The sequence below is a fragment of the Acomys russatus genome, chromosome 27, assembly GCF_903995435.1.
Source record: "Acomys russatus chromosome 27, mAcoRus1.1, whole genome shotgun sequence".
Taxonomy (NCBI): Eukaryota; Metazoa; Chordata; class Mammalia; order Rodentia; family Muridae; genus Acomys; species Acomys russatus.
In genome coordinates, this window is record NC_067163.1 from 7,333,369 (window position 1) to 7,398,283 (window position 64,915).

General features: G+C 48.8%; 2 protein-coding genes across 5 annotated transcripts; one reads left to right on the forward strand and one right to left on the reverse strand.

The window, feature by feature from the left end:
* The first annotated feature begins 2,049 nt into the window (after positions 1 to 2,049).
* Lamp1 (lysosomal associated membrane protein 1) lies at positions 2,050 to 20,518 on the forward strand. Of its 2 annotated transcripts, none has more exons than XM_051169953.1 (9): positions 2,050 to 2,215; positions 9,796 to 9,914; positions 11,225 to 11,444; positions 11,892 to 12,050; positions 15,808 to 15,986; positions 18,330 to 18,449; positions 19,545 to 19,611; positions 19,694 to 19,864; positions 20,353 to 20,518. In XM_051169953.1, exons 1-9 carry the CDS (start codon positions 2,176 to 2,178, stop codon positions 20,490 to 20,492), a joined length of 1,215 nt encoding a protein of 404 aa, XP_051025910.1. In that variant the 5' UTR covers positions 2,050 to 2,175; the 3' UTR covers positions 20,493 to 20,518. The 2 variants fall into 2 exon arrangements, with proteins under 2 accessions (XP_051025910.1, XP_051025909.1); XM_051169952.1 differs by having other exon boundaries at positions 2,082 to 2,215; positions 9,793 to 9,914.
* Grtp1 (growth hormone regulated TBC protein 1) lies at positions 18,306 to 46,286 on the reverse strand. Of its 3 annotated transcripts, none has more exons than XM_051169950.1 (8): positions 46,138 to 46,286; positions 45,697 to 45,848; positions 38,767 to 38,925; positions 35,461 to 35,585; positions 32,826 to 32,922; positions 25,659 to 25,831; positions 25,399 to 25,584; positions 18,306 to 18,590 (listed from the first exon to the last, which is right to left on the reverse strand). In XM_051169950.1, the coding sequence occupies exons 1-8, from the start codon at positions 46,182 to 46,184 to the stop codon at positions 18,519 to 18,521; spliced, it is 1,011 nt and encodes a 336-aa protein (XP_051025907.1). In that variant the 5' UTR covers positions 46,185 to 46,286; the 3' UTR covers positions 18,306 to 18,518. The 3 variants fall into 3 exon arrangements, with proteins under 3 accessions (XP_051025907.1, XP_051025906.1, XP_051025908.1); XM_051169949.1 differs by lacking the exon at positions 18,306 to 18,590 and adding an exon at positions 22,516 to 22,758; XM_051169951.1 differs by lacking the exons at positions 18,306 to 18,590; positions 38,767 to 38,925 and adding an exon at positions 22,516 to 22,758.
* Positions 46,287 to 64,915: the final 18,629 nt, after the last annotated feature.

A 64,915-nucleotide genomic window follows, 5' to 3' on the forward strand; every position in this document is an offset into this window, starting at 1 on the left:
TCCCTGCGCCTGCAGTTTTTCCCTTTAAAAACCTTGTTCCCCTGGCACTAGGGGCCACCATCTTCCCTCCTCGCAAGGGGGCTGATGGTCCAAGCTCTGAGCTTGTCTAATAAACAAGACCCTGTGTAATTCACATCAGGCTGATCCCTGGTGGTGCTTGGGGGTTTCACAACTTGGGCATTACAAAATTAGTTGGTGGACTTTCAATACCAGAATGTAGAGAAAATGAACATCTTAGAAGTCCTCCAAATTGTGCCTTACGTTACTTCTCTACTTCAGAGAACCCAAAGGGAGACAACACTTTCATTTACTGGATGACATTACTACATGACTGCTGACTTCTTCATAAGAAAGGCATCCCAGGATGCTCTTTGCTTCCTGTTATGGATCAGACTGTGATCTCTCCAAGGCTGCTCTAGCACCATACCTGCCTGCCTGCCACCATGCTCCCACAATGACAATGAGGGACTCTTAACTCTCTGGCCCCAAGTAAACTCTTCTCTAAGTTGCCTTGATCATAGTGCTTGTTTTTTGTTTTGTTTGTTTGTTTTTGTTTTTGTTTTTTTTATGACAGCAACAGACAAGTAACAAAAGTCCTGGGATCACAAGCTCGTGCCTCCATACCCCATTCTAGTTTTCTTCTTATGCCCCCCCCCACCACCCCTTTTTTTCTTTTTCTTTTTTGGCATGGTATCTGTAACCCACACACACATCTTGCTCTTAAAAAGGACCTTACGATCTCTGCTCCATCACCTAGTTTCTTTTTAAATTTTTATTTTGTGGGTGAGAGTTTTGCTTGAATGTATACCTGTGTATCAGGAGCGTGTATGGGGCACTCAGAGGTCAGAAGAGAACATCAGGTCCCCTGGAACTGGAGTTATGGATAGTTGTGAACCATTTGGGTGGTGGGAATGGAACCAAGACCCTACATAAAAACAAGTGCTTTTAACCACTGAGCCATCTCTCCAGCCCCTCTGCCAGTTTCTTATTCTCTGGTCAAAGAATAAACTCTTCCACTGCATATATAGCTTTAGATTTTGTTACTAGGTCCACAGTTCTGAGATGGAGGAAGAAATCAACTTGAATTAAAAAAAATCTGTGACAGGAGGAATCTTCAAGCTTAAACTCAGGGATTTCTTTTTTTCTTTTCTTCTTTTTTTTTTTTTTTTTTTCAAGACAGGGTTTCTCTGTGTAGCGTTCACCATCCTGGACTCACTTTGTAGACCAGGCTAGCCTCGAACTCACAGCGATCCGCCTGCCTCTGCCTCCGCCTCCCGAGTGCTGGGATTAAAGGCGTGAGCCACCATGCCCGGCTGAAACTCAGGGATTTCAAGCAGGACACGGTGATGCACGCCTTTAGTCCCAGAACTCTGAAGGCAGAGGCGGGCTGATCTCTGAGTTTGAGGCCAGCTAGGGATATATAGTAAAATCTGTATTTTTAAAAAGTGTCTTTCCCACACTCTCACCACTTGGCACCATCTACATATCCTTAAAGACTGTCCGGTGCCTGGACCACAGAAATGGGACATGAACACACTTGGGGCTGGGCTTAGAGGTACCCCGTGAGCCCAAAATGGAGGCCAGCCATGGGTCAAGATGTGAACTACTACCTAAAGACGGATATGCACACTGTCCTTGGAATGTGAACACTGGTATTGACCTAGACTTGGATGTCAACCTACGACTGCGGCAGGCCTTCAGCTGGATTGGACCTGAACAATGGCACGCAGCTGGCCTTCAGGGACCCGCCCAGCCGTCACGGCTTCCGGTTTCCATGCTCACTTTCTCTGGCGACGTTTCTTCTTTCCTTTCTCAAAGCCACAACCTACTTTCCATTTCGGGACACACGGAGAAAGGTCCGACGGGAGCGCGTCACGTGGCCAGGCGGTCACGTGACGGTGCCCGGCACGTGATTCCGTCACGTGCCGAGTGGAGAGTCCTGGTGAAGTGAGGAGCCGGCCGCAGCCAGGCGCGCTCTCGCGAGACCCCCCCCCCTCCTCCTCGGTTCATGTGACCGGCGGGCGCGGCGCGGCTCACGTGACAGGCGCTGCCGGCCGCAGGGTCCTCTCGGTGCCGGCGCCGCAGCTGCCGGGCCTCTCGAGTCGGTGGACGCGTCCTCCCGCCGGCCCCGCCGCCCGCGCAACCGCCGTCCTCCGGCCTCGGCTGCGTCGCGCCATGGCGGCCCCCGGGGCGCCGCTGCTCCTCTTGTTGCTGGGTGAGTCCGGGAGGGCCGGGCGGGGTCGGCGGCGTCTCGGGACGGCCGGGACCGGAGTGGGGTGGGGGGGAGCGCCAGGCCGGGCGGGCGGGAACGGGGCGCCCGGGCCGCGGGCGTCGGGTAGGCCTCGAGGCCGGCCGGCTCCGCCGTAGCGCTTGTGGCCGCGGAGCCCGTGTGGGGCCTGAGGACGCAGGTGCGGCTTGGGAGCCCAGCCTGAGGTCCCGGGGCGCTCTGCAAGGAGCCGGGGCGGAGTGAGAGCAATGGCTGCGGCCTCTGACCCCTGCCGGGGGTGCCCTTCCTCGCCGCCGTACCCCAGCGACGCGGAGGAGGGCATAGCAGCAGTGCCAGCATCTGCGGGACGGGAGAGGTGGCCGGGCGAGCCGTCACCTGGGCCGCACACATGCTCACGAATCCCCCAGCACCTCTTCAAGACCCATCCGACCCCCCCAAACTCTGTGACTTTATAGGACTTGTTTTTCTTTTGCTGCTTGTATGAAATGAATGCTCTCACTTAGGAGAGACGAGAGGCGCGCCTACTCGGCCGTCTCAAACCAGAAGCCTCGCTAAGGGACCTGTGACCCTTCACGGGTCGGTAGTTGTAACACAGAATAGGAATTGCTGAAAACAAGTCCTGTCATGTCAGGATGGCTCTATTAGAAGAGCTCACAGGGCTTGAGGGTGTAGCTCAGCAATACGGTAACTAATAAAATACTTAAAACCTTTAGAATGTTTATACTTTAAGGCGGGGGGCTAAACCATTTAAAATATACTGTCCTGAAACACACAGGTACCCACTTGCCTCTGCTTCCCAAATGTTGGCTGGGATTCGAGCCTTGGGACTCCACGCCAGGCTTCATTTCATGTTTTTTAAAACTAAGCTCTGGCGGTCCAGGTGGTTTATACCTTTAATTCAGCACTAGGGAGGCAAGAGGATCTCTTTAACTGGCCATTCTGGTCTATGCAATGGTTTCTAGGACAGTTAGGACTAGAGACATTGTTGCTAAAATAAAATAAGTGAATAAAATTAACCCGTGGTGACTCACACTCGTTAGATTTGGGGGCCTAAAGCAGGGGAATTTCGGATTGGAGGTCAGCCTGCAGTTAGGTAGTGAACACCCCATCCGTTTTTTGTTTTGTTTTGTTTCTTTTGAACTGGGCATAGTAGCTTGTTCAGGACTTAGGCTGACGCGGTAGAATTTCTGTGAATTGGAGGCCAGCCTAGGCTACAGAGTGAGACACTGTCTCAAAACAGACTCACAGTGGAGAGGGAAAATCTGTGACACTTGAGTACTGTACGCTGTAAGTTGAGTTACATCCCAGCGTTCACAAAAGTACGAACACCTTTGATTTAGATCTTAAAATATTTTAATTGTGTAACTTCCAAATAATTTTATCTTTAAAAAAAACATAACTTCAGAGCTTTTAATTGTTCTACATTAATTGCTAGCTCCGCCAAACTGTCCTTGTGTTTAAGTACTTAGTAGAAAGCAGACTAGTGTGAACTGAAACTGGTATGTGTGGGACTGTTGAGTTGTTGGGGTAACCCCATGACCTTCCCCTTTCTGGATGAGCCCTTTCATTCTAGAATTATGAGAAGGTTTTGCTAATTAAAGTTATCCTGGATTGTGGGATCTTGAACTCTTCCCTAGATTGTTGTTGGAACTGTTCCATGTGGTCTTGTAGTTTTGGGTCTGTAGTCTGTTAGACCCAACTCAGACACTGTTATCTTGACCTGGCCTTTGAACTATGCATATTCGACTGTAGCACCTGTCTCCTTTGCTCAGTTAAGAACCCCAGCCTCCTGCCCTGACATATGTGTGTGCACAGTGCTTTTCATGAAGAAATGTCCAGCTTTATAGCAGTAGTCCTGAATTGAATCTATGCAAAAGCAGCTTTCTAGATGTACGAACACTTGTCCCTTTTCTCCCATAGCATGTTCCAGCCTCATAGAAGCTAGCCACTGGGGAGACAGTCGTGCCTCCAGAGGTGGTAGTTCCATGTGTGGGGTGGAACTTTGTCCATTACTCTAGTGTTCAAAGGGGATAATGTGTCACTAGATAAGAAACACAATTTAAAGGAAACAAGTCAAGATAGTTTAGGGTGTGGTTGGTTGGTGACAGGGTCTCACTTCTGTAAGTGAGGCTGACTTCAAAACTACTCCATCACCAAGTGCTAGAGGTGCAGCACAGTCAATAGGCCACACACTGAAGCAAACAAAAACTGGGCCATTCCCTTGTTGTGCCCTTGAAGCAAGTCAGTATCTCTGGGCCTCTCTACCTCAACATGAGGGAATTTAATTGAAAAGTGTTTTGAGAAGTGCTTGTCACAAAATAAATGTGTCACAATCACTTGGTAAAGCAGATTTTCATGGTGGCAACATACTTGAGTCCAAGAGTTGTAGTACATCCTGAACAAAGTAGCAAGAGAGCCCCCCAAAACAAAAGTGATTAAGTAGCAAGGCTTTTTGATTAAATGGTGAAGTGCTGAGATGTTCTGACAGCAGCCTTGAGGTTGTGCACTCTTCCTGTTCTCTGTTGTGTAATCTCAAGGTGGTAAGGCGGTTTCTGCTGGTCCAGAGTCACGTAGCTAGTAACTGGTGAAGAGCGTCTGACTTGAGTATATATGCTTCCCTCAGCCTTACTAGTTGCAGGGAAGGGGATTTCCACAAGTGTAGCGTTTTGAAAGAACTAGCCAGTGCTGCCCTTTGACCCCTGGAGAAATGAGCAAGTCATTAGCTGGCAGGACTCCAGGCAGCTGCTCCTGTTCCAGTCCTAGCATTACTGTAGGCATTTTAACTAATTGGAAAACAGCTCTTTTTGTTAGAATGTTTAAATTTTGCGTGCCTTTTAGACAATCTTTTAAAACGTGTGTTTTGTGTGCCATGAGTGTTTTGCCTGCATGTATATGCCTAGTGTTTGGGAGGTAAGCAGACGTAATAGGATCCCTTGGAACTGGAGTTACAAATGACTTAGAAGATTTTAAGCCGCTATGTGGATGCTGAGAATCAAACCCAAGTCGTCTTTGGCAAGTGCTCTAAACCACTAAGCCATCTCTTTTTTGGTTGGTTAGTTGGTTGGTTGATTGGTTGATTTTTTTTTTTTTCCCCACGCCCGGCTTCATCTCTTTATCCCCTGTTTCATTTAAAACTTTTTAGCCTTGTCTCTTAATTTTGTGCATTCATGAGTGTTTGCCTCCTTTGTCTGTGCACCATGTGCATGCAGTACCCACAGAGGTCAGAAGAGGGCATCAGATCTTTAGGGACTAGATTATAGATTCTTGTGAGCTGCCAACTGAAACTGAACCTGGGTCCCCTGAAAGAGCAGCCAGTACTCTTAACTGCTATTTTATTTTTTTTAAGGTAGTGAATTAAAGATGGTTTATTGCGAGAAAGATACCCTAGAGAATGGAGCCGCTAGTGAGCTGGGGAAAGGCATGTTCTTAAAAGCCATAGCTTTTACTTTCAATTTTAGTAATGCTTTGTTTTCCTTTCAATATGCATGTTTACTAGATTGGGGGAGGGTATGATTAACACATTACTAGAGAAACATGAAAAGACAGCTTAGTCAGAGCTGGACTGTGTGCTCCCATGGGAGCATCTGCTGTATTGTAGATTGTGACCTCAGATCCTTCTGCTAAGGACCTCCCAGGCCAAGGAAGCCTTAGACTTGCAATTGTGACTTGCCCTGTCTTCTGTCAGTGTGGTGGTGCATGCTTTTAATCCTAGCACTTGGGCGGCAAGAGGCAGGTGATGGCTGTGCGTTCGAGGCCAGCCTGGTCTACAAAGTGAGTTCAGGACAGCCAAGTCTACACAGAGAAACCCTGTCTCCAAAAGATGAAAAAACAGCAACAAAAAAAGATGCTTTATTTTGTATGTGTATGAGGGGTGCCCATGGAGGCCAAAAGAGGATGTTAGACCCCCTGGAAATGGACTTACAGGTGGGTGTGAGCTACCTGAGGTTGGTGTTGGGCCCCAAACGTCGGTCTTTTTGTTTGTTGTTTGTGTTTTTGTTGTTGTTTTTGTTTTTCAAGACAGGGTTTCTCTGTGTAGCCTTGGCTGTCCTGGACTCACTTTGTAGACCAGGCTGGCCTTGAACTCACAGAGATCCACCTGCCTCTGCCTCCCAAGTGCTGGTATTAAAGGCGCCGCCAGGCCAAACTTGGGTCTTATGGAAGAACAGCAAGTACTCTTGACCACTGAGTCATCTCTCTGACCCCTACTTTCAGTTGTTTCTCTGGAACAGGGACTTGACTTGGTATGTAGCCATGAGCTGTTCTAGAACTTGGTAGGTAAACCAGGTAAGCCAAATACTTGTGTGTTCCTTCTCTTACCTACCTAGTTTTGGGATTACGAGTATATGCCACCACACTTCACTGTTATGCTGGTTAGTTTTGTGTTCAGTGGATACTTAGAGCCTCAACTGAGAAAATGCTTCCTTGAGATGGGACTGCAGGCAAGCCTGTAGGACATTTTCTTAATTAGTGATTGATGGGGCTGGGCAAACCATGAGCAGCAAGCCAGAAAGCAGCACCCCTCCATTACCTCTGATTCAGTTCCTGTCTCGACTTCTTTCAATAATGAACAGTGCTGTGAGAGTAAAGCTGCTTTTGGTCATGGTGTTTCATCACAGCAGTAGTAACCCTAACAAGGAATAGCCATGTTCTGTTTTTATTTTTTATTTATTTATTTACTTTTGATTTTTCAAGATGGGGTTTCTCTGTGTAGCCTTGGCTGTCCTGGACTCGCTTTATAGACCAGGCTGGCCTCGAACTCACAGAGATCAGCCTGCGTCTGCCTCCCAAGCGCTGGGATTACAGGCGTGCGCCACCATGCTTGGCCTTTTATGTTCTGTTTTATTTTTTATTTTTATTTTTTTTTTTAATGTGTATGTGCTTGGGAGAGTTTATATGTATTAGTTGCCCTTGAAGGTCAGAGGAGGAGAGCATTGGATCCCCTGGAAGTGGAGTTAAAGGTTGTGGGCTGCAGTGTCTGTGCTGGGAACTGAACCTATGTCCTTTTTAAGAGCTGAGCTATTGCTTCAGCCCCTGCTCTGTTTCTAAAAATCTCCCATCTACTGTTGAGAATAAGCTATGGAGAATCTTCTAGGTTCTATAGGTTACATTTTATTTTGTGTGTGTGTGCCACGGTTTGTGTGTAGAGGCCAGAGCAGTGTCAGTTCTCTCCAACATCTGAGTCCCAGGGATAGAACTCAGGTCATCCAGCCTGGTGGCATGTGCCTCTGTTGAGCCATCCTGCCAGCCTTTCTCTGTTTTCAGGGTGTAATATTTATCCATTGAAAATGCTTTTAATAGAATGTTTCCCAGTTATGAAGTACACAGGCCTCTCTAGAAGTGTGCTGCGGTTTACTTCCTCCTTCTGTGGCAGCTTTTTGAACATGGGTTTCAATGTTTGCTTTGAACACACATCCCAAGGGAAGAGATGTGTGATTTCTTGAGTTTGAATAGTGGTTGCTCTAAAATCTTCCCCCCTCACCCCCATAGTTGCCAGAGTGAAATAAGTTGGGTTTATTGAAGTCCATTTGTTTTCTTGGGAAGTACTTTTTTGTTTGTTTGTTTGTTTTGTTTTTCGAGATAGGGTTTCTCTGTGTAGCCTTGGCTGTTCTGGACTCGCATTGTAGACCAGGCTGGCCTCAAACTCACTGGGATCCACCTGCTTCTGCCCTCCGAGTGCTGGAATTAAAGGCATGTGCCACCACTGCCCAGTGGGAAGTAATTAAGATAGTCTTGCTGTGTTTCCCTCATGGGCTTTGAACTAACTATGTAGAACATCCTGGCCTGGAACTTGCGGTGCCCCTCCTGCCTCATACTCTTAAGTGGACACCTCAGACTCATGTGCCAGTCAGCATCCTTGGAAGAGTATATACAAGCTTGTAGCAGCAGAGACAGATGACAGCATGCTACCTGTTGTTTTAAATGAAATCCCAACCACTCAATTTTACCAATACTCAGGAGCCAGAGGCTGGCGTGAAAACCTGCTAGCTTAGAGAGGCAGAGAAAGTACCCAGCTGACCTTCCTACTCAGCTCATGTCTCAGAAGAAAAAGCCCAAAAAGCTCACTAGTTCAACTGACAGGCCAGGAGAAGGTTTAAAAAAAAAAAAAAGGCCAAAGGCTTGCTAGCTCAAAGCTCAAAAAGCCTCTTCTTAACCACACTGTCTTAAATACCCTTCAACTCAAAGTCCCTCCTACTCTTTAATCCCTGTCAGCTGGTTACTTGGCTCTACCTCTTGACCTAGGGTTAACTTTATTAAATCCTGTGTACAGAAAGCTCTTGGATTAAAGGTGTGTGCTAGAGCTGGCTGAATCACACCACAATCACCTGTTTACAATAAACAGTCAATTCTTGGATTAAATGGGATCGAATATCCTGCAACAACCTGTCACTGAACAGTGAAGGCTGATTAGCCTGTGTAGTTGTATGGCTTTGTTCATCTGCAAACTATAATGAAACTTAATAGTTGTCAGAGTACTGTGCCTTCCTGCTGCTCCCCGCCCCTGCTAACCTTCATACTGCAGACAGGGTCTCACTATGTGGTCCTAGCTGGCCCAGAACTCTCTATATGTAGACCAGGTTGGCCTCACATTCAGAGATCTGCCTGCCTACTGAGTGCTGTGAATAAAGGTGTGCATCGTCCTGCCCAGCTAAAAGTACTGCTTTTCTAACTTGGTGCTGGGCATCTTGGCTGCAATAGTGGGATTGTTTGTTAAATTTGTAGATAGGTCTCCTCTGTGCTGCAGGTTGTCAGACTGATGATCCTCTTGCCTAAGCTTCCGTGTTAGGGTTACAGGTGAGATTTATTAGCTTTATTTAACAAACCAGAAAAGAAATGTCCTGGAAGGATCATCATTATTCACTAGAAAAGCTTTAGAGCTTCCATATGTCCTTGAACTTCCACAAATAGGGCAACCCTCATTTGTATGCGTTGAAGATGTGCCCAGTGTCTCTCAACCATGTGCTAGTGGAATCCAGGCACTGTGTCTGAGCGCGTGATTCAAGGCCACACTCCTGCTCTGAGAAGTAAAGATGAGCCAGACTGCTAACTACTAGTTTAGGACCGCAGTGAGAACACCACAGACTGCCCTTAGTTTTCTGAGTAGGCTGGTGCTTGGCTTGAGGTGTACCTACCAGGCCCATCACAGCTAACAGAGAGTCTCTGAGGAACATGTGCCTAGGGTAAGTACTCTGGTGGTGGCACTCAGAGCTGTAGGTGAGCTTGAAGGTGGCAATTTTCTATGGAACCCAGGGTCAGAGCGCCTTTAGGGTTGGGGTATGAGGAGTAGGACACCAGCCTGTAATCACTTGTCTAATTCCGTGTTCACCAAACATAGTGAATCTTTTAAGTTTCTCTATGTAGCCTTGACTACCCTGGAACTCACTCTGTAAACCAGGCTGGCCTTGAGTTCACAAAGATCCACCCGTCTCTGCCTCCTAAGTGCTGGGATTAAAGGTGTGCGCCACCCCTGCCTGGCTCACCATGGTGAATCTTAATAAAAGTTGCAAAAACAAGAAATACCGGTTGTACTTTGAAGTAAATGTGTGATTATTTCTTTTTACTGGAAGCAGCAGGCCTTGCACATGGTGCCTCGGCATTTGAGGTGAAGGACAGCAATGGCACAGCTTGTATAATGGCCAACTTCTCTGCCTCGTTCTTAACCATCTACGAGACTGCACATGGTTCTCAGGTAGGACACCAACATTTGTGGGACTCTAAAAAAGTACCCTGCCTTTGCCTGGTCTTCTCACCTGTGCATAGCTTCTAGGCCCATGGGAATCTCTGCTGTTGTCTGTTGGTAGCTGCAGCCACAGGAAACCACTGTTAAATGGTAACATTTTCTAGAGTTCTTCAGTTTTACAGCCACCTTGCATGACCTCATGATGGTTAGCAAGGCTGCTAAAGCTTCCCTGGTGCATTCTCTTATAGTTTTCATGTTCAATAGATAGCTCTAGATTTTTTTTTTTCTAAATCTGCTTCATTTGCTTCAGAATGTCACTGTATTCCAAGAAATGGATTTTAAGTGGTGGCTTGATGAGCGGTGCTATAGACTGTGTTCCTTTAGGGAAGATAGTCTTAGTTGGCTGAACTGGTTGCACACACTTTTAGTCTCAGCACTAAGAAGGAGGCAGACGCAGGCATATCTTTGAATTCAAGGCCGGCCTGGTCTACAAAGCCAAGAATTATGGGTCAGTCGGGACCACACAATGAGACCCTATCTCAACAAATCAGCAAACAAACAAAAATATGTTCTCAGTGGTTACATTAAAGCAAGCTTGTGTTTCTGTAGTTCTTAGATTGCCAACAGATGAGTAGCCTGTATTTTAATTTTCTTTTTAATTACATGTTAGTAGACATTTCACACACTCATTATGTGTAATTACCCTTTTAAATCTGTATCATGAGATACACCTCACCTGTAATCCTACTACTTAAAGAGACCAGGAGTTCAGGCCCAGCATGGCTTATATAAAACTTTGTCTTAGTTCAACCCTGAATTACATTTTGTTTTCAGTTCTTGGTTGGAACTGTCATGTGTGTCCCACAACCCTAGAGCAACTCTCAGTTCTGTAGGCAGCGGTCCTGCAGTGTTGTTGTTCCTTAGAACTGCTTGGTCCCTAATGCATACTTGATTCACTTACCAGTCTATTTCTCCTAGTAGTAACACTGTAGTGAGCTTCTTTTGTTTTGTTTTTTGTTTTTTATTTTGTTTTATTTTGGAGACAGGGTTTCTGTGTGTAGCCTTGGCTGTCCTGGACTTGCTTTGTAGACCAGGCTGGCCTCGAACTCACAGTGATCCACCTGCCTCTGCCTCCCGAGTGCTGGGATTAAAGACACAGCCGCCCGGCTGTGTAGTGAGCTTCTTATTGCTTATGTTAAACTGAAGACTTTATGGAACACTGACTGGAAGTTCAGTTTTTATCAGCAAATAGAGACCTCTTTGGCAGTTTTCTCATTAGCATACATTCTCACAGTGTCTTGGAATTGTGTCTGTTCTAGAACTCAAGCTTTACCCTGCCAGCCTCTGCAAAAGTACTGGAAAATAGAAGTTCTTGTGGTGGAAAAAATGTTTCTGAAGCCAGCCTCACAATTGCTCTTGGAAAAGGATGTTTACTGATGCTCAAGTTCACAAGAAATGCAACATGGTACCGTGTCCAGCACATGTATTTTACTTACAACTTGGCAGATACACAACGATTTCCCAATGCCAGCTCCAACGGTAAGACCTCTGTGAGAACGTGCAAAAACAAAAGAGAAGGCGTAGAGAGAGAGCTGCCCTTTCCATGAGCCACATGAGGGGCTATTAGGGCTGCCTACCTTTCTCAGTTATGACTTCCTTCTTCCTGCCTGTCCTTTTAGATGCTTGCTAGAGCCTAAGTATGCGTTCCCTAGTACTTGAAGCTTTTTCACTAGCCCCTATGGTTGACTGCGTGCTGGCTTAACGCTGATGGCATGGATTTCCCTCTTCCTCTTCTCCACCTCCTTCGCTCAGTTAGTCTCTGAGATTTACAGCTTGCCTGCCCTGATGGTTTTCTTTTAAACTCCCAGTAAAACTGATCTTAAGCATCAAAAGAAAAAAAATAACACAAGTAAATGAGTCGGTTTTAACTAAGCACTACAAACAGTTGAAACTTGTATTGTGTTGTGTTGGTTGACTGGGATGCAGGGACCCACACCGTGGACATCACAACTGACATCAAGGCAGACATCAATAAGACATACCGGTGTCTCAGTGCCATCCAGGTCTACATGGGCAATGTGACCATCACGCTCCGTGATGCCACTATCCAGGCCTACCTATCGAATGGTAACTTCAGCAAGGAAGGTAAGGTGCTGGGTAAGGTGGCTGCAGAGGACACACTCTGCTCACAGTGGAGTGAGTCTTCATCTTGGTCTGGCAGCCCTTCTACTTTTAATAGGTAATAGCCCTTGAAGAAGGCAAGAGTAGGCACATTCTGAATTAGGAGGAGAAAAAAGTTGTTTAACACGGCTGGTCTCAGTCATGTGTGGAGTATAGTAGAGTGGTCCTGTGGATGTTGAACAAAACACTACCCACAAACCAGTTTCCTCAGACCAGCTCAGGTAATCTCAGGGGCTGAACTGTACCTTTCTGAGGAGGTGTGACCCCCTGGCCTGCACCTATTGACTACGCTGGTGGCCCTGATGCCCAAATCCTATCAGTCAGCCCTGAAATTGTCCATTGGAAAGGTGAGGGCATGTGATTTGTCTATGACTTACCTGGCTACCTACCCTGATTGGCTTTCCTTCTCGGGCCTCTTGAGTAATTCCCCACCACCACCACCTTTTTCAAGACAGTGTTTCTCTGTGTAGCCTTGGCTGTCCTGGGCTTACTTTGTAGACCAGGCTGGCCTTGAACTCAGAGCAATCTGCCTGCCCCTGCCTCTCTTGAGTAATCTTACTGAAGACTGTGATGTGACTGCTGGAGAGAGGTGACTCAAGGACTGTCTCTTAGTGCTAAGTCAGTTGCAGGCTGGGAATGTAGTGTGTATTTTCTGTTCTGCCACCCAAAGTTAAAAAAGAAAATATTTTATTACATATGAAGCTAATTCTGAAGGTCAGTGTCTAGACGCGTAGCTTTGCTGTGACATAAGTCACCTGTGTTTTTTTATTCTGTTGAGACAGGGTCTCTATTCTGTAGCTCTCATTGTCTTGGAACTCACTTTGTAGACAATGCTGGCCTCGAAACTTAGAGAAATCCTGCCTGTATCCCCCAAGTGCTGGGATTAAAGGCATTCACCTCCATACCTGGCAACATAGCCACCTGCATTAGTTACAGGCGCTCTTGCACTGGCTTAAGCAAAGCCCAGTTGTTACAATAGAGTCACAGTCTGAAATATGTACTGATACACTGTCATGATACAAATAAAGTTGGGTAATTTTGGTTGTGTGGTTTTTGAGGGAAAGTTCTCTTTTAAAAATTTTTGTTATTTTGTTTTGTGTGTATGTTTTGCTATATGCATATCTGTACACCGTGTACATGCATGGTGCTCAGAGTGGCCAAAAAGAGAGCATTAGATCATCTGGAGCTGGAATTAAAGACACTTGTGAGCCACCAAGTAGGTGCTGGGAATTAGACCAGGCTGACCTCGAACTCACAGAGATCCACCTGCCTCTGCTTCCCAAGTGCTAGGATTAAAGGCGTGTGCCACCACCGCCCCGGCTCAGCAGCAGCAAGTGCTCTTTACCTACTGAGCCGTCTCTTCAGCCCATAGATGTGCTTTTCTACCCCTGAAATCCGATTCTGTACAAAGGTGTTGTTGACAGAACAAAGGGTAAAAGACAACCCCCGCACACGAGCCAGACATGGTTAGGAGAAATAGGTTGTTCTGCAACATGCTGACTTGAATCATGTCCTACCAACCTCGCGGCATCTGATCTTCCGAATAAACATTGGGTGTTACAGCAGTAGTGGCCCCACTTCCATAGATCCGTATATGCATCTACTGCCATCACCTGGTCAGTGGTTACAGGCCAGAGTCAAACACAGCCTTGGACTGCGACCATGCAGTCTATTTTCAAACCAGCTGGGGCTTTAGTCTACTTGGGGAGGTAGAGAGAGAAAGGCAGGTGGCCTTTCTAAGAGGTGCCATCCTCTGAAGTGCCTCCACAGGCAGCTTGTTGCAATGAAATAGGTAGAGTGACAAAAATTGGGAGCAGCCAGTACTGGAAGTGCCAAAGCTCCAGGTTATGCAGGTGCAGTTGTGTGCAGTACAAATGTGGGGTTAGTTCTTCTCTTTATAAAAGAACTACTTTGTGTATGTGTGTGCGTGTGCATACATTGCTTACACGTAGCAGGGAGGTCAGAACTCAATCAACCCTTGGGAGTCAGTTCTGTCTCTATGGGATCCACATCCACAGCTCTCAAGTTGCTAAGCCTGCAGTGCCTCTCAGTCTGCTGAGCCTGAGTAATGTATTTTTATGCTTCTGGCCTGCTCTCATAGTTTACTAATTTATTTTATTAAATCTGAGAGCGTGTATGCATCTGTTGTTTGTAGGTAGCATGGGGTGGCCTTGGCCAGGAAGGAAGCTTCATGCATCATTCTTTGTGTTAACTGTAAAGAGTCAGACCAAAGAAAACGTGGGCACTTCACAAATCTTACTTAACAGGCTGGAGAAATGGCTCAGCAGTTAAAGAACTTTGGTTGCCCTTCCAGAGAACTGAAACACCAGCACCCTGGTAGTGGTTGCCAGCTGTCTGTAACTCCAGTTCTAGGGTGCCCTCCTTCCTAAGTACCAGGCACACATTAGATACATAAATATACATGTAGGCAACTTTTATATTTATTTATTTTGGTTTTTCAAGTCAGGGTTTCTTTATGTAGTGCTGTGATTACTGCAATTAAACCCATGTGCTACCACTGCCCAGCTGCAGCAAAACACTTAAACGCATAAAATAAGATTTTTTTAAGGAAAAAGTAAAGTACAAGCCAGGGCAGGTGGAGCTAGCTTTTTTGTGAAGGAACAGGTATTTTGTCTGTCAAAAATGTGAAGAGTCTGGCAGGTGGTTGTCAGCCTGGGGTGGGCTGTAGCTCATGCTGCTACAGCCTCACAGATAGCCAGACCAGGGTGTGGCCAGCTCCATGGGTGCAGGGACATCTGCCAGGTACTGGGCTTCCGGTTCCCCGGCAGACTTATATTCTTCTGGCGGGGTGGGGGTTAACTGAGTATGTGTGTGAGAGTACACAAGAACAGGGTCCATTGAGGCCAGAGGTTGTGGGTCCTCCAGAGGTGTGGTCCTAGGCAGTTGTGAGCTGCTCACATGGGTACTGGAAAAATAATATGTGTGTTCTTAATCACTAAGCCAGCTCTCTCTACCCGTTTATTCATGCCTCTTTTGTTGTCATCTTTGTTTTGTTTTTGTTTTTAATTATGTATGGGTATGTGCACATACCTGAGGAGGCCAGAAGTATTGGATCTATGGGAGATGGGTGAGCTGTCCAATGTGGGTGCTGGGAATTTGACTCAGGTCTGCAGTATACACTCTTAACCATCAAGTCTGTCTCTCCAATCCAATTATTCATGTTTTAATCTTGAAGGTTTGTTATGTGAAACTTAAACATGAGTTTCTCTCCCCTCTGCAAGCTCTTGCACGTCCTTGTGATATTGCTAGGCTGTAGTTAGTTTGTGTGCTCTTACAAATGGCAGGCTTGGCCAGGGCCTGACTGTCAGGAGCCCATATCTTGTTTCTAGCAGTGCCTCCCATTGGCAGCTCAGTGGAAGCACTTGGATTCGTGTATATGCTATGACCTAGGTATCACTCCCTCATGGCATGCATGGTGAGGCTTTCTCTTGGCCTCTTAGTATAGGTTTTGTGCATCTGCTTATCCACTGAGAAGGAACACAAAGATGGGAAGAGTTGAGGTCGACAAGTGGGCTAGGGTGCTCTGGGTCCTCTCTCAGAACCCACTGTCCATGTGCCTAGCAGTCACTGCTGGGGGCAGTGTCCTGCAGAGTTCAGAAGTGGGTGATTCCAGTTCTGACACACACACCAGCATCTGGGGGTAGTAATAAGCAAGCTGGACTTTGAACTGTCCTTTCAACTGCCTTTACTGTCCCTGCAGAGACACACTGTACACAGGATGGACCTTCCCCAACCACGGTGCCACCTAGCCCCTCGCCACCACTTGTGCCCACAAACCCCAATGTGTCCAGGTACAATGTAACTGGTGACAACGGAACCTGCCTTCTGGCCTCTATGGCACTGCAGCTGAACATCACCTACCTGAAGAAGGACAACATGGTAGGGAGGAGTGTGGGTTGCTTTATTCATCACAGGACTGTGGTACTGTAGGCTGTTGCTTAGAATGCCATCTGTTTGTGCAGGCCAGCTGGTGCTGATAAGCGCCCCACATGCACTTCTGTCCACTGCTCTCTTGGTCTGTATTTGTCTGATGGGGCTGTGGCACACCATCTGTGCACGAAAGCCCATGATGCTAACTAGGCACCTCACAAAAGTGCCTCTATCCTAGTTGGAGCATTATATTTTCCTTCAGCTTTTATTTTTCAAACTTTGTGTCATTTTTACACTTCTGAAGTTGTTTGTCCCTTGATAGGAACAGTATCTGTGGGGATGTGAGAGATTGTTTGAATTTTTCAGTGTTTAGCTGAGCAAGGCCAAGCTTGTATGCACCTGTGGTCTTAGCTGCTGAGAAAGGATGCTTGAGGCAGAAGGACCAGTTGAGGCTGGAGAAAGCTAGGAAAAGTATCAGGGGCTGTGGTGGGCAGGGTTCTCTAGAGGAGCAGGACTTAAGAGATAGATAAGTCTTTATATATGTATAAACGATTCTAAGGAATTCCATATGTATACATACATGGGTTTCTGTTGCTGTGAAGAAACACCATGACCCCAGGTACTCAAAGGAGAACCTTTCATTGGGGCTGGCTTATAGTTCAGAGGTTTAGTCTGTAATCACCATGGTGGGAACCATGACAGCACACAGGCAGACATGGTGCTAGAGAGGCAGCTGAGAGTTCTACATCTGGATTGGCAGACAGTAAGAAGAGACGGCGAGCCACTAGGCCTGGCTTGAGCTTCTAAAACCGCAAAGCCTGCCCACTCTACCCCCCATGTCACACACTTCCTCCAACAATGCCACAACTAAAAGTGCCACTCCCTATGGGCCTATAGGAGCCATCTTCATTCAAACCACCACTATCTATTTACATATAAATTAATTTTGGAATGGCTTATAAGCTATGGTCCAGCTAGTCAAAAAATGTCTACCAATAGAAGGACCAAGAAAGAGTATAGCAGTTGTTGACCTCATAGGCTGTGTAGCTTGGCTTGGCTCCTGGATGCTACAGAATCCCAAATAAGTGGGCTCTCACGCCAGTGGAGAAATGGATTGCTAGCAAGAGCAAGCAGGCAAACCGCAAGCTTTCTTCCTCATCCTTTACATAGGTTGCCATAAAGTGTGCCCAGACTGAACATGGGTCTTTTTTTTTTTTTTTTTTTTTACATACATAAGGCACTCACATATAAGGTACTTAATGTTTCTTACTCTCTTCTATTAATCATTCTAACACTGTTAAGATGTGTTGACAAAACAGGACACATTGGGGGTACATCTCTACCCTTGCACTTGTACTCAGGAGGTTGACATGTGAGAATCAAGACTTCAAATGTAGAGCCAGGTGTGGTGGCGCATGCTTTTAATCTTAGCACCCAGGAGGCAGAAGCAGGTGGATCGCTGTGAGTTCCAGGCCAGCCTGGTCTACAGTGTAAGTCCAGGACAGCCAAGGCTACACAGAGAAACCTTGTCTCAAGAAAAAGAAAAGAAAAAAAGAGTTCAAATGTAGCCTTGATTAATTACTGACATCCAAGGCAGGCTGGATAACACAACATCTCAAGGGAATTTGTGAAAATCTATAGCAGAAAAGTTCCTGTAGGTTTCTAGAATCACATCTTTGTTTAGGCTTTTCTGAGAAGGATCTAGCAAATCCCACTCTTCCCGAGTGAATTTCTTTTTTCTTTTCCGAGACAGGATCTCTCTGTGTTAGCCTTGGCTGTCCTGGGAATACTGTGTAGACCAGGCTGGCCTTGAACTCACAGTGATCCACCTGCCTCTGCCTCCCAAGTGCTGGGATTAAAGGCGTGCGCCACCACGCCCAGCTCCTGAGTGAATTTCACATGCACATCTTCATAGGTCACTGCATCCATGTTACAGCTTCTGGGCTTGCCTGAGCTCCACTCACAGCACTCAGTAGGCACTTTCCCTTCGTCTTCCTGAAATCAAGGTGGATGCCTTGTATATGCAGTCCACCTAAAAATGGATCTTCCTACCATAAAGGATCCCTAAGTTAAAGTGGGTCTTCCCACTTCAAATGATTTAAGAAAAAAAGAAATCCTTACAAGTGTGCCCAGCCATTGGGTTTAGTTCATTCCAGATTCTGGTCAGGTTGACACCAAGAACAGTCGTCTTGAAGTCCAGTCCAAGCTGTCCGTGCAAGGCACAGCATTCTGAATAGTAGATAACATTATTTGGGGACCAAGAAACCTGCACAGGTTTAGGTAGTGGTGTCATCTGTGTTTTGAGAAGGTCACCGGAGCCTGGAGTGATGACTCCTTTTCTTTTCTTGTCAGACTGTAACCAGAGCGGTCAACATCAACCCAGGTGACACATTTAGTGGAAGATGCAGTGCTAACATGGTGACCCTGAATGTGGAGAGCAAGAACAGTGTCCTGGAGCTGCAGTTTGGGATGGTGAGGCTCTGTTCCTTTTCCTCATTTAGACCGTATTCAGTAGGCTCCTCTTGTGTCTCCTTTTTTACACTATTGGTGTGATGGGCAGGAATTTGGACTGTTTGAGAGTTGGAGTGACCATGGAGAATTCCATTGCTTCCTCTGGAAGGAAAAGATGGCTCATTTTTTCTGCGTACCCTATAGAAGAGGGCTCCTAAGTTTCCTGCCTCACTTCTCACCAACAAATACACACTGACTTTTTTATTCTCCTCATGTTTGGAGAAGACCTTTGTGGGCTAAGTATTTGAGGATGGCTGCAAAAAGCAGAGTGTGAAGCCAGGCTGTGCCACCTGCTTCTCGGTGCCATTCTTTCTACTGCTTGTACTGGGGAAAGTCACATGTATAGTTAGCAAAGTAGAATAATGCAAATGGCACTTGGAAGAATCTTTGTTTTTGTAGTGCTGGGCAGTATATGTGCCCAGGGCCTCCTACGCATCTCCCAACTGTGCCCCTGCCAGTATAAATACTTTAATGCGCATGCAAATGAACTCAATAATAGTTTCTTGTAGTGGATTTAAAACTTTCTTATACCATTCTAAAGATTTTTTTTTTTTTAATAGTATGGTTCCTGTTGTCTCAACTGTAGTGGATAAACTTACCAACAAAGGTGTCAGGAGTTGGACATACTGGTGCATGTTAATTTAGTCTTAAGTACTGAGAGGTGCAAACAGGAGCACGAGTTTAAGACCTCACTGAGCTACATAGTAACAACCTGTATTTAAAAAAAAAAAAAAAAAAGTCTCAGGCCTGAGCCATAGCTCAACGATTAGGAGCACTGGTTGCTCTTCAGAGAACCTGGGTCAACACCACATGGCAGCTCGGGGCTGTCCATAGCTCCATTCCCAGGGGGTTAGCAACCTTACACAGACATGCATGCAGTCAACACACTGACGAACATGAAATAAAGCTTTAAAATAAAAACCCTCTGAAAAAAGCTGACCAAAAAGTGTATGCTGTTTTTGTGCTACACATGTAGGCATCCTGTTGACCAGATGACACACCCACCCACTATAGATGGGGCCTCCCATGTGGCTGACAGTTGTCTTTTTCTTTCAGAATGTCAGTTATAGCCTGTTTTTCCTGCAAGGAGTCCAATTGAATATGACTGTTCCTGATGGCAAAGGTGAGACAGCCTCTGCCTCCCTTCAGCTGTGCTGCTTGCCCACTGTGGCCTGTGCTTGAGCAGACTCTGTCTCACTTTGCAGACCCCACGTTCACAGCTTCCAACCATTCGCTGAGAGCTCTTCAGGCCACTCTTGGGAACTCCTACAAGTGCAACTCTGAGGAGCACATCTTTGTCACCAAGGCCTTCTCCCTTAACGTCTTCAGTGTTCAGGTCCAGGCTTTCAAGGTTGAAAGTAACAGATTTGGGTCTGGTAAGTAGCATCCATAGAACAGCAACAGCAGGAGCATCTTAGAGTTTCTTGTGGGACCAGAATGTCAGGGCAAGAAACATCCTCTGCCAAGACCTTTCCCTCTCCGGGCTTGAGACTTCCCCTTGTGAGGAAGGCATAGGTATGTGAGGCAGGGATGCCCTGGCTGAGGAAAAAGACTGTGGGGAAGGACAGTAGTGGCTGTCTCTGAAAGTGGTCTCCAAGGTGTTGCATGTCTTGAGGGATTTGTGCCCAGGTACAGCACAGCTGACCATTGGGTCCAGAGTAGCCGGCACCATTGATTCTAACCTGAGTGGAGTGTGCCTGTGATAGCCCAGCTGCATAGAAAACACCCAGGTCTGTAGATTTCCCAAAGGCGGTGAGCTTGACAACTCTGCCCTGGCCTCATCCTTTCCCCTCATGCTGGTGAGGAACAAGTGGGTGGGGAGGGCAGGCCCTGTAGTGAGTACATTGGGCTGTCTTTCTTGCAGTGGAGGAGTGTATGCAGGATGGTAACAACATGCTGATCCCCATTGCTGTGGGTGGTGCCCTGGCAGGGCTGGTCCTCATCGTCCTCATCGCCTACCTCATCGGCAGGAAGAGGAGTCACGCAGGCTACCAGACCATCTAGCCTGGTGGGCAGGTGTGCCACAGGCACACAGGGGCCTGTTCTCATGTCCCCCAGCTTAGATAGGTGTGGAAGGGAGGCACACTTTCTGGCAAACTGTTTTCAAATCTGCTTTATCAAATGTGAAGTTCATCTTGCAACATTTACTATGCACAAAGGATTAACTATTGAAATGATGGTGTTAATTTTGCTAACTGGGTTAAATGTTTTGCTAACTGGTTAAATGTTAATGTTACCAAAGTAGAGCTCTAAGGAGGACAAGAAGGCTTTTCAGAATTGGCACGGGCTCCCTCACTTGACTTTTTAAGATTGGTATTTGGTTTCTTCATTCTTTTACTCAGATTTAAGCCTTACAAAGGGAATCTCCGGTCCAAACATTGGGCCTGCTAAGGGTGGCTGATCCCTAGGCTGCACACTTCAGAGGCTAGAGCAGGGGAGCAGGGGTCCTGCCACATAGGCTTGCACAGGGTCAGCCTCTGCACATGTGGCTTGGGCTGCTGGCCTAGGGGGCCAGAATCTGGCTGGGGCACAACCACCCGTGTTTCTGTGCTCTGCCACCAACGAGCTGGCACTTTTCTAAATAGAAAATGGCATTATTTTTATTTACTTTTTGTAAAGTGATTTCCAGTCTTTTGTTGGCATTCAGGGTGGCCCTGTTTCTGCACTGTGTACAATAATAGATTCACACTGCTGACCTGTCCTGCGGCATAGGTGGGTTGTACACTGAGGATCAGCTCACGTAATGCATTGCCTGTAACGATGCTAATAAAAAGTCTCCTTCTTTGTCTGTCTGGACCTTTTGCTTCTGTGATCCACTAAGGAGGGCCCTGGAACACTTTAGGGAATCTGCATTGGGTTAAATTGTGGGTGATGCTCATGTGCTTAGGTTCAGGACAGTGTTGGGATAGCAAGCCTTCTGGTCAGCCTGAGCAAAAACTAAATGGTGGTTTTGTTAAGGAAATGTGCCTCTCTAGCACAGGCTGGTTGTAGCTACCTCCTCTGAGTCCAGGAGACAGAACAAGAAGTATCATGTGCCCTTTGCCTTTGACTTCAGGAAGTCAAAAGCAGTGCAGAGTCCAGTCTGGTAGGCAAGGCCGAGGTCTGCTGGTGGCCCTGACACTGAGCTGCCCTGCCTTTAGGGAGAGGGAAGCTGTCTCTCCAGGCCCGCTCTATTGGGGTTTAAGGTTCTACCTTCCCAGTCTGAACCAGCCCTTTGGAAGGGACTGAGCTGAAGGGAGCTTTGTTCTTGGCTCTGTGCACCCAACTGAGCACTGAAATCTCACCCGGTGACTCCACCTGCTCCCCAGGGCCCAGCACTCTCCTTGGCCTCTGACAGCAAGCAGTGCTGAGGAAAGCCGCCTCCAGCCGTACCTTGAAGGATATGAACAGTAGTTATCAGGTGCAGCCCTGAGCCACTCCTGCATGGGTAGTACATTGTGCTTCAGGATTTGGGGCCACCCAGTTAAGGCCACAGCTTTGATGAACCACAGCAGGCACATCTGCTGCAAGATGAGGGGCTCAGTGCTTATTTGTAACTGATGGCAGCTACCACTGACCAAGATATGATCCAGCTTCATGAACAGCCTGTCCCCAAGGGATAGGTAGTGATGGCCTGGTACGCTGTGCTGGCTGTGGAGGACACAGGTGGGTGTTTTGGAAGGCCAGTCTGCTAAAGAGCTTCTGCCCTGAGTGATGGACAGCCAGAGGACAGGGCCCTGAGCAGCCTCACTTGTAAAGTCCACTTGGAGAAAAAGTAATGTTCCTGCGAGGGCAGGGTGGACCTTACTCTCCAGACAAACCAACATCACCATTAACTTTCAACACTAGGAAACTCTGTGTTGACATACTCCACTCAACAAAATGCACATGTCATCTCGTGTTCTGACTTCAGGTAAAAATAAATTTCAAAACAACAATTTTAAAGAGTCTGCTCTCTGCTTCCACATTCGAGTCCCAGGACCAAACCAAGTGTGTCAAGCTTGGTGGGTACATGCCAAACCATCTCCCTGGACCAGGTTATTCAATTTATGACTCCAACGACGGGCATAATGTAGAATGCTATATTGTAAATCATTTGTTTTAAAGTTCACATCAAGAGTGTCATGATTTCAAGTATTTACAAGAAGAACAAAGTAGGAATTGGTGAAGTGTGCTGTGGAAGCAGAGTTGCAGCAGCAGTGGGGCTGGGCTACCTGAGTGCAGCTCTGCAACTCTCACGGAGCCTAGTGATGGTCGTCATGGACAGGCTTCCTGGCTCAGAAAATATTTTCTGGAAGAAAAACAATGTGTTTTTCCAAACAACCCCTCGTAACACATTTTCACTTTTGCTGGGCATGGCATTACAAGCCTTTAACCCTAGTGCTCAGTGGGAAGGGGCAGGCAAATCTTTGAGTGGCTCCCTGTCCTTCCTGCTGTTCCTGGATATCTGTGTTTAGGCCTCTCGCAGGACCAGCACCCAGGTCTCGAGGTGTGTCTGCTCCAAGAACCACTGCCCTGCCTTTCCCCTCCATCCACCATTGTGCTCCCGGCCTCATTTGGTCCAGTCACTCTGCCCACAGTGTGTGCACAAGCATGCACGTGCTAGTGCGCGAGTGTGTGGGTCTGAAACATTACCAGGACTCAGAAGCAGCTTGGGGTCAGAGGTCATGGGAGGAATCAGAGTTCCCAGCCAAAGAGACAAAGGCCACAGCACGGCTTTTTTTTCTTGTAGAACTGGCAGATTGTTGACGCTTTAGATGCTGCTTATGTGCACTCAGTTGTCCTCACTTGACTGATTTTTACAACTGCCTGAGACTGCAGGAAGCAGGTGACCCTGAAATGATTCTGAAAAGTAGGCTGTTGGGGTAGGGGTGTGGCTCAGCTGGCAGAGTGCATGCTTAGTATGAACAGGATCCTGAGTTTGGTCCCCAGCACCCCAACATACATACACACACACACACACACACACACACACACACACACACACACACACACACACGGTGTTGCATACCTGTAATTTAAGCACTTGGGAGATGTGGAGGCTTGAAGGTCATGAGTTCAAGGTCACACTTGGCTACCTAATGAGTTTGAGGGTAGCCTGGATCACATGAGGCTCTTCAAAGACAGGTGTGTGGAGATGGATGACAGAGCATGGCTCAGCAGGTAAAAGCAATGTAACCAAGCCTGATTTATTATGCAGAGTGCTCTGCCTGCATGTACACCTGCAGCCCAGAAAAGGGCATCAGATCACATTACAGATGGTTGTGAGCCACCATGTGTTTGCTGAGAATTGAACTCAGGACCTCTGGAAGAGCAGTCGGTGCCCTTAACCTCTGAGCCATCTCCAGCCTGTAACCAAGCCTGATAACCTGAGTTTATTCCGGGACGTGGTAGAAGGAAAGAACCAACTTCACACAGGCACTATGGCACATGTGCACACTCGAGTACACACAATAAGTAAATGTACTAGAACCTTGTAGGCTGGGGGTCTGGTGAAGCTCAGTTGGAGTATTTGCCTAACATGCACTAAGAACCTCATAAACTGCCTGTGAGGAGGCTCATGCCCATATTCCCAGCACTAGGGGGGGTAGAGTTCAAGAACCACCCTGGGCTGCAAAAGACCCTGACTCAAAAACAAACTGCGGGTGGAGAGAGAGGCCATCGGTTAAGTGTACTTGCTGCTCCTGGAGCCGACTTGAGTTCAGTTTCCAGCGTCATATAGTAACTCACAACCATCACTAATCCTAATTCCAGGGGCTTTTTTTTTTTTAACCTCTTCTGGTCTGCAACACACACACACACACACACACACACACACACACACACACGGTGCCCATACATTCATGCAGCCAAAGCACTCAAACATAAAATAAAAAATAAGTTTTAAAAGAAGAGCAACCAAACAAAGGCTGTGGTTGGCTTTAGTGCGAACCAGAGATGGAAAGGTAGTGAGTGCAGGACCGTCAGAAATGGAGAGCAGCCAGAGCCGGGTGCAGTGGCGCATGCCCGTAAACGCAGCACTCACGGAGGCAGAAGTGGGCAGGTCACTGTGAGTTTGAGGCCAGCCCGGACTACAAAGCCAGTCCAAGGACAGCCAAAGCTACACAGAGAAACGTGTCTCGAAACAAAAAAGTACAAGCCGCCATGCCCAGCCTCCTGTGGTGCTTCTTGCCAGCACAGGGCTTCAAGGTACAATTGGAATGAAGCACAATCTCGGACTTCAATATTGAGACAAACAAAATCATTCCAAGTGCTGGACATGATAGTGCACACCTTTAACCCCAATACTCAGGAGGCAGAGGCAGCCCAAGCTCTTAAGTTTGAGTCCAGTGTGGTCTACGTAGGAAGATCTCTGACTTAAGACAAAAACTGTTGAAAGGTACCCTCGGGTTTTGCTTTGCAGCAGATCCTGCCGTGATTACACAGCTCTGGGCTCTGAGGGCCTCTCAGTCCTCTAGGCCGCAGCCAGCCTCATCCCCACCTCATGTTCAAAGGTTTCTGAGGCAATCTACACTGCCTGCACCAGGTCAGAACCCAGTGGCCATCTCTACACGCATGACTGACTCAGGTGCAGAGGGTAACTATGCTGTACCAGGACAGGAGGAGTCCATGGCCACCTGTGGCCAACAGAACCTGCGAGGACAAGGAGACCTCATGCCTCCCTGGCTCCCAGACTCCTGGGAAGCGGGAATACTCCCAACCAACGTAAAGGAATAGGCTCTCCAGGTGAATAGCAGTGGCCTCGGACAGGAGGTCAAGAGAGACTTTTCAGCCACCTCAGTCAGCAGGTTGCAAATGAGGAAGGCAGGCAGAGGAGCAGCCATAGCTCAAAGAGGAGGGGGCCTCCTCATGGGAAGAGGGACTCAGCAGAGGAGGCACCAGGACAGAGGACTATAGAGCACCTGCCCAGGCCAAGCAGCCCAGAGCTTACCTGCATGAACGTGTGACACTCCATCACAAAGTCCCCTTTGGTGATCTGCTTGAACTTGTCACAGATGTCTGGAACACTGCTGGCTTCCAATATAAATTCCTGGTGTTGCTTAATTAAGGTCAGAGCAACCCGGAAGATGATTTTGGAGCCTTCGTTGAATAGACAGTCCCAGATTCGTAGCACAGTCTGTAGAGACACAGACATGCCCCCGTCACTCCACAGCAGCACACACAGCTCCTGGGCTTGGTCAAGGTGCTCACCTCCACAGGCAGGATGTCCACAAACAGGCAGATGAACCAGCGGGACACCAGCAGCGTCCACAGCACACCATGGCCATCCATCAGGGCTGCCACCGCTGGTAGCTTCATCCTTACCAGCTCTGCCAAGACCTCCTGATCCGTCTTCAGCCCCAGCATTGCTGGGCTATAGTAATCTGTCCCATGGAAGGGAGAAGGGGAGCTGGGAGTCAGATCGGCAGGGCCTGGAGGGGTGGGGGGAGGGGCAGAGGCCTATATCCTCAGCTCCTTGGTAGGCTTAGAAAGAATGATGTCAAGTTCAGGGCCCACTTGAGCTACAGAGTGAGTTCAAGGACAGCCCAGGTAACTTCATGAGCCCCCGTTTCAAAACGGAAGAGGAGGTCTAAGGGTTTTAGCTCAGTGGCAGGGCATATGCATAGCATGCGCAAGGTCCCTGGGTTTTATCTCCTGGAGACACAGACACACAGACACAGAGAAAGAGACAGACTGACACACACACACACACACACACACACACACACACACACACACACACACAGGAGCTTTGAGGACACCCAGCTTAGCCACCAGAAGATACAGGTTCTGTGTGATATTCTCCTTCCATGCTAAATCCTCGGCATCAGATTCTGGCCACCGCTGAATGGTGAGGAGGGAGTCACGGGTTAGTGGGTCAGTGTTTCTCGGGTTGGACTTCAGGGCTGGATGCAGCTCAGCTGAACAGCGCGGGGCTGTCTAGCATGCCAGAAGCCCTGAATGTGATCCAGTGCTGCATAGAACTAGGTATGGTGGCACACACCCTAAGTCTCAACACTTGGGAGATGCAGCACTTGGCTACACAGTGTTTGAGATTAGCTTGGGCCACATGATGGGGTTGGGGGAGAGCAGAAAGAATGGGGACGGAAGTGTATTTTCTTACGAAAATAAAAACCAAATTCATACTAACAAGTGCTTCCAACAGCATTTCATTTGTGTCTTACCAACATACTTTCTTATTCAGTGGGTATGGGGGGGGGGTGTGTTTGGGCCGTGACAGCCATGCGTGTGAAGAGCAGAGGGCAACTTTATGGACTTGGTTCTCTCCATTCAACAACGTAGGCCCTTCCTGGGGACCAAGTGGGTTAGGTTAGCTTAGGGGACCAGTGACTTCACCCACCTAGCCATCTCACTGGCCTTCTTACTGAGTTCTTTTAACTTGTGATAAATTTTAATGCTTGGTTTACACTACAAAAGAAATCAATAGGTCTGCGATAAAAACAGAAAACCATGGCACACCAATTACATACACCGTGTCTTGCCCATGAAGTGAATACACAACAGAGGCACAGGATGAGCGGTCCACAGCCTTTTAACATCGAGGTTGAAATGCCTGACGTGGTGGCACACGCCTTTAGTCCCAGCACTTGGGATGCAGGGGCAGGTGGATCGTTAGGAGTTCTAGGCCAGCATGGTCTACAAAGCAAGTCCAGGACAGCCAAGGCTACACAGAGAAACCCTGTCTCTGTCACAGAGAAAACCAAAAAAACAAAACAACAACAAAATCGAGGTTGAAACCAAATCATTATACTAACATGGAGTTCCAAGGCAGCCTATCTCAAAAAAAAAAAAGAAAGAAAGAAAAAGAAGGAAAGAAAGGAGGAAAAAAGGAAGGAAGAAAGAAAAGAGAAAGAAGAAAAGCTGCCTCCTTTACATGCTTGTTTTGAATCTCCCTCTGGGAGCCTCTCCACCATTTCCTCTCCCCCTTGCTTTCGCTGTTTGCTTATTCTAGGTTTCTGAACTAGGCCTCACTCTCCCAGGATGACCTACAAGTTGCAACTGTCTTGTCTTAATCTCCTAAATGCAGGATTACACTCTCGGATTACATGCCTGGCTCTTCTTACTAATTGTGCACATCCTGTTTAGCTGGGAGAGGCGTGTGTGCAGAGAGAGCCAGGGCCAGTCCCCAGCCTCCTCATCAGCTCAGCAGAGGGAAAGGAGCTGAGCGGGAGCAGCAGAGGAGATTTGCAGAGGAGCATTCATGACCTTGGCCCTGCTTGGAGGCTTAGACCAGCTTCCAAAAATAGAGATGTTAAACTCAGGCCTGGTGAACTCCACGACACTGAGACAGTCTCCAAGGGGAAGATTACATTAACCCAGTACACCTCACCTCTTTCCTACCACTGTCCTGTGGAAGCACAGACCAGTGCAGCAATACCACCCTCGGACATTAGGTATGACCAGTGTGCACAGTCACGTTGTGCAGTCAGAGCACAGCCCTCGTTCCAGGAGTGCCTCTCCTATCCCAGGGACGTCTATGCCTTTGTTCACAGGCCCGCATTCAAGTGCAGCCACAGCACCCTGCCTGCCCCAGGACAAGGTAGATGCTTCCAAGTCAAATCCAGGGAGAGCCACAAAGTGGTGTGGTCTGCAGGTGACTGCGAGTCTCTCACCTATACTTTTCATTCTCCATGGTCTCCATAATGAAGATGCATGCATTCTGTGGCACACATGCTGAGACTTGACCTGTTAGCTTTTGATTGCTGATAAAGGATGTGTCAACAGCACAATCATTAGTGCCAGTATGCAGGAAGCCCATACTTGCTGGCAGAGAGGCTGTGCTGGGAATGAGGGAGTCGCCACTTCCTGTTATAAACCACCATGGAGGCCAGCTTGGCCCACCCTGCAAGCAGCCTAAATGAAAAGAAAGTGCCAGATGGTGGTGGGGCACTCCTTTAATCCCAGCACTCAGGAGGCAGAGGCAGGTGGCTATCTATGGTCTCTGGGAGTTTGAGGCCAGCCTGTTTTACAGAGTGAGTTCTAGGACAGCCAAGGCTACATGGGAAAAAAAACTGTCTCAAGAAATAAAAATGAACGAACAAAAATGAGGAGGGGGAAGAGGATAAAGAGTCTGGGAAAGCCGTGTATGGGGACATCAGCTCCTGGGACGAGAAGGAATGCTGAGCCCTGGGCCCAGAGCTCTTGCACTGTGTGAGCGCCACTCTGCATGCCCAGCCTTACAGGTAGATCTGTAGTTCTGTGCCCAGACCACAGCGCCTCACCCCCAGCTCCACCTACCAGGACACAGTTACATCCCCGGTTCAAGGACATCCTGAGGGCTAATCCCAGATCTGAGGCTGAAAGACAGAAACAGACCTACCTGCTCTTTGGGATAAAGGGTCTGTGTTCCTTCATTTTGCCCTAAACCCCAGCCATAGCGTAAGTGTCTGCACACGGGAAAGGAGGAATGGCCATCGAGTCACCAACAGGTGCCACCTGTGCGCTTCTAGTCCAAATCCTACTTGGGCTGTCACAGTGCCCGCACCCGGTCTCCTTGATCACGAGGGTGATAGAAACACAAAGCATTCTGGGAGGCTTTCTTCCCCAGCATGTCTCACAGTACCCAGCTGGAACTTCTATCTTACCAGCTATTCCTACACATTATCACAGGCACCCAGGAAAACAGCACACCGAGGTTTGGTGTCCAGGAGCCTGTGGTCTTGGGGTGCACCCTGCAGTTTGAGGTGGCACTGCTTTCTCTCCCACCCTCTCCTGGATTTCTGAAACAGGAGCTCCCTATGTAGCTCAGGCTGTTCTTGAACTCGTGGTATTCCTGTCTTAGTGTCCCAATGCTGGGAGTACAGATGTGTTCCACCATACCCAGAATACACTGCTCTCCCTCTCCCTCTCCCGGCTTTTCAACACAGGGTTTCTCTCATTCTCCAGTGAGAGAACTTGGAAGAGTAAGTGGTGATCATGAACAATTAAACAGACTTTAAAAGAAATCAAGCTGGGAAGCTAAGCAGGGTGTACACGCAGCCCTGCACTGGGAAGCCGGGCACGGTGGGTTTCCATGATCTCTGTGAGTCTGAGCCAGCCTGGTCTCCATAGAGAGTTCCAGGCCAACCAAGGCTACATGATAACACCCTGTCTCAAAAAAGTAAATAAGAACTAGAGAGATGGCTCTGGCTGCTTTTCCAAAGGACCTGGGTCCAATTCCCAGCACCTACATCATGGCTCATAACTATCTGTTACTTTGGTTTCAGGGGATCCCAACACCCTCTTCTGGTCTCTGATGGCACCCAGCATGCATGTGATGCACAGCTATGCATGCAGGCAAAACATCTATACATGTAAAATCTTTTAAAATACAAATTTAATAATAAAATCTTATATTTATATTTTCCTAATTTCTAAACCTATTAATTAATAATGGCAGATATTTAAAGGCAAAATAAGTACTGAAAATTAATTGGCAAATGAAAAATATGCCATGGTGGGGTGATTAAAACTCAAATCCTCCTTCCAGAATGAAGGTGCCCCAATATGTGGGCACAGCACAGTACTGGGATCCCCACTTCTTTCTCAGCTGCCATGGCTGGAAGAGAAAGATTGGGGTAATACTGCTCAGCTTATTTTTGCTGCCCGGCTTCCGAGGAAGAGCCAGACTCACAAAGTCTAATTCCCAAAGGATACTTCTGACCCCAGGAGCCAACCTACAAGTCCCACAAACCAGGTCACAGCCAGGGCAGGACAGCCACCAGGAAGCCACCGGGAAGATGCAGAGTCTGCTTAGACCTTGCCAAGACCAGCAGAACAAGGGAGTCCCACTCCATCCTTCCTGCACTAGGACTAGACCCTGGAGCAGCAGAGACCAGGAGCCCCTGAATATCACATTCGAGTCTGGCTTTGGCAGGTGTTTCTGTGACCAGCAGTTAGCAACCTATTTCCTAGCATTCTGGTGGAAAAACAGGTCCAACGTCTTCCTGGACATGCAGGAATCCATTCACTAAGGGATGGGAGGGTGCCAATGTGAAGGAAAGGTCTGTAGCCAATGGTGGGCAGGCCCTCTGGGCAGACACAGGAATGCTCCACCCCACAGAGGCCATCAGTTGACATCGGAGCCCTTTCACATGAGGACATGAAACTCCCAAGTGAGCATCCTTGGCTTAAACTGGGGTCTAGGCTGAGACTCAGCACTTGCAAGCTTCTCATGCTCTGGGACACTAGGATGAGAAAAACTAACTGAAGCCAGGCATGACGTTACACACCTGAGGAGCTCTGTGAGTTCGAGGCCAGCCTGGTCTATATAGCAAGGTCCAGGACAGCCAGTGTTCACATAGTGAAACTCTATCTCAAGACAAAAAGACCTCCGTCAACTTCAGCCAGCTGCCTAATGACAGGCACAACTCCAGGAAGGCAGAGGAGGGAGGGGTGGGGCTAGATAGACCCAGCCTCAATTAGAGGTCTAGGGTTGGGTTTGGGGCAGCCCTGGGCTAATCAGGTGGCCAGTGATACACTCAGTTTCTCACACCCTACACTTCCTCCTCCTTGAAGAGACCTCAGCATTTCCAACAGTTTTCATCAGGCCATGACCGCATGCCCCATGGGTCAAGAATACCTGATAATTCACCACTTTGTGAGTACCCCTCTCCTAACTGCAAGAGCCTTCCGGACTCTGCCCACCAAGCTGCATCCCTGTACCTCACACCCATAGGGCCTCTTGACACAATCCAGACACTACCCCTGTTACCCATGAACAACACACACTTTCTCCAACCAGGAGCTACCTCACTCATGGCATCTTTAACCAAAACTGCTGATACGGGCTTTTTTTGTCTTTGCGGCAGGGTCTCACTGTGTTGCCGTGAATGGACTAAAACTTGCTATATAAACCAGGTGAGATTCAAACTCGCAGAGCTTGCCTTTGCCTCCTGAGTGATGGCATTAAAGGCGTGTGCCTCCATGCCCAGGCTCCTTCCTTCCACAAGTCCAGTTGGTCTCTGGCATCCTGCCTTAGTTAGGGTTTCTATTACTGCACTAAAACATCATGACTAAAAGCAATTTGGGGAGAAAGGGTTTATTTCGATTTATAGTTCTACATCACAGTCCATCATGAAGGGAAGTCAGGACAGGAACTCAAGCAGGCCAGGAACCTGGAGGCAGGAGCTGATGCAGAGGCCGCGGAGGGGTGCTGCTTAATGTGGCTTTCTCAGCCTGCTTTCTTCTAAGCATCCAGAGCCACTAGCCCAGGGATGGCACCACCCACAGTGACCTAGGCTCTCCCACATTGATCATCAATCAAGAAAATGTACCACACACTTGCCTATGGGCCAGTCTCGTGGGGGCATTGTCTCAGTTGCTGTTTCCTCTTCCCCAAATGGTTCTCACTTGTGTCAAGTTGACATCAAACCAGCCAGTACACACACCCCTGCCTCTGGGCCTCAGACTAACAGCAGCAGCAAGGTGGGCTTGCTTCCATCTGGTGGGTCCCAGTCCATGAGCATCTCCCTACCGCAGGCGTCAGCAAGGCGTCTACCTCAGGTACCCCACAGTCCTGCAGTCCTCCAGAACCCAGGCTGGGGAAAGTCAGCAGGAGGTCAGCCTTGAGCTGATACATTCCCTAGGCCTCCAGCCTCCTTCCCTGGGGCACAGGCTCCACCAATATGAACATACAACTTAGGTTGAAGTGAGGATATGTTTGGAGGTGAGCAGCATCCAAGAAAACAGTCCAGGCTCAAGGCCACACACTTTCTCACGTTCTGACACCCTTCTGAGGGGCCAGGTGTAGGGCTAGACAGGCAGGAAATCATCTCTCCCAAGTCAGTCATCTCCCTCAGGTGGCACGGCCTCTTCCCAGTGAACCTCTCTCAGCAGCCCAGGGTCCACACATTGGCTTTACTACAGCTGGTGATTGCTCTTCTCCACTAACGAACAGGCAGGCAGATTTGACAAAGACTTCCCGTTTACAACGAGGCAACCCTTGGCAATAATGTGCCGAGTTCTCACAAACTCAGTAAGAGTTTGGACTCTGTGGCTCATGTATAATCAACTCAACTACAAAAAAAAGCCACACGCACAGGGAAGGGACCAGGGGGACATATGGCCAAAGGCAAGACCACACCCTGAGCAGAGACCACAGAAACCCAACCTTTCTTAACATCAGCTCGGTTTTCACTACATCTCTCCCCTCTCCTTTTCTCTGTCTTTCCAGTGTTAGGATCAAACTCCAGACCTTCCTTCATAAGAGCCAGAGAGTGTTCTATCCCTGAGTCACACCCCAGCCATTTCACTCCATCCTGACTGGACAGCCAGACCTTTTCAAAGACTTCAGAAGTAGGGTAGGTCGGGGTGGGGCCAGGTGGGGCGGGGTGGAAAGGGGTGAGGCAGGGCAGATAAATAGACCCTTCAACCTACCAGGCAGGATTCTTCCAACAAGAGCATCCAAGAGCCAAAAGGACTTCTCTTCATCCTTAGTGATGAGGATGAGATACCCTGCTATGAAATTCATTCCCTGAAATCAGAATGAAAACACAAGCGTCACCTAGAGCAGCAGGTCAGCTCACAGCAGGCTCCATTCTTCTGCCCTTCCTGGAAATGTGTGGAGCTCCCTAACGCGTGACCCACTAATCAGTTCCTCCTGTGGTGGTGACCCCCAACCATAAATCCTTTCATCATTACTTTATAACTAATTTTGCCACTGTTATAAACCGTAACATAAGTATCTGATATGCAACCCCTGTGAAAGTCTTTGACACCCCATAACCCCACACCCCCCATCCCCCCCACTCCTCTACTCCTTTCCCCGCCCCCTGCTGCAAGAGGTCATGACCCACGGGTTGAAAAGTGCTGCTCTAGGTTTTTACACAGCATGGAGGAGACCAAAGGGCTGTTGTCCACGTTGTTCAGCTAGTCAACGTGAAGGATTCAGCCTGAAGAACACTGACTGCCGCCGCTCAGAATATGAAACCAAAGGCGCTCGCCTCCCAATGCTGGCCTGTAGCGCAGACAGTGGTGACTGACACCTGAGTGATCAGCCTGAGACAATTGACCAGCACAGAGGGGAAACTGCTAGTGATTGTGGTTTTAAGAGCAGCAAACATCAGCCAGGCCTGGCGACATAGCCCTGTAACCCCGGTCTTTTTTTGGAAGCCGAAGTAGGAGGACCACAAGTTCAAGGCCAGCCTGGGTAGCTTACTGAGTCGCTGCCTCCAAATTAAAAAAACAAAAACAAAAAACAAAAATTAAAAGAGGACCATAAAACAGCTCCAGGGGAGGCACTTGCTTCAATGTTCAGTCCCTCAGTCCCCCAAAATGATAAACAATAGAAATCAGTGAGGACCATGGTCCTGACTGGAGGGGTGGGACGGTGGCAGGGCTCAGTCCCCAGAGGGTAGGTGCTGCGGGAGTGCCGAGTGCTGGCACAAAGCCAGGCAGAGGCCATGGTCCTTGGAGCTTATGCTGGGGACCTAGGAATGTGTGTTCCTGCCACCTCTAAGAGAATGAAGCTTTGTACAACTTCTCCCTCCTTCCCTTTTGTTCACTTCTACTCTCTAAAATAAACATGCATTCTCTTTGGAGATGAGGGAAGAAATCCGGCTTGCCACCGCCAATAGGATAGGCTCAAATAATACCAAGTGGCACCGCTTGTGTGGTCTGCACAAATATTCACTTACCATGAGCCAACGCCCGCTTGCCAGAAACAGAGCCCCCATACCTGTTCTGTACCTCCACTCGGTGTCCCCAAGAACGAGACTCAAGTAAGATGCCCAGTGAAGTATTTGTCCTACAACTGAATCTGAACCCCTAGTACCATGTGAGAAGGCAGGCATGATCCTGATGTGCTGAGGATGCAGAGGAGGTGAACTACTCTAGGGCCTACTGGCCAGCCAGTCTGCCTAAGTTAGCAAACAGCAGGAGGTTCTGTGAGCTCAGAGGGCCATTTCTTGAAAATGAAGTGGGGACTTATCTATAGGGTGGGACACTTGATGTCAACCTCTGGTCTCTACATGCAGATGCATGCACAGACATGTATCTTGCACACAAAGGCTCAGTGACTGAGAATTTCTCAATGATGCAAAAGGTTCCTGGCTCGATGCCCAGAACTTTGACTTTCCATGTTACAGGCAGGTCTGTGTCTCCAAAACCAGAAGTCTTCTGCCTCAGAGTGTGGCTTCATTTGGAGACTTCACTAGTCAGATGGTGTGTGTCCTTACAAAAAGAGGGGATAGGGCTGGAGAGATGGCTCAGAGATTAAGAGCAGTGGCTGCTATTCCAAAGGTCAAGAGTTCAATTCCCAACAACCACATGGTGGCTCACAACCATCTATGAGATTTGGTGTCCTCTTCTGGCCTACAGGCATTACATGCAGGCAGAATGCTATATATAATAAATAAATCTTTTTTTTTTTTTTTTAAAGGCAGGGGGACCTAGACACAGACAACAAACAATCCCAGGAATGTCCGACTCTGGGGTGGAGCCTGGACAGGAAGTAGAACAGATCATCCTTGACAGCTACAGAGGAGGTAGGCCTGACTGTGGTCCAGCCCACACCTGGGTCTCATATTTCCAAGATCATTTGTGGGTTAAGCCATGCAGTTGGCAAGCACTTAGGCCCCAGAAAACTCCCAAACACAATCAGGAAACTGTTTCTCAACAGGCAATCCAAACAAGACTCAAATCTGGAGGTAGGATCTATTATCTCAAGCTTCCAGAAATACCCTCGAGGCCAGCACTGCAGTACACAGTCCTCCACACCCACAGAAAGTCTGCAAAGTGCACCTCAGGCCTCAAGCCTATCTATTCTGTGCCCACTCAGTGGCATTCCCACAGTTTCCAACTTCCACTCACCTTATTCGCCAACAGATAGCACAAAGTCATCCAACAGGTGCCACTCTGCAAGCTAGGCCTACTGTGAGAGAAGACTCTCCACCCAGAGCTCATGAGCCAGAAAAAAAGCTGTACAGGCCACATGTCATTGCTATGGACCTGTGAGGTGCCAAATGACACCCCACCCCAACACATGCCAGCTCTTAAGGCACTGGGGGCTCACCTGGCAGTACCCCACACCTCGGTTGTGTAGTCCATATGCCAGCAGCACATTGTACAGCGTCTTCTGAAGACAAGGATCTGCTGTCTTCCGGAACCTCACGTTGTCAGGGAAAGTCCGGTTCAGGTCTGCACAGAAATGCACCAGCGTCACCATCAAGCCTCTATCTGTGAGATCCTAGTCTATAAAGTGAGTCCAGGACAGCCAAGGCTACCAAGCCAAGGTAGAGAAACCCCGTCTCCAAACAACGCCCCCCCCCCAAAAAAAAGGCTAGGGCTGGCCTGGAGCACACCCCTCTCTGATCCTTTAATCCCAGTACTATGGAAAGAGAAACAATCAGATTTCTGTGAGTTCAAGGCCAGCCTGGTCTACATATAGGGTCTTAGGCTAGCCAGGGCTATATAATGATATTCCGTCTCAACTAAACAATACCAAAATGCTAGGCATGGTGGCTCACATCTGTAACTGCAACACTCAGGAGGCTAAGGCAGAATGACTGCTGAGACCAGGGTTATCCTGGGCTACGGAGTACACTGCAGTTTCGAAAGAAGTGAAACCTAAAAAAAATGCCCAGAACATTGGGAGAACAGGCAAGAGTCCCTTCAGAGATAAACCAACGCCAGGAATTATGTAAACTCACGCTGCCGGGTTTTATGCCTAGGCTCCCCTGCCCCGCCCCTTCCTGCCCTTTCACCCTCTATAACCTCCCAGACCCAAAACATCTCCCCTGGGACTGTAAACATTCAGTGACGCAGACTGGTCACAGCAACAGCGGCGCTTCAGACTAGAGCTACTTCAGACTAGAGCCGAAGGCTGTGCTCACCCTCTCTGGGACCCCATATGTCTCACTATGACATAGGCACCTTGTTCATGCAGCACCAAAGTGGTTCTGTGGACATGGAAACCCTACCATGTGCTCACTAACGCTGTTTATCCAGACACTCAAAAGTCAACGCACTATGGCTCAGTAGGTAGAGAGCTTGCCTACATGCAGAAAGCCTTGGGTTTGAAGCCAACACCACAGAACCCAGATATGGGAGCATGTAACCCCAGCACTCAGGAGGTGGAGGCAGGTCATTAGTGATGTCATAGGGAGCTCCAGATCAGGCTGGGAGGCCATCCTGTCTAACAAACAAAGGGCCTTGCCACCAAGCCTGCTGTCCTGAGTTCTGTTTCTGGTACCCACATGGTGGAAGGAGAACCACTTCCCACAAGCTACTCTTTAATCTCTGTCCTCCAACCTCTATATATGCATGTGAGTGCGCACGCACACACACACACACACACACACACACACACACATACACATACACACACACACACACACACACACACACACACCAAGTAAAAGTAATAATAATAACAACAACAACTAACACAAGCCAGGTACATCTGTTGTCCCCGCACTTGGGAGATAGAGGCAGACAGACTGTGAATTGAGGCCAGCCTGGTCTATATAGCAAGTTCTAGGCCAGCCCCAGGACTACATAGACGCTGTCTCAAAAATAAACACATGATTTTAAATGGCTACGTGATGGAGCTTACACGTGTCCCACAGGATTGACAGAGAGAAGAGGAGAATGACAGCCCAACATAGCAGTCCTCTGGGAAACTCCGCCCAGTAGGGGATGGGGACAGATACTGAGACTCAAAGCCAGACTGTTGGTTAAGAGCTGCGAGTTGTATGGAAGAGATGGGGGATGAAAGGACGGGGTCGAGGGGTGTTAGAAGCTCCACAGGAAGACTGTCAAGGCTGCAGGATCTGGACCCGGGGGGGCCTGCACAAACTGATGCACCAACCAAGGGTATTGCAAGCAGAGAACCTAGGGCCCTGTTCAGATGTAGTCGATGGACAGTTCATTCTCCACATGGAGAAGGGGAGGGGAGATGGGGGACTGCTTCTGACATGAACTCTGGTGCCCGAGAGATTTGATCACTGCCCCTTGGTGGAGAGGCCCTGTGGGTGCACAGAGGAAGGAGATAGAGGCTACCCAGATAAGGCCTGATAGGCTGTGGTCAGATGGTGGTCAGAGGTCTAGGGGAGGGGAATAGGGCAGAAGAGGGGGGGAGGGGGGGAACAGGAAGATAAGAGCGAGGGGATTACAATCAAGATGTAATATGAATAAATTAAAATATAAAATATGTATATGTAAAAAAAAAGTAGAATGCCGGGGCTGGAAACTATGAGGACAATTTTGGTTTGAGGAATAAAAGGTGAACTATGATGTACATATATTCCCACAATAATTTTTCCCCCTAAAAATGCACTAAACAGAACCTTTAAAATCATTTTTCCAGCCGGGCAGTGGTGGCGCATGCCTTTATTCCCAGCACTCGGGAGGCAGAGGCAGGCGGATTGCTGTGAGTTTGAGGCCAGCCTGGTCTACAAAGCAAGTCTGGGACAGCCAAGGCTACATAGAGAAACCCTGTCTCAAAAAAAAAAAAAAAAAAAACAAAAACAAAAACAAGAAACAAAAAAAAAAAATCATTTTTCCAAACAGTAACAGCCAACTGTATCTAAGATTCTCAGAGCTACCTCCCTGGGTTCCACAGCCCCCACAGACTGCTTCAGTCCCCACAGGCCCTGCCATGTGACCTGAGGGCGAGGATGGCCCCACCCCACCCATGGCAGGGACGGCCTCCCCGATGCACCCCGCCTCTGTGCTGGTAAGTAACTATAAAAGTCCGGCACAGTAACGCCCTGACACTGGGGTCCTAAAGGACAGGAAAGAAGATGCCATAGATAGGGCCCAGGGCAGTCACAGTGGCCACCTGACATCAGGGCCTCCATAGTGACATCAGGTGACCGTAACCAAGGTCATTGCTGCTTGGTGCCATGGTGACACCATCGTCTCAAGCTCCTAAAACCCTCATAAAGGAAATTCGATCTTTGTACTCATTTCCTCACGAGCTAGCAGTCACACAAATGTCTGCCATTCTCCTTGTGAACCCTTTAGTCTTGATTTCCCCTCCAAATTTAGTACCTTGCATCCTTACTAAGGCAGAATTACACACACACACACACACACACACACACACACACACACACACACACCAGAGACAGGGTTTCTCTGTGTAGCCCTGGCTGTCCTGAAACTCACTCTGTAGACCTGGCTGGCCTCGAACTCCGAGATCCAGCCTGCCTCTGCCTGCTGGGATTAAAGGTGTGCTCCACCACTCACCCAGCAAGGCAGACTTCTTTATTGCCTAGGACTTGAGCAAGAGTGGAGCTCTGCTCCTGGAAGGATGCTAGTCCACCCTCCCCATCCAAGCTCCGCAGGTACCAGGCACTGGGCGCAGGCCTCCCACCTGTCCTGATGGCTTCCTCCAAGCTGGGGCTACTTTCCCCCTCGAGCAGTCGGTGGTAATATCCAGGGTTCTGATCCATCTGGGCCTGGGCTCCACTCACAGCCATCCAGACACGGGCCCGGTGCTCCAGTGGGATTCCCTTTCGGACATAGCGCTTCACTGAAACCCAGAGAGACTGAAGTGAGCTCAGAGCCCGGTGGGCGGAGGTGGGGGCGGGGTACAGGATGATGCTCTGGTCTTCCTAACCCAATGCAGAGATGACCCAAAGCTTCCTGACTCTGCCCAGGTACAAACAGTCACAAGGTTTCTGAAATGGAACATGGTCAGGTACACACAATAATGACCACTCCCTTCTACTGCACTGACTAGCCAGTGCGGGGTCAGGCTAGGGCTGCGGGTTCTAGCCAGCCTCTTGTTCTTGGTCCGAGATGGCTGCTCTGCCCACCATGGTGAACAGAGCCAGTGCAGGACCAAACAGCACTGGTCCAGCTGGGGCGGGCGGAATAGCAGGTGTTTGGCATATACAAAGCCCTGGATCCTTAGAACCAAAAGAGACAGAAACAAAACAATTTAAAAATGCCTCAGCTGGGAAGTGGGCAGAGTTGTGGATGGCGTCCCTGCTGACCTCCGCACTTCAGATAGAGAGGCGAAGGCTAAGAGACTTCAGGGAGGCAGGTCTCAGGGACTTTAGACACAAGCCAGGTACTGGTCCTAACGTGGAGGAAGGGAAGCAGGAGACACAGGCCAGGTCGGGCGGCCACTCAGAGCATGGCTGCAGGGGCAGAAGCCAGAGGGAGGCCAAAGATGCCCACTCAGAGGACCCCATGAGCCCAGAGGGACCACCGCTTCAGCACAGGTCTGCATCCCCGCCCCCTGCATACCATGCTGCCTATAATCTCACAGGAACAAACACAGTATGGTGTTGGTGATGGGTTAGGTAAGCAGATTCATGGGACACAATCAAGTCTGGCTACAGAGTTAGTTCAGCTGTTAAGAGCACTAATTGCTATTCCAGAGGATCTGAGTTCAATTACCAGCACCTGCACACATGCAGGCAAAATACCCATAGACACAACTTTTTTAAAAACTTAATTTTTAAAAAGCAATGCAGAAAAAGTCACACAAAGAAAGCCAATTGCTTTCTGACAAAAGTGGCAAAGGAAATTCAATTAAAAAACAGTAGTCTGTCCAAATGAAGGATGGTTAAAATAAAACAACACTGACAGTGTAAAATTTGCAGCCTCTGGAGCCCTCAGGCAGGGCAGGAATACAAAAATGCACAGCCAACTTTGGAAGATGCTTGCAGTTTCTTTTCTGGCTCCCCTCTTCACCCCACTCCTTTGGATTCTATGAATCAGATTCTAGGCCTCATACACACTAGATGATGCAATTTCTTACCAGTTTTAAGCCTTTAATAAAATCTAGCAATCCCACTAAGAAAACCTAAAACCAAGAATTCATCAATTAACAACAACAAAAGAGCTGGGTGCAAGGGTACACACCTTTAATCCCAGCACTCGGGAGGCAGATGCAGGCAGATCGCTATGAGTTCGAGGCAAGCATGGTCTACAAAGTGAGTCCAGGATAGCCAAGGCTACACAGAGAAACCCTGTCTCAAAAAACCAAAGGGGGGAGAAAAAACAGGAAAAAACAAACAAAATAAAACCTGAAGCCCGTGTTCACACAAAAAGCCTGTGTGTGCTTTTTCCGTTGGCCTTTCACACCCAAAATGTCAAGCAGATAGGCTGAAAAACACCTGAGACAAAAGGAATGAGCCACTGGGGCACACAAGACCATAGCTGAGCCTCTAGTGCAATATGGAAACCAGACTCAAATGCTGCAGCCCGGCCAAGCATCCTGGAAGGCTGACTCAGAAATGACATAAAATTCTGAAAGTTTTAACTTTTCATGTGTCTGGAGGTGAGGGGTACCCATGACAGTACTGGATTCCCTGGAGCACAGCCTGACACAGATGCTGGGGACCAAACCCGAGGCCTCTGGAAGCCAGATGCACTCTCAGCTACGGACTCACCTGAACAGCCACCTCCCCTCCCCAACTTTTTTCAGTTTTTTGAGACAGTACCTCACTATGTAGCCTTAGCTGGCCTAGAACGCCCTACGTGGACCAGGCTGGCTTCAATAAGGCGATCCTCCTGCCTCTGCCTCCTAAAAATTGGGATTAAAGTCACTCAGGCTCTCATTTGAATTTTAACAGTGCCTTGCTGTTTGCCTAAGATACTAAAACTGTACACTCATAAGAATGAGTGTCATTGTAAATTTTAAAAATAACTTAGTCATATAAGGTTTTTGTCGTTTGTTTTTAAGCAAAGGGCAAAACAGTCCCACACACCAATTCCCACACCCGATACCTGCTCTGCTGTGGTTTCCTAGCCCTGCGCCCAAGCATGCCTCGGTTTCCGTACTTAGCCCAGCCACTGGAGCTGCAGAGATGGGACGGCCTGCTGGCCCAGAGGCCAGTCTCCAGCATAACTTTTATCTTATCTAAACTTACTTTGTTCTTCAGAGGGAATGAAGACAGCTTTCTTGCCCTCACAGACCGATCTCCTTCTGAGGGCGCGGTTCACCCACAGCCGGCCAATAAAACCCTGCAGAGAACCCTAGGGAGAACTGGCCTTCACCTGTCTGCCCAACCAAGTCAGGTGAAAGCCAGGTGTGGGGCGTTTGGCTTTGAACCTGCTTCTTCAGTTTCACGTGGACGCAGGTGTGTGTGACTGAGCGCTAAGAGGACAAAGAAGCACATGACTCCACTGCTTGCCCCATGCACCAAGAAGGGAGACTAAGGACAGGACGAAGGGCTGAGTTCAGACTTCCCCTGCTGCAGAAAAAGCATGTTCTATTCTCGGGGCTCCTGGCGGATCTTCACATAGGACAGGAAAACAGCATTCATTGTACCCGTCCTTGATCAGCAGTGTGACTGACAACTGTCGTCTGAGATGTCTCAGATAACAAGATTTGCAGGTAACTGCAGGGGATGCTGGGCAGGGAGAACCCAAGGAGAAGAGCCTGTGGGGCCAGCTTTTTCCCAAGCTGCACTCAGGAGGCAGAGATACAAGGGTCTCAAGTTCAAGGATAGCCTGGACTACATAGCCAAGACACTGTCTCAAAAAAAAAAAAAAAAAAAAAAAAAAGGCACAAGCAGACACACACACACATGCATGTGCATGTGCGTGTGCACATGTGTGAGCACATACAGAGCCAGAGAGAAAGAGAGACAGAGAGAGACCTTTGAGGCCTCAAACCAACAGCACAAACCATGGCCTAAAGCACCCTTTCTCATGTAGACAGAGGGGGCATCCTGAATCAGAAACCGCTTTGGGACATACAGAATACCAACATGGTGACACTCCCTGGCACAGTCAGTGGTCAGTGACTCCATTATAGGGGACTTGGCCAGTGGTTCCTAATACCCTTTTACTACAGAAGGTGCCTGCCTTACACAGACAAGGCCAAGAAGACCAGCCTAAAGCCAGGGGACGAAAGGAAGCACCCGGCACCTGAAGATAAAAACAATGAGGAAAGTGTGACAAAGAGAATGGAAGGAGCCCTAGCCCTTAATAGGATGTACCTCGCCCTGGATCCAGCATCTCCTCTTCTAACCTAGAAACTCTCCGCCCCACCCCACCTCCCTTTCAATCTCCTGCTGGCTGCTGCTCAGACCTGCAACTTGCCTGCTCTACTGCTTCCTCTCTTGAAGGCCAGTAAGACGCCTCCGAGTTTCCTTCTGAACCTGTTTCAATTCTTTTACCAACCCCAAGGCACAGTGATACATGACTCTAACCTCAGTACTTGGGAGGCAGGGGCAGGTGGATGTCTGCGAGTCCGAGGGCAGTCTGGTCTACACAGCAAGTTCTACATCAGCCAGGAATGGAAAGCTCATATCTCAGCAACAGCAACAACAACAAATTTGCCAGTGAGATCAAGAACTTCAAAAGGGGCACCGTGCCTCCTATTGAGGCAGACAGGCAGACAGACAGACAGAAAGACAGATAGAACAACTCCAAAAGCAGAAAGCTATGTATGGTGGTAAGAAGACGAAATGCTGCACTCAGGAGGCAGAAATACAAGGGTCTCAAGTTCAAGACTAGCCTGGACTACATAGCCAAGATACTGTCTAAGAAAAAAGAGACACAGGTAGACGCAGAGAGAGAGACAGAGAGACAGAGAGACAGAGACAGACACAAATCAGCAGATATCAAGGGGTGTTTAACATTGAGCTCCTGGCTCCTACCCCGACATGGACACATCTTCCTGGATCATGTGATCTCTCTCCTGGAGATACTTGCCCTGCTGATTACACTACGTCAACCTAGAATATGCCATTTCTGGAATAACTTATCTACTCCTGATTTATGCTTATTTGAACTTGGCCAATACTATAAGCTCTCTACCTAGAAATACACACTGCCAGCAAGGTAGACTCCTAGCGACCCCACACACCTCTTACAGATATTAGGCTTGCTTCCTGACAGGATATCAGGACAACTCTCACCCTGCCAGAGGCCAGACACATCTGTCTACACCAGTCATACCTGTCACCATAATTACAGCCTAATGAATATTACATAACCAAAATAATATTAAAGCAAAACCATGGTTAAAACCGGTTAAACTTTTTTTTTTTTTTTGAGATTTATTTTTAGGCTGGTCTTGTGTGGTGCCATGCATACTCAATCTCAGTCAGCACTCAGAAGATGGAGGCAGGTGGATGTCTTGAGTTCAAAACCAATCTGGTCTACATAGAGAGTTCTATTCTATTGCAGCTCTGGCTGCTCAGTGAGACACTGCCTTTTTAAAAAAAAAAAAAAAAAGGCAAAGGCAAAAAGACAGGCTTTCTGTGTGTGGCCTTGGCTATCCTTATTAGATAGACCTACCTGGTCTTGAACTCATGGAGATCCACCCAAGTGCTTGAATTAAAAGCATGTGCCAGGCTAGAGAGATGGCTCAGAGGTTAGGAGCACCAACTGCTCTTCTGGAGATCCCGAGTTCAAGTCCCAGAAACTACATAGTGGCTCACAACCATCTATAGTGGGATCTGATGCCCTTTTATGGTGTGCAGGTGTACATGCAGGCAGAGCACTGTATACATAATAATAAATAAGTATACCTAAAAAAAAGCATGGGCCACAAAGCCAGCTATCTTTATTTTTTACTCTGTGTGTATGTGTGTGTGTGTGTGTGTGTGTGTGTGTGTGTGTGTTTATACATGAGGATGTGTGCCCACAGAGGGCAGAGGCATTGGACTTACAGAAGGCTGTGATCTACCCATATGGGTGCTGGAAATTGAACTCAGGTCCTCTGGAAGAGCAGAAGTACTGTGCCTCTTAGCCGCTGAGCTCTCTCTCCAGCCCAGCAAATTCTACTTTCAGAGTGTGGAGACAGTGTTCAAAACCAAAGCAAACCTACTGAAGTAGGTATTAGACAGCTTCAAAGCATCTGCACAGGGATAACCAGCCTGGCCCTACCTATCCTCCTAGCAACGGGAGTCACTTCCTGCACGGAAGGCCAAGTGTTCCTGGGCGGGGGTGGGGGGGTGGGGGGGGGAGGCATTAAGGCGATCCCCAGTGATTACATCTGTGGTGGACTAGAGCCTGGGGTGGGAGAGAAGCAACCTCATTTTGTATCTTTCCGTATAATTCAAACAGTTACCATGCCCGTGAATTATGTATCAAGTGTAAACAAAACTCTCTAACATAGACGACAAAAAAGTGGGCAGTTGCAGGAAACATGCTAGCACACAGAGAAGAACAAATGCACAAGGAAAGAAACTGCAGGTGCTGGCTGGAAACAGGTCTGCATGCAGACTGCTGTGGCCTCTCCTACCCTCACTTCGGTCATCCCTTATGAATGCTGAACAATCAACTCCCTCGTGGTTACATTGCAGGTCTGTCTGCCTGGCCACCTGGCAAACACCTTCACACACCCCTTTAACAAATACGAAGTCCCGATTATCTTAACAAAGCAATATTCCCTGTACCCAGGATTCCACCATGAAATAAAATAAGCAAGCAAGGGAGGGGCCTTTGATTCTAGCAAGGAAATAAATGTCTAATAAATACGATGTAGGGGAAGGGGGAGGGGGGAAATGCTTTGAGAGGCATGGTAGCTCCTGTTCAGAGCAAGAGGGAAAGTTGGTCTCAGAACTGGCCTATCAGGAGCCTGTTTGATTTTGAAGCTTGAGAGCTGGTGGGCAGACCCCAGTTGCAGCTCCTGTTAGTAATGGACACACCTGGACCCCACCCTGAGTGGCTTACCCTGACCAATCTCTGGGGACTAGGCGCTGTCTGTCCTAAACCTCCCTCAGAACTCGAGGCTTTCAAGGAAGTATGGACTTTGCCCGTCTTCAGTTAAGAGGGTGTGGTGAAAAGGCATCCAGGTGTGGAGCTCCCCGGCCTGCTCTGTGGCGCGCGCGCGCGCACACGCGCGCGCGCACACACACACACACACACACACACACACACACACACACACACACACACACACACTGAGCTCAGTCAACGCTTGGGCAGGGGTCTCGTAGCAACTCCTTGGGGGTCGTGGGGGTCAACTATAAAGGGGTCCGGCTCCTATGGAATTGCTAGGGTATGCGCAAGCGCGTGCACAGGGGTAGCGGTGGCGTTTGTAGATCTGGCTTTTAGATTTTAGGGACCCAGCTCCTGAGGAGTATCATTATAAAGGGATCCTGCTGCTGGGAAGTAGCTGGGGGATCCAGGGAGGCGGGGCAGGGAATCACGCTTGCTCTATGTGGGGTTCTACTGCTGGGGAGTCACGCCACTGGGATTCTACCTGCTGCAGGGTAGCGCTATAGGAGTTTCCGCTGTCCAGAGGTCGCGCCACGGGGGTTCTGGCTGCTAGGGGGAAAGACCTATTTGATTGAATGGCTGCTATGCTAGCCAACATCAGGCCTCTCACCTGTCACGCTTTTTCGGACACCACCGCTTCCCTTCAGAAGTTTGGACCATTTGATCGCCCTCTTGGTGAGTATCACTAGGTACGCGGAAAAGAATTCTTCATAAGCCTCATAATCAAAGTCTTCGGGCCTTTCAAATCCGTATGGATCGATCCTACAAACACACAAAAAAAAACCTGTTTCCCCCAAGCAAGTTTCCGCGCCCGCGGGGATGCGACTGGGGTTCAGGAGCTCCGCCATCCGACACTCCTCGGTTCCCCCCTCCTAGGTCCACCCTCCTTTCCTCTCTTCCTCCCCTCCTCCATCCCATCCACGCCTTCACCTCCTCATTCCCCCTCGCTCTCCTATGACCAGCACGCGCGCGTCTCCTGGCGCAGCAGCGACCGGCTCAGACCCAGTCCTGGGCAGTCGCCCAGCACCCCGAGCGCGGCCTTTTCACCCACCTGGGCACCCGAGCTCGCGCCGCCTGCGCGCGCTCTGCGGGATCCATACGGAGCAGAGCCACGGATGGCGGGACTCAAATGCAGCGCAGCCCCGAGCGCTGGACCCCGGTGCGCCGCTGGCCCCGGGGCGCGCGAGTGCTTCCGGCGGGGGCGTGGCCGAGACGGGGGCGGGACGGGGACTAGGGGCGGAGCCAGTGGGGGCGGGGCAGGCTGCGTGGATGGGACGGGGATGGGGTAGGGGTTAGTGTTGGGTATGGGAGGGCCTACGGACTCTGGGACCTGATGGAGCGCACCTGCGGCAGCCTGGCACTAGGGATCTGAACATTCATCGACATAGAAACCTTCGCCGAGGTTAGAAGACCTGGATCCACTTTGCAGTGTTTCTAAGTATCCTTCAAGCCTCAGAGCCTGGCCGATGGGACTTTGGACTTCGAGCTCCTATGCAGAAAAAAGAGGGTTTTTTTCCCCCTTCATTTTGCTCCCTCTCGTTTCAAGGCTGAGAACATAAGGCTTTGAGAGCCACCTAGAGGCACGCGCTTTTTCAAACCTTGGAACCCGAGGTCTAGCCTTGGAACGAGTCCTTGCAGCCTCGCTGCCTCTTCTCGCTTGTAGGAGCCCCAGCTCCGTGCGCCACTGCAGTGACACAGTGCCAGGCTTCTTTTGTAGTCCGTATCGCAGTCAGTGTCTTGAGATTTTAGACTTTGGACATGGAAACCAGCTGACCGCCTTTCTTAGCGGGGTGCCATCGGAAACCCGTGGAGAAATGTTTGACTTGTGATTTCGGTCAACGTGCTGGCGAGGTAAAGCATAGATAGGGCTTTTGGTACCTTAGTCCCTGGGGTCAGCGATGGAGTGGATCCAACATTGCAGAAGCTCTTTTCTGCGATGTTTTGTCTGAGCCCTTGACAGCCGACCTTCTTCTGAAAAAGTCCATGAGCTCTGCTGTCTGGAGAAGAAATGACCCTCAGCCGGACTTTGGGAACTAACCTGGACTAATTAGAAGCCTCAACCAGCCTAACTGGAAGCAGGAGGCAGGGGGTCGGGGACAGAGAGTGATTAGAATTTAGTCTGGTCCATTGGGACACTTGTGTTCTGAGCTCTTCACCCAAACCCCAGTGTAAGTGAACCTGGCCTCAGTGCGGAGAACAGAGGTGAGACCGTGCCCTGTCTCTAGGCTACAGAGGTATCTGCTGCCTTTGTTTCATTTTCTCTGGCTGTGAGACTACTGTAAGAGAGACCCTAGCCTGGTTTGGTCTAGGAGACACCCCCGCCCCTTGATTTGGCCAAACTGTAAAGAACAAGTTTTCTTCACTAAGTTTTGAAACCCTCATCTTTCTTTTATTTTTTGTTTACTCATTGTATTCTTTTTTCTTGCTTTCTTTTAATTTTTATTTTATTTTTTGAGGCAGGGTCTCACTGTGTCACTCTGGTTGGCCAGGAATTCACTATGTAGACCATAGCTGGTATTGAACTCACAGAGATCTGCGGTGTCTCCCTCTATGCACACATATACAAAGTGCTGGAATTAAAGACATGTACCACCACCCATCTTTCTTTTAGAATTCAGCAAAGAATGAACCTGAGAATGCAGTTAGGGCTGTAGACCTGAGCTTCTCTGTTGACAGTGGATAAATTTAGTGTTGGCATGAGCAGAACCCCAAATTCTGGTTCCCCCAGTCGCCCAGTTTGCTCGCTGCCTCTGGGGAAAGCTTGCAGAGATCAGCTCAGGGCAGCAGTGAGTGGCTTTTTAACACCAGAGTCCTTTCTCTCAGGATGGACAGTCCTGCCAGTGCTCCGGCCCTGACCTTTCCCTAATGGGAACTCAGACCACAGGCAGGACAGAATTCTTTCTCATACATGGCTTTCTCCCGCAGGGCATGGTGGTGCACGCCTTTAATCCCAGCACTTGGGAGGCAGAGGCAGGTGGATCACTGTGAGTTCTAGGCCAGCCTGGTCTGCATAGTGAGTCCAGGACAGCCAGGACTGTTATACACAGAAACTCCGTCTCGAAAAACCAAACCAACCAAACAAACATGACTTTCTCCTTGGTCTGGTCACACAGAGCTCTCTAGGTGTCTACCTGGGGGCCTCCTCCACATCTGCTCCTCCTCCTCCTCCTCTTCTTCCTTTCTTCCACTTATTTATTTATTTGGGTGATTGGCTTTTTGAGACAGGGTCTCTCTATGTAGTTCTCTGTCCTGGAGCTCATTATGTAAACCAGGTTGGCCTTGAACTCACAGAGATCCTCCTGCCTCTGCCTCTGAAACCTGTTTTCTGTTTCTTCTTCCCTAAGATGGGCTGTTGCAATTAAATAAATAAATAAACAAATAAATAAACAAATAAATAAAAGAGACATTTGCAAGCTCAATTCTGACAGCCTACCTTTTTCATGCCCTGTTCCTACCTCTCTCTTTCCAGCACCCTAGACCCAAATGGCATCTTCAACACCCCTCTCTCTATAATTCCTGCTCTTCTGTTGATGGAGCTTGAGAGTCCCACCTCAGCCCCTTGGGTGGTCTTGGAGAAAAGGCCAGCCTGTGGCTCTGATGCTGACTGGGAGACATCTAGGGGCAACCTACGCTTGGGCTTGAGAATAAAGTCATATTCTCCACTGTGAGAGCTTTGTGGCCAGATACAAGCACAGAGAGTCAAGCAGATAAGAGCCCCTGTAGGAAGAGTGGGGAGCGAAGATATAAAGCTTACCAAGCACCCACATGGGACTAGGAAACCCAAAGGCCACGAGCCCCTGAGTAGCCTCTCCCTCACCCTCTGTATCTCCCCACCACCACCACCCCGCAAGTGTCTTAACATAACGTGACCCACAGTGGTTGTTCATACCCTCCCCAGTCCTAGGCCGCTCACTGAGGCAATGCAGCCACTCTAAAACCTTGGGCAGACAGCACTGGACAGTGCAAACTCAGCAGAAGGGTCTGAGAGAAACCTAGCCTTACTTCAGGACTTGAGGCTACTCCCTCAGACTAAAGGAAATCAAGACAGACCCAAGAAGACTGGGCAGGGAATTGGTGTAGAAGAGTGGGCGGGGCATTGGTATGAAAGAGTGGAGATGGCAGCAGCTGAGTCCACTGGCATGTCTTCAATACCAGCTACCTAGGTGACCAGCCGGGTACCAGCAGCTCCCCGAGGCGCCCCCACCCCCTCCCAGTCTTAGTTACTGTTCTATTGCTGTAAAGAGACGCTATGGACAAGGCCAACTTATGGAAGAGTTTATTGGTGCTTACAATTCCAGAGGGCTAGAATCCATGACCATCATGGTGGGGAGCATGTCAGAACACAGCAGGCAGGCAGGCAGGCAGACAGACAGGCAGGCAGGCAAGCAGGCAGGCAGACAGACAGGCAGGCAGGCAAGCAGGCAGGCAGACAGGCAGACAGGCAAACAGGCATGGCACCAGAGCAGTAGTTGAAATTTTACATCTCACACACATGTGGGAAGGAGCTAGCTAACCAGAAATGCATGGGGCTTTTGAAACCTCAGAGCCCATCAGTAGTTACACTCCTTCTCCAAAAAAGGCCACGCCTCCCAATCCTTCCCAAACAGTTCCACCAACTGGGGCCCACGCATTCAAATATATGAGCCTATTCTCGTTCAAACTACTACACACTCTCACTGGTGGATAGGAGCGTGCGATGGAGAGGAGCTCATAGGCCTGGCTGAAGCCGGAGAGAGCCGGTCTTTCTCATATACCACCCATTACAGAGGTTTCAGAACAGGTAAGTGGTGATGAGTGGGTTTCCTACATGTTCCATATAGAAATTACAGAGGAGAGTGTCTGAAACTCTGAGGGGCTGTTGGGTGTGTGCAGGGACTCCCAGAGGCCAGAAGACAGGGCTGGATCCCCTAGAACTGAAGTTACAGATGTTGCAAGCCACCTTGTGGGCTCTAGGAACTGAACCTGAGTCCTTTGCAAGAGCAACAGCTGCTCTCTGCTGCTGGCCCACCCTCCTTCCCTCCCCCTTTCCCTATGACCTCCTGAGTCTATTTTGTACTGCCCATGGTGTGGGGGACCATCAGTGGAGTGTGACTGACCTTCCACGGGTGAAGACCTATAATCCCTCTTCCCTCCTCAGCACATTGTTGTTTGTTTGTTTGTTGTTTGTTTGTTTGTGACAGGGTTTCTCTGTGTAATAGCCTTGGCTGTCCTGAACTCTCTTTGTAGACCAGGCTGGCCTCGAACTCACAGAGATCCACCTGCCTCTGCCTCCCGAGTTCTGGAATTAAAGGCATGCGCCACTACGCCGGGTCCAGCTAATTGTATTAATAGAAATCGATTGGTTGGATTCCTATACGCTCTTTAGCTTGGAAACTGGAGGCATAAAGAACACCTTGATTTGTGCTATAGGAAACAGCTCCTTGCCTTGTGGTTGAGACTGACCGTGGTCCATGTGGCAGGCCGGACATAGGTCCTCCAGCCCCACCCTGTGTGCCTCAGAAAGCCTACAGGTGTCTTTGCTAATCTGCATGGCTATCTGTCCATCACCTTTATCCTACCCTGAGCAGAACCCTCTGGGGAAACTTCTCTGGCTAGCTCTTCACCCAAGCCACACCCTGCTCTTCTGAAGAACACTTTTTTCTGTCCAGCCTGTGATCTTACAGCCAGAAGGGCCAGAGCTTCCACACATTTCTGTTCTCTTAAATGTGTGTTTATCACTTACTGTCCCAGCAACCAACCTCCCTCAGTGCTTGGCATTTGTGGGTTGAGCAGGCTCTTTAAATTTTTGACAAAAGAGAGGGCTGGAGAGATGGCTCAGAGGTTAAGAGCACTGGCTGCTCTTCCGACGGTCCTGAGTTCAATTCCCAGCACCCACATGGTGGCTCACAACCATCTGTAATGAGATCTGGTGCCTTCCTCTGGCATGCAGGTGTACATGCAGACAGAACATTGTATACATAATAAATAAATCTTTTTTTTTTTAATGACAGAAGAACATAAAGTCTGCAAGTGGCTTTAAAGATGGCCCAACAGATAAGGGCTGAGGGTGGCAGTGGGGCAGCTGGGCAGATCCTTGGTAGAACAATTGCCTATGACCCCCAGCACTAGGACAGACAATAAAGAAAAACAAACACAAAACTCTTCATCTAAATTAAAAGGAGAAGAATTATAACACCCCCTCCACCCCACCACTCCCCCCAACCCCCTAACCCCACCCCCATGGCTGGATAATGAGTCTCTGGGAAGATTTTTGTCTGTATTTGAAAATTCCCATGCGTCCTCTTGAAACAAATCACGGGCTTCCACCCCAGCCCCATGCCCTGGACAGCTTCCTAACGTAGAGGTGAGGCAGAGCCCACCTGCCCAGACGCCAGGGTCCTGAGGACGTAGGGTGCAACACACACTTGTCTCTGCAAAGGCTCAGAAGATGCACTGCTGCTGTGTGCAGTGCAGCAAGGCAGTGCAGAGCCATGCATAAGGGATAAGTGGATCGTCATAGAGGGGTCCCCAGTGACCTCGGACAACGCCCAAATTGTGCATGTCTGTAACACCCAGATTGTGCATGTCTGTGATGCCCAAATTGTGCATGTCTGTAATCCCAGCACTTACAAGCCCAGAGGCAAGTTTGTGAGTTCCAGGCCAGTTTAGCGTAGTGCTCTACATACTGAGTTCCAGCCAGAGCTACAAAGTGAGACCTTATCTCCAAAACCAAACAAAGAAAAGAAACCCTAAATCTCCAGATCCTGGCAAAAGTTGAGGGGCCTCTCCTTCAGAGGCCCCCAGCTCCCTCTTAGCACTTTACATGAGGCCTAAGTAGTACCCAAGACTACAATCCTTGGGACCATGTAAGCGACTATTTCACCTTGGCCACAGGGTTGCATGGGCTGGCCTAGCTAAGCTACACCTAGCCACTTGGCTGACAGGAGTGAGAGTATCAGGTAACAGTGTGGCCAGCCTTGGGTGCCCAGGTCACCAGAGATTAGCTGGTGAGAGACCCTAAACTGTCCCATCTCGGGGGCTTCCTCACCTGGCCTGCTCCAGAAGGCACTCTCGGAGCCTGGTAGCCCTCCCCTGAGATTGTACATAGGACTACTTTGAAGAAAGAAACAGGTTTAGGGTGGTGAATGGGTGGGGCTGGGGAGGGTGGGTGGGGCCGGGAGAGGGTGGGTGAGGCTGGACCTGCCAGTTCCAGGCATGGAGCTCCTAAGGGTTGCTGTAAATCAGGGAGCTGGCTCCAAATGAAGCTTATAAAACAATCTTGGCCAGCTTTCTCCAATTTATTAGTGTGTGTTACTTATATAAAATAATGGCTTCGTTCTGACGTTCCCATGCATGTGTGGTGTGCACTGTAACCTACTGGCCCAGAGCTGATCCCAATCCCTGGAGACAGAGCCTATTTCCCTTCAGCTGCCTGCAGCCTGAGGGTGCAGAGGGTAGGAGGCAGGACACACCCATCATTCCCCTTTAAAGACATTACTCTGTTTTCACTGGGTGAAACAGCTATGACAGAGAGATTTGAGATGAAATCCCTAAAGCTACTAATCCAGCAGCTTGGGAGGCAGAGGCAGGGGAACCGCAAGTCTGAGGTCAGTCTGGCAGGACCTTGTATTCTCTGCCGACCATGAAAGAGCCAATTCAAACCAAATTAAAGTATAAAGGCAGGTTTATTGGGAGCCCGCTCTCAGAGGGGTTCACAGGTCCCAAGGAATAAGGCTAGAGAAGGGGGAGAGGAAGAAAGAGAGCGGGGGAGGGAGGGAGGGAGGGAGGGAGGGAGGAGAGGAAGAGAGGGGGAGGGAAGGAGGGAAGGAGGAGAGGAAAAGAGGGGGAGGGAGGGAGGGAAGGAGGAGGAGGAAGAGAGGGGGAGGGGAGGGAGGGAAGGAGGAGGGAAGAGAGGGGGAGGGAGGAGGGAGGAGAGAGGAAGAGAGGGGGGAGGGAGAGAGGAGAGCACAAAGAGAGAGAGAGCGAGGAGAGAGAGAGAGCGAGAGAGAGAGAGAGAGAGAGAGAGAGAGAGAGAGAGAGAGAGAGAGAGAGAGAGAGAGAATATGTCTGGATTATATAGTGAAGAGCCTCTAGGGGAGAGGACGCCAGGCCCTGGGCTGGAAAGTTCAGTGTAGAGGGCTGGGTGTGCCAGCCACACCCTGTAGCAGGTAGGGACTGAAAGACACTGGGAGAATCTGGAGGCCAGGCCAGCTTTAATGTGTTACATAGGCACCTCAGCTGTTGTACTGAGTCTCCAACCCAACATCATCTCATGAAGAAAAAGAGAAAGAAAGGCAGAAAGGCAGAGTCATTCTTCCTGGCAACGGGGCAAACAACCTCTTGAAAATTCCTTGTGAGAATAAAGACCTTTCTGGTTCAGAGCCCAGGTCACTGGGGTTCCTCACCTCTGTACAGTACCGCCAGACAGACCACAGCCCTGTAGCCAGCTTTCACCCAAACCAGAGGAAAAGCATTTGTCCTGGTGGCCCAGGGGGGATTATGGTCCAAAACTCCCACCACACAGTGTGCATCCCCCTCCCATGGCTTCGGGGCAACTGGAAGATACCATGTTTCTTAATACTGAAAAGCACTTTAATGAGTGTGGGGTTTTGATATTCCTTTCATATGTATTCATATATTCATCCTGATAGAGTATATGTTTAAAACACAGAAGCCCTAAATGTGTTTACCTATGAAATGGGTCCTGAGTACTCGGTGGTCCAGCCGTTGCATTCATTATGGGACATGTCAAGTATCTGGAACAGTACATGAATGCTAGCTCACCACCCTCCCCACACACTCTAGGATGTGTTTCTCTCCACTTTCAAAGACCACACAGAAGCTGCATGTGGAAGGCGGAGGCAGGAGGGCCCATGGCTGCAGGCTAGCCTCAGCTACATGGTGAATATGGACATGGTTTCCCAGAAAGAAGCTGCTGTTTCAGACCGACCCATCTGCAGGGCTGATTAACTGATTAGAACAGTCAGCAGCTGTGTAGAGGCTGGAACCCTGCAAGTTCAGAGCCTAATGATCTCAGGCCATCTTTAATCCCTAGCAGTTATGTGATAGAGGTGAGACACTTACTTGGAAAGCGCCAGCAGAGAGCCACTTTTCCTTTGGAACATATTCAGTAGTTGTCTACCAACCTGAAAGCTAAAAGCGTCATCAGTATGTGAGGCCTACAACGGAAGCACGGTGCACCATTTTGCTGTAGCCTGCCTTCTGATGCTCCCACAAATATATTTGAAAAAAACATGTTGATTTAGCCAGGCAGTGGTGGCGCACACTGTTAATCCCAGCACTTGGGAGGCAAAGGATGCAGATCTCTGTGAGTTTGAGGCCTGGTCAACAAAGTGAGTCCAGGACAGCCAAGATAACACAGAGAAACCCTGCCTCAAACCCCCTCCCCCTCCCAAAAAAAAAAAAAACCCAAAAAATCTTGATTTATTTGTTCTGACTTTTATTTATTTGCCTATGACTTTATCCTGTTATTAAACAAACTTTATAAAACTGCTTCCACATTGTAACATGGGATTTAGGGTAAACTAAATCCATGTTCCCAGGCCATAGTAACTCATATTTGTCTCCAAAATAAACTATCTCTTATGTCCTTAGAGAGAGAGAGAGAGAGAGAGAGAGAGAGAGAGAGAGAGAGAGAGAGAGAGATGTTTTTGATTGGCATAAGTTTAAGGTCAGCCTGGGTTTGAGACTGATGAAAAGGGTTAGGAGGTAGAAGTGTTTGCATTTAAGCCTCATGACCCAAGTCCCATCCCCAGATCCCACATGAAAAAGGCAGATACAAAGGCTCGAATCTGTGCTCCCAGCACCCCTGTGTCACGATGAAAGATGAGCACATAGCACCTGTTCTTGGACCAGCTTATCTGGAGTTCACTACACACACTACATGCCAGAAACATGTAGAAGGCCGGGTGGTGGTGGCACACGCCTGTAATCTCAGCACTTGGAAGTCAGAGGCAGGCAGATCTCTGTGAGTTCAAGGCCAGCCTGGTCTACAAAGTCCGGCAAAGTCAGGGCTACACAGAGAAACACTGTCTCAAAAAACAACAAAACAAAACAAAAGACAGAAGGAAAGAAAGAAGGAAAGAAAGAAAGAAAAAAGAAGCCGGGGGTGGTGGTGCACACCTTTAATCGCAGCACTTGGGAGGTAGAGGCAGGTGGATCTCTGTGAGTTCAAGGCCAGCCTGGCCTACAGAGGGAGTCCAGGACAGCCAAGAGTACACAGAGAGTCCCTGTCTCAAAAAAACTAAAAGAAAGAAAGAAAGGAACGAAGGAAGGGAGAGAGAGAGAGAGAGAAAGAAAGAAAGAAAGAAAGAAAGAGAGAGAGAGAAAATGTAGAAAGAGGCATACTATTTGAAAACCAAAGTGGAAGATGAGAACTGAACCTTGGAAATTGTCCTCTGACCTTCACACACATGTCCACCATCTCAGGAGCACCAAGGTATGCATGCACTACAGTAATAAACTGTTAAAATATATTAGGCATAGCTGATCGTGATGGCTTATGCCTGTACTAGGGATTCTGAGGCAGGAGGATTATGATGGTGAGGCCAGCCCAAGCTATATAGGAGTTCCGGGCCAGCCTGGGTCTCATGTGATGAACTATATCTCAAAGAAGAGAAAAGGCATTGAGAGGTAAGCAAAGGGTTTGGCTGCCATCTTCTGGGTGTGAGCAGCCTGCCTTGGCAATGTGTGTTTAAACCCAGGGCCAGCACCTGTGACAACATTGCATCTGACTCTCTTGCCCTGCCACTGAACAGTGACTAAGCACATTTGGAGATGGTGGTCAATGCAAGAAAATGAAATCTGTGAGACACTTAAATATGAAACCAAACGTGCAGTATTCATCGGCCTTGAAAATGCCGTAAGGAGGCACCAAGAAAGGCTTAGTCCAGCTCCCAGGGTTGGGCCTGTGTCTTGGTGAGTTTAACAGAATCCTGGGTGGTGTCAGGCCTCCAGAAAATGAGAAATTGTCAGCCTCACCCTGTTCCTTGAAGAAGTCACCTGCTCCTCCCCACAGGGAACATCTGTGCTGGGTCAAGAGGCTCCTCCCGGAAGGAGAATGCAGCTTTCCCTGCCACTCCTCAGACAGCCTGCCAAAACAGCCTGGAAAGCAGCGGCCTCCTGGCCAGCTGCACACTTTTCCTTCCTTCTCCATTTAGCTTAAGTTTAGTATTTTTGACTTCCATAAAAAAAGTAACAGGCATTTTCAAACATACTTATTTTTGGTTGCCTAGCCCCTCCCCACCTACTCCTGTCCATCTCTCTGATTTATTTTCTTTACATTTATGTGTATTATTTAGTGTGTGTGTGCGCACACACACACACATACATACACACACACACACACACACACACACACACACACACACACACACACACACACCCTCAGATGGAGTTCAGAGGGCAGCTCCCTGGAGACAGTTCTCTCTTCCAACATTCCTTCCATAGTGTGGGCTTCAGGTATCGAACTCTGATACTCAGACTTGCCTGCAAGCATCTCCACTCCATGAGCCACCTCGCCTGTCCTTGCTTTGTTTGGTGTTTTTGAAGGAGGACTTCACTGCATAGCCCTAGCTGGCCTCAAGCTTTTGGGCATTCTCCTGCTATAGACTCTTGCAGGATTGCAAGCATGCACCCACAGCCAGCCAGGTCCTATGCATTAGTATCTGGTGCATAATCATGTCGACAGGTGTGTCATAAAACATACTTCAAGCACAGTGGGCAGTGTGGCCATTTGTCTCGGATCTGCAACAGCAGCCTGGAGTTTTCTTGGCATACCCTGGAGCTAGTGCTGGCAAGCCAGGGGCTAACATCGATGAGGCTGAGTTTAATGGGTTCTTTTCCTGATGTGGCGCTGACTTCTCTCAGGTTCTGAGCACCAGGGTTGAGGCTGTTTATTTTTAGAAGCTGGTGACATTTAACAACAGTCGGTTCCACCCCTGTCACTCCTTAAGCCAAAGCCTTACAGCTGTCTCCAAGCATAGGGAGACAGCAGTGTCTGCTCCAGCCCCTCCCACCCCTACTGAACCCTGTCCACCAATGTCAGGGCTGCACTGTCTTTTTTTCTTTTATTTAAGAAAACATTTGTGTGTGTGTGTGTGTGTGTGTGTGTGTGTGTGTGTGTGTGTGTGTGTGTGTGTGTGTGTGTAAGATAGTGTGTATAGGTCTCTGAAGAGGCCAGAAAAGTGCATCAGATCCCTTGGAGCTGGAGTTACAGGTGTTGGCATTTGAACTCCAGTCTTCGTGATTGAGTAGCGAACCTCTTTAACCCCAGGGCCATCCTTTTAACCTACACCCTCTTTAAAACAGGCAGAACACGTAGACAACATCTGGAGCTTCCTGAATGTGGACATGCACAGCTGTGCATCCTTCACCACCATCCCAGTCTTCCCACAATGCAGCTTGGCCTCTTGCCACACTCCGCAGCCCTCTGCAGCCAGCGCTGCCACTCCGGTGTGGTGTGGCCACTCTGCATAGCAAGGTGTGAATACAGTTGCTGCTTTTGTCTCAGGGAGGTTCCCCAGATACGTGCTGGCTGATTCGAGAATTCTCTTCTTCTGAGGTACTGTACAAGCTCCTGCTTGGTAGGTCCCGGTCTGCAGAAGAAAACTGCATTAGAGGCCACTTCAAGGAATGTTCCCCAAGGGTTTGTTTTGAGGGGACACACTACAGACTGTGTGGATAGGTCAAGGAGCAACTCTCAGGGGTCCTTGCACTCCTTATAAAGGAGCAGAAGCTAAAAATATCCCTGAGAGATGGGAAAATGGTCATGGAGAGATAGCCAAGGTGACAAACTTCCAGCTTCCCCTTCACTCTCCTGACCTGAGACAAAGGCCTTGGGGAAGGGCCAGGGACCCTCTGGCTGACTGGTCCAGGCTGGTCAGATATGTCCAAGGCCTGTCCTTAACATGTTTACATAATGGTGTGGCCTATCAGCTTCCCTCTCTCTGTCAAAGCAGACCAGCCCAACATCAGGGGAGAGGAACTTTTCCTGTGCTATCAAAACAACAAAGGCCAGGCTGGAGAGATGGCTCAGAGGTTAAGAGCACTGGCTGCTCTTACAAAGGTTCTGAGTCCAATTTCCAGCAACCACATGGTGGCTCACAACCATCTATAATGTGATGATGCCCTCTTCTGCATACTTAATAAATAAATAAATATTTAAAAAAACAACAACAACAACAAAGGCCACCCCATGGGTCTTTCTCTGTGCTTTGCTTTGTGTGTGTGTGTGGTGTGTGTGTGTGTGTGTGCATGTGTCCCTGTGTGTGCACACATGTGTATATATGTGCTTATATGTATGCATGTGTGTGTATTCGCCACTTGTAATAAATCTTGTCATTTGTTGCTGCCTACTGTGTCTGAGACTTTATTTTTATTTTATGAGTGTTTTGATGAATATAACTGCACCACAGGCATGGTGCACCACAGGTCCCCAAGGAGGCCAGAAGAATGCACCGGACCCTCTGGAAATGGAGACACAGACAGTTGTGTGTCGGTGCGGGGAACTGAATCCAGGTACTCGGCAAGAGCATTGAGTGCTCTTAACCACGGAACCATCTCTTAAGCACCCTACCTTTTTTTTTTTTTCACCCTACCTTTTAACTCTGCAAATTCTCACTTCTCCTAGCAGTAGAGAAATATGATTAATATGCAATAAAATCCAACCACTTGGGGTTTCTGGCTGTCAGGGCTTTCGCAACGGCTTTGCTGTGTGGGCCTCAGAGCAGTGGTGGACCTTGCCGACGTCCAGAGCACCTGCCCTCGGGGAAGGCCATCACATGGAGGCTTCTGAGGGCAGCTGAGAACACTGACCGCGCTGTCCACAGGGTGCTGTGGTTTCTGCAGTCACCAGGGTGTGTCGGGCCAGGGTTTTGTGCACACTTGGAAGCTGGCACTTTTGCTCCCCGCCCCGCCCCCACTGCATTCCTCCACTCATGATGGCTTTGCCCTAGCTCTTGATTCTTACTCCTCCCAGGCCCCTTGGTAGTGAAGTCCCATGGCCATTTTGCAGCCTCACTTGGTTTGGGCCATCTTGGTTTACTTTTTCATTCCTTTATCCTCTTCTCCCTGGTTTGTGGTTCTTTGACTGTCGGTGCTTTGTGGGTCTGTGGCATTTCTTCTAGCCTATTGCTGCCAGTGGATCCGTATGCCCTCCTTACACATGGTGATGTTTGTCCCATGAGGCTTTTCTGGGCTTGGGTTGTTTTTTGGGGGGGGGGGAATGTCCCTCCTTCAAGTAACATCAGGCCAGAGTCCAGGAGGCCTACAAAGTCACCTAAAGAGCAAAGGCTTGCGACCCTGGCGGTGTTGGTGAGGAGATGCAGCCCAGCACTGCCACCAGGAGGCCGAGGTGTTCTCCGCTGAGGACCTTCCACTCAGGTAAATCTGGGTGTAGACTCTGCTGTGCCAGAGGAGTTTTCTCCCAGCCAGAAGCTCTGGTGGCAGAGATGTCTTGTAAGAGGCTCTGTTTGGGGGCCACATGGTGGGCCTGACGTTTGCTGTTACTCCCCCAACACACACAGAGGAGTCAGTCCTCTAGCCCTTCAGGACATCAGGAAGGGGTTACCATGACTCAGCGTGCCTGTTCTTCTTATGGCTCTACCTGCCATGTGGTACCTGCTCACTGTGGTGCTTGGTGGCTGCTGACCACAGACAGCCCATGGTGGCCTGCCTCATCTGTGATGGCTTCACTTCTTCCTGTGGTCTCCTGATGAGCCCTCGGCCGCACTGAGGGGCCCTGACAGAGAGCAGGAAGAAGTGGATAAAGGAGAGTACTTCTCTATGCCCTCAAGGCAGAGAGCAAAACCTCAATACATCTGCCACCATGATGGGGTGGGGGCGGGGCAGGATGCATGTCCCTCCACAGAGAGGAGAGTAACTCTGGAAGACAACATCAGGCCAGAGCATCAGAGACCCAACACCTGCTACAGCTACACCAGTAGGCACTGTGCCCAGGACTGTATTGAGTGCTGAATGCACAATGTCCCATTTAGAGTTGTAGGTCTCGCACCATCTCCCTGGAAACCCAGGCAATCAATGACCTTCCACAGGGAAGGGACAAGAGACCCAGACTGTCATCAGAGGAGGAGTCTGCCTGGTTTTGGGGGAATGAAAAATAACAGCCATTGGCATGCTGTGAGTTCATGTGCCATGCCCCGCCCCTTCCCCATAATCCCATTCATCTCAGTTTTATTCTGGTAAAGACATGGGGCCCTGGACACTGGTAGCAGCGGAGTGGGTTTGCACAATTGCAGCTGTGCTCTGGAGCCTGGCCAGTGATGCCATCTGGTGGCTAGCAGCACCCTCTGGTGGCATCTGAGAGTCCAGAGTCACTCACTGGTCCTTGCGTGCAGACAGCCACAGCTGGTCCACCTTGTGACCTCAAGGCCTGCCAGACCCTCACCATCTCCCTGTCTCCAGCTCAGAGAGAAGGCTCCAGATGTAGGGAGCCCTGGGTCGAGGGGAAAAGCAGAGGCAGGGGGGTTTCCCAGTCCCTTCGTGCCACTGGGACTGAGCCACTGAACTAGCTCTCAGCAGAACTGTGCCAAAGACCTCCCCACACAAAGGGTGATGCTGCCTGCTGTCCTCTGTGCTTGTAGGGGACATGCCACCACACATTTTGGCAAGAGTCCTCACGTGGACTTCCTAGTAGCTTACCACACTTTCAGGTTGATTTAGAGAGGCCACTCACGGTGAGATTTTGGATACATTGAGAAAGTTCCTTGGCAGGCATCCGTGTCACATGCTCATGCCTGTAATCCCAGCACTTGGGAGGCAGAGGCAGGCGGATCTCTGTGAGTTTGAGGCCAGCCTGGTCTACAGAGTGAATTCAAGGACAGCCAGGACTACAAAGAGAAACCCTGTCTCCACCTAAAAAAAAAAAAAAAGTTCCTATCAGAAACCAATTGTAATCACAGTTCCTATCAGAAACCGATTGTAATCACAGAGTCAGCGAAATCGTACCAACTGGCCAGAACTCAGTAGAACAACAAATAAACATTCCTTGGCATGGTCAGCACTTCTTCATAATCTTTAGGGAAGAATGAAGACTTCCAATAAGAGCTTTCAAAATTAGGGCTCGAGAGGTGGCTCAGTGGTTAAGAGCACGCGCTACTCTTCCAAAGGATCAGGGTTCAATTCCCAGCCCACACATGACAGTCTTGACTGTCTGTAATTCCAGTTCCAGGGGACCTGACACCCTCACACAGACGTATATTCAGGCAGAACACCAATATCAATTAAAAAAAAGAACTTTCAAAATTAAAACATATTCCACAGAAAGCATCAATGTCCAGTGATGGGGCTTTTGGGGCTTTCATCTTGGGACTAGACGTCCCAGAGCAGCCCGAAGCACTGGCCATGGGTGAGTCCTCAGCTCCCGAGTTGCCGTCAGGCTCTTGGTGGCACTCACTTCAGTGTGAAGGGCCCTCTGCTCTCTTTTTCACAGGCAGAGACAGACAGACAGACATGTACAGACAGGCTGTACATCTCCTCACTCCTTTTCTGTTCTGTCTCCTTGAGTGTCATAGGCTACTTAGATGTCTTATCACATTGTGTCCCCGCTGAAGTGTGGCCTTGATACATATTAGAAGACCCAGCCCCTCTCTGGCTAAGAGTTAACATTGTCAAGAGTCTTGGTAGATGACATCAAATGCTGACCAGCTGTTGATGGTCCATTTTCACTGTAAGCGCCCCTTGTGACATTGAGAGGTCCTGACAGCTGTTAGACTTTTGCCTGGTGCCCTGGCTATATTGAGGGAAGCAGTATGGGTCACAAAGCCAGCTGGGCTTCCTTTTTGCTGCTCCAGCCGCCCTGAGCACTACAAAGAAAGCGTTGGGGAAGCCATATGACAATCACAGATGCTTTCGGCTGAAGTTCAATTTTAAGCGCCTGAAGAGGCAACCGCGGCCCCCAGCTACAGCGGTTTTATCTGTGAAGGACTTTATGCCATGCCAGCTCTCACTGAACTCTACAGAACCCCACAGCCTTTCTATCTACACCAGAGAAGGAACCCTTCCTCTGGTGATCCAGAAGAAAGCCTGGAGTAGGGCAAGCAGTCTTTTGTTTGCATGGGAGCACTGTCGTAATAGGCCTGAGTGTAGCTTCTCATCTGCATGAGGGATGAAGCCACAACTGGTGGAAACACTGTACATCCCATAAGAGGTTTGCTGCACTTGCTACGAATGCGCTTTCTTTAGCGATCTAAGCATTTGGCTCACTTGGTGGGCAGGCGGGGAGATATCTGCCTAAGATGCCTTCCTCAATGATACAACGTTAAGCTCAGTGAAAGGCTCTTACACAAGCTATCTCTGCTGTTTGCTTTTAGGAGAGCTGGCTGAGCTAATACCAGGAGGAAAAAAGCAACGGAAACTGTAACAGCAGAATGAGTAGTGACCAACAGGCTCAGAAAAGTGACATTTGCTGGACAATTATATAAAGAGTAGAACTATGACACCAATAGCAGCATAGGCACCACCACCACCAGAATCCTGATACACTGGTCCAGAAGCTGCAATATTAGTCACTGCCAAGGGCTGAGGGATCACGACTTTTTAGACTCTCCACGACACTTGTAGGGCTTAGGCCTGCACAAGAGCTGTTAACGTTTCTCACCCTAGGGTCAAGGGGCCGTGGCACCCACACAAGAGCTCTAACACTAGAGGGTGTTACCTGCTGCTCCTACCTGTCTGTTGCTGTGGGTGCTGAGTTTCTTGCCTGCCCACAATTCCCTTGCAGGTAGAACAAAAAGGTCCCAGGCAGATGCTCAGAGATAGGCCTGGCCCCAGAGAGGGCACGTGAGTTCTTTGAACAGACCGATGGAAGAGCCTGGGATGGTGGTGCTGCTGTCTTCTTCCTCAGATAGGCTGAGGGTTTCTCTTCCCACATGCCACACCTCTGGACAGAGCCTCCATCCCTGCTGATGTACCATGGAGTCCTTTGTACCCTGCACTGTCCAGGCTTTGCCCCACTGAGCTCTCCCCTCCTTTCACAGACACTGCCTATGTGATGCCTACTTCATCTGTGCAGCACGCCCAAAGATAAACACGACATCAACTGTTATGGTCCATCTTCAGTATGTGGTGTGGGTAGAGTTCATCAAAGCATCATGGGTAAACAAGATACACAAGGCCCCTCTCTCCCTAGCTGACGGCTGCTGTCTGCTTATCTCAGACCCCTGAACCCTGAGAATTAGAAAGTTGCAGCTATTCTACTAGGTGACTGAGGCCACCATCAGGGAGGGAAAACCTCAAGATCCCAGAATATTCATTAGATAGGACTTCTTTTTTTGTCCTGAGCCAATAGGATGAGGAACTACAGAAGAAAGCTAGAATGACCTGAAGCCTGTGACTCTCTAGAGTACCAGGCTATGGGGAAAAAGGACAGGAAATTCTCATGATCAGAGACTTAAAAAAAAAAAAAAAAAAAAAAGATCACCAGGCATGGTGGCACATGCCTTTAATTCCAGCACTCAGGAGGCAGAGGCAGGAGGATTGCTGTGAGCTCGAGGCCAGCCTGGTCTACAAAGCAAGTCCAGGACAGCCAAGATAACACGGAGAAACCCTGTAGTTTTTATGCTGAAGTAATAATAATTATAGACCTGATAATAAACATAACTAGACCCATATTGCTAATTAAAAAGAACAAAACCCTATCTTGAAAAACAAAAACAAACAAGCAAAAAAATTAGTTTGAGGCCAGCCTGGTCTGTCCACAGAGTGATTTCAGGACAGCCAAGGCTAAAATAGAAATGCTGCCTTGAAAAAACAAACAAACAAACAAACAACAAACAAATTCAGTCTTGTGCCAGTCCCTGCCTGCTATTTTTTGCCTTTTCTGTATGCTGGTGTCTCTTATTACAGAGTTTTAGACTTTGAGTTTCTCTAGACTCAAATTTGTTATTACAGAGTGAAGATCTTTTTGTTTGCTTGTGTTTTTTTGTTTTTTGTTTTTGTTTTTGTTTTTTGAGACAGGGTTTCTCTGTGTAGCCTTGGCTGTCCTGGACTCGCTTTGTAGACCAGGCTGGCCTTGAGCTCACAGAGATCTGCCAGCCTCTGCCTCCCAAGTGCACGCCCTGCCAGAGTGAGGATCTTGTTTCCCACAGACATAAGTAAGAGATTTATAATGGGAAATATAATTTTATTTCCTTTTACAAAATTCCAGCTATCCGATACAGATTCAAAGGAAACAATATAACAAAATATTTTTCTGACTAATCCAGTTTAAAGTTTTAATATACAAAGAAGGATAGAAGCAGAACTTAATGAGTAGCCACGGACTGGTACATAACTCAGATGGCAATGACATCTTTGACTAAAAGAGTAAGTGCTGCCAAGCGGTGGTAGCACCTACCTTTGATCCTAGCACTCAGAAGGCAGAGGGAAGCGGATCTCTGTGAGTTCAAGGCCAGCCTGGTTTACAGATTGAGTTCCAGGACAGCCAGGCTACACAGAGAAACCCTGTCTCGAATAAACAACAACAACAAGGAGTAAGTTCTATTGGCTCTGCACAATTCTGAGAGTGACAGTCCCAAGCGAGCATCTTACACAGTGCACAGTGTCTGCTGGCAGACACATAGCACATAGGAGGGGCGCTCTGGCCAGCTGTCCCCTCTGGGTAGCAGGAGGACTGTGAACAGTGCCCTGAAAGTCTGCAGTATGAGTGAGTGAGTGAGTGTGTGAGTGAGTGCGTGCGTGCATGCGTGAGTGAGTGAGTGCATGAATGCGTGAGTGAGTGAGTGCGTGCATGAGTGAGTGCGTGAGTGTGTGAGTCAGTGAGTGTGTGCGTGCGTGCGTGCGTGAGTGAGTGAGTGAGTGAGTGAGTGAGT

What these genes read in the sequence shown, in the direction of transcription:
- Lamp1 (XM_051169952.1), top strand. Translation starts at nt 2,176, where the DNA reads ATGGCGGCCCCCGGGGCGCCGCTGCTCCTCTTGTTGCTGG. An exon ending in AGACTGCACATGGTTCTCAG is followed by an intron (nt 9,915 to 11,224) that starts GTAGGACACCAA and finishes TGTCTGTTCTAG; the next exon opens with AACTCAAGCTTTACCCTGCC. An exon ending in TGGTAACTTCAGCAAGGAAG is followed by an intron (nt 12,051 to 15,807) that starts GTAAGGTGCTGG and finishes CTGTCCCTGCAG; the next exon opens with AGACACACTGTACACAGGAT.
- Grtp1 (XM_051169949.1), bottom strand. Translation starts at nt 46,184, where the DNA reads ATGGATCCCGCAGAGCGCGCGCAGGCGGCGCGAGCTCGGGTGCCCAG. An exon ending in GAGGTGTGGGGTACTGCCAG is followed by an intron (nt 32,923 to 35,460) that starts GTGAGCCCCCAG and finishes TTCTGATTTCAG; the next exon opens with GGAATGAATTTCATAGCAGG. An exon ending in AGTGTCACACGTTCATGCAG is followed by an intron (nt 22,759 to 25,398) that starts GTAAGCTCTGGG and finishes TTTTTCTTCCAG; the next exon opens with AAAATATTTTCTGAGCCAGG.